We start from the raw sequence: 72,089 nt of genomic DNA, 5'->3' as shown, positions 1-72,089 counted from the left end.
CAATTCCTTCCTTTCAGAGATGGCATTTTTCAGACAGGCTATAGAGGAGCGTTGCTTCTTCAACACCTCTGCAAAAGAGATATTGACTTGCAGCTTCCTGAGAACTACCAAGAATTGAGCAAGTTGCTCATCCTTAGGCACCTCTTGCATAATTGGAGAGGGTTGTTCCTCATGCTTCTCCATCTTTATGGGATCATGCATGGTAGCACTCCCAGTCTCCTCCTGAGCCTTGATCTCCTTCAGTTCCTCAGTAGCAGGCTCCTCCTTGGGTTCAGCCTCAGCTTCTATAGTAAGGGCCTTGCACTCTTTTCTTGGATTTACTTCAGTGTTTCTCGGAAGAGTGTTGGAGGGAGTCTCGGGTATCCTCTTGCTCAGCTGACCTACTTGTATCTCCAGATTCCGAATGGCAGACCACATTTCTGCCATGAAACTGTGAGTGGTCTTGGAGAGGTTAGGAACTATAGTAGCCAGGTCAGAGAGGCTTTGAGTGGGATTCTCCATCTGGTGCTGAGAGGGTTGGAACGGTCTATTATTGAATAGGTTCTGGTCCGTTCCACCCTGATTGCTGTTGAAGCCTTGTTATGGCCTTTGCTGGTCTCTCCACCCGAAGTTGGGGTGATTCCTCCTTCCCTGGTTGAGAGTATTTGAATAGGGATTATTGTTGGAGTTTTTGCAGGAGTTTTCCATGTAGTTCACCTCCTCCATGGTGATCCAGGCATTGTCACCAGCGTCTCCCTCTTCAGCTGCCTCTTGAGAGTTAGCAGCTGCGCTCTGTACTCCACTCAAGTGCTGGGAGACCATGTTGATCTGCTGGGACATGAGCTTATTTTGAGCCAAGATGGCATCCAGAGTATCCACTTCCATGAATCCTCTCTTTTGAGCAGCCCCAGTGTTCACGGAGTTCCTCTCAGAAGTGTACATGTATTGGTTGTTGGCAACCATGTCAATGAGCTCCTGCGCCTCCTCAAGCATCTTCTTCATGTGGAGTGAGCCACTAGCAGAATGGTGATAAACCCCAATTTCGTGATTTATCTTATGCTTATTTTGGGAGATTTTATCACCTTTTCCCACATTTATTCAATGAAATTGCATGGTTTTGTAATTCTCCCTTGAATTGTGCTTAAATGTGAAAACATGCTTTTTAGGACTTAAAATATCCAATTTTAATCCACTTTAATTCCATTCGATGCCTTGATATGTTTGTTGAGTAATTTCAGGTTTAGAAGGCAAGTATTGGATGGAAGAAGTGAGGAGAAAAGCATGCAAAGTGGGAGAACTCGTGAAAAAATGAAGGAACCGTAAAGCTGTCAAGCCTGACCTCTTCGCACTCAAACGACCGTAACTTGTGCTACAGAGGTTTAAATGAGGCGGTTTTAGTTGCGTTGGAAAACTAACATCCGGGGCTTCACAATGATATAAAATTTGCTATATGTTGCTTCGTGCTCAGAGGCGCGCATGCGCTATGTACGCATGTACGCCGATTCTGCCCGTGGGTCCACTTTAATGAAATCACCCCCAGCGATTTCTGAAGCATTTTGGGCCCAATCCAACCTATTTCTGATACTATTGAACCCAAGGATTGAAGGGGGAATGAACCAAGTAGTCATAGTTTAGTTTTCACCATGTTTTAGGGCAGAATTCTAGAGAGAGAGGCTCTCTCCTCTCTCTAGATTTTAGGGTAGTTTAGGTTTAATTTTCTTAAATCCAAGTTTTAATTCTTGTTTTGATTTAGTTCTTCCTTTTAATTTCTTGTTATTACATCTCTACTCTTCTAGTTTTACTTGCCATTTCCTTTATTTTTTCCTCTTTTATGTTTATGAACCATTGTTGAATCTTGATTTCTTTTAATGCAATTTTATGTTTCCATGTCTCTTTCATGTTGATCTTGATTGTTATTATTGATTTCTTGCAATTGGTAGTTGGTAGATTTATTATTCTTGCACTTTTATTATGCTTTCCTTTCATGCCTTCCAAGTGTTTGATAAAATGCTTGGTTGGAATTTAGAGTAGATTTTGAGCATTCTTGGCTTGGAAAGAGTAATTAGGCAATCTTGAGTCATGAAAACCCAACTTATGTTGGTGATCTAGAGTTGTTAGCTAATATTGTTTCCATTGACGCTAATCTTTTGCTAATTTAATTAGTAAGTTGATTAGGACTTTTGGATTGAGATTAGCTAGTCTTGTTAGACTTTCTCTCATGGAAGATAATATGATACCTTCTTCCAATGTTGGAGATGACGTAATGAGATAAATTCTTGTTTATTATTGTGATATGATTGATTAATCTTGTTTGACTTTCTCCCTATGTGTTGGAGTTGACTAAATAAGATGAATTAATCATTGCATGACTAGGATAGAAAGCCTATGATCTCAATCTTTGCCATGAATGTCTCTCTTTATTACTTGCTTTCTTTATTTACTTGTTTGATTTACTTTTCTTGTCGTTTATTTTGTTGCCCCTCTTAAAAATCAAAAACCCCCTTGCCCCCTCATAGCCAATAATTAACCACTTCATTGTAATTCCTTGTGAGACGACCCGGAGTCTAAATACTCCGGTTAATTTTTATTTGGGGTTTGTTACTTGTGACAACCAATATTTTTGTATGAAAGGATTATTGATTGGTTTGGAAACTGTACTTTACAACGAGACTCCATTAGATAAATTCTAAACCGTCAAAAATTCATTCATCAAGTGGTCCAGTGACATCTTGGACATCTTAGAGAGGCCATCATAGAAGATCTCTAATATGGTCCACTTTGAGATCATGTCAGGAGGTCATCTTTTGATTAGCTGCTTGTACCTTTTCCAAGCTTCATAGAGGGACTCTGCTTCTTTCTTTTTGAAGGTCTGAACTTTCACCCTAAGCTTACTAAGCTTTTGAGGTGGAAAAAACTTGGTCAAAATCTATTGACCACCATCTCCCAAGTGTTCAAGCTCTCATTAGACTGAGAATCCAGCCATAGCTTTGCTATGTCCCTTATAGCAAAGGGGAAGAGCATGAGCTTGTAAACCTTTGGATTTGCTCCAATAGTCTTGACAGTATCACAAATCTGCAGGAAATCGGAGATGAATTTGTTGGGTCCTCCTACGGGAGTCTATAAAACTGGCAATTCTTATGTACTAGCGTGACCAGTTAAGGCTTAAGCTCAAAGTTGTTTGCACCAATGGCAGGTATGGAGATGCTGCGTCCATAGAAATTAGATATGGGTGTAGTGTAAGATCCAAGTACCATTTTTGCGTTGCCTCCAGCGTCTGGATTGGCTGCCATATTTGTATCTTCTGCTTCTTGTTCAAGAGCTTCCGTGAGATTTCTTCTGGTTCTACTAGCCTGAGCTTGTTGTAGACGCCTCCTTAGATTTCTCTCAGGTTTAGGGTCAAGGTCAAAGAGGGGTTCCTTATCCCTGTTCCTGTTCATATAAAAGAAGAAAGAAACCATGAAGAGGAAAAGAAAAGAGTCTCTATATCAGAGTATAGATGACTCCCTGTGAGAAATCTAACAAAGAAATCAGATGAGATAAAATGAAGAGAATTCGAAAATAGAGGTGTCCTTACTGCTGAGAATTTTCAAAAACAAAGAGAGATAAATAAGTTAAAGATTTTTGAAATAAAAAAAGAAGACAGAAAAAGAAGAATCAAAGAGACACCAAACATTTAAAATAAAACATACAATTAACTAACAAAATTTGAAATTAAAAATAGAAAATTTGAATTTGAGAAAGAGAGAAGGATGAGTAAGATGAATTTTTGAAATAAGAATAGAAAAGAAAAAAAGGAAAGTTAATAAGAAAAAACAATTAAAAGAAAAACTAGTAAAAAGCACCTGATCTAAGCAACAAGATAACCAGTAGTTTGTCAATCTAGAACAATCCCCGGCAACGGCGCCAAAAACTTGGTGCGCGAAATTGAACTCGGACAACATCACCAGCAAGTGCGCCGGGTCATTAATAAACCACTATTTTATGTTTTATTTTGTAGTAAATTGAGTGATTTTGTCAACTATTCTCACACTTATTCATGTAGATTGCATGTTTTTGAGATTCCTTCCTAATTTGTGCTTAAGAATGAAAACATGCTTCCTAGACCTTAAAATTGCTAATTTTTAATCCTCTCTTATTACCATTTGATGCCATGATGAGTTTGTTAAGTGATTTCAGAGTTTATAGGGCAACAATAGCTTTAAGGATGGAAAGAGAGCATGCAAAAGTGGAAGGAACACAAGAAATTAAGGATTTGAGAAGCTGGTAGCGACGCGTACGCGTGGATGATGCGTGCGCATGACTAAGTACAGTGTCCACCTGACGCGTACGCATGACTGATGCGTACGCGTGGCGAGTGCATTATCCAATCGACGCATACGCGTGGCTGACGCATACGCGTGATAAACGGCACATGCCTCGCTAATGTGACAATATTTGGGGCGATTTCTGAGCTGGTTTTTGGCCCAGTTTTGAGCCCATTCTGCATATTAGAGGCTGGGAGTGAAGGTGGATGAGGCACACGACAATTCATTCATTAATACACACATTAGTTTTAGATAGATGTAGAATTCTAGAGAGAGAGGCTATCTCCTCTCTCTAGATTTTAGGGTTCTTTAGTTTAATTTCTTCTTGGATCTAGTTTTTAATCTTGCCTCAATTTAGTTTTCCTTTACTTTTTATTGTTCTAGTACCTTAGTTCATCTACTTTTCTTGTTAATTCCTTTATTTTACCAATTTAGTTTATGAACTCTTTTGTTATTCTCAATTTCCTTTTAATGCAATTTTACGTTTCCATGTCTTTTGATGTTTACCTTAGTTGCTATTATTGATTTTTTACTTGTGTTAGTCATAGCATTTATTAATTCTTGCATTTTATGATGTTTGCTTTTATTGCATTCTAGGTATTTGATGAAATATTTCTTTTTGCTATAGAGTATATTTTTCCTATTCTTGGCTTGGGATGGTGACTTAGGTGACCTTAAGTTGCTAATGTCCAAGAGATTCATAATTGGTGTCCATTGACACTAGTCTTCACTAATTTAATTAGTGAGTAGCTAGGACTTACGGATTAGGATTGATGAAGCTCATTTGACTTTCCTTCAATTATTAGAGGATGACTAAATGGGATTGATCCTTGCAATTATCATGTTGTGGTTAGTAACAACGATAAAGATCCTTAACCATCAACTCTTGCCAAGACCTTTTTACCATTTGAGTTTCCTTTACTTTCTTGCAATTTATTTTCTTGTTCACTGGTGCACGAACTGACTCCACACGTTTCGCACAAGTAGACCGGCAAGTATACAGGGTCATCCAAGTAATACCTCAAGTGAGTGAGGGTCGATCCCACGGAGATTGTTGGTTTGACCAAGCAGTGGTTACCTTGCATATCTTAGTCAGGCGGATAGAAAATATAGTTTGTCACAAAAAACGTATAAAACGGATAAATAAATGAAACGTTACTGGATATGTGTGAAATCAATCGTATGAGAACGGTTAGGGCTTCAGAGATGCTTCTTCCTTCTGGATCAACTTTTCTCACCATCTACTCCAACTTTTGATTGATTCATTCCATGGCAGGCTGTATATGTTTAACGCTGGGTCAGCGGTCATTAATCTCCTCTGCTTCAGATCCAACGCCGGGTCAGCGGTCATCCAATCTGAACGAGGGTAAAGCTCTAGGAGTCCATTCCCTTGGTGATCCTACTCAAAATGCCACAGACAAGGTCAGATCTTCCAGATCAGAGAATACTGCTTCTTTGGATTCTAGCCTATACCACAAAGGCCCTAATCGCCCCGCACCTCGGCTGAACTGATGTCTCGAGAAGTCCCCAACAAAGCCGTGTATTAGCCATCTAAGAGATGTATAATCAAGCTTGTGGTTTAGCACTATCCCGTCAAGGACTCGCAAGAACCCATGTAGAATGAGGATGATTGTCACAGGTCATCTGATTCATAAGGTTGAAGAACGAAGATACATCTTAGAATAGAATCAAGCATAGGCTGAAGTAGAATTGTGATATTATTAATTCATAAGAATCAGCAGAGCTCCTAACCTTAACCTTAGGAGGTTAGTGACTAATACTGTACAAGGAAAACAATGAAAAACGTGTAGAGTGGGTAAGAGTTGAGGTAGAAGTTCCTAAACAAGGGTGATCTCCTCCTATATATACTAATATGCTAACTAAGAATTATAGAAATAAGATAAACTAGTCTTGTAGTGTGAAAATCTACTTCTTGGGCCCACTTAGTGAGTGTTTGGGCTAAGCTTGAGTGTCTCCACATGCTAGGACTCCTTAGGGGGCGTTGAACGCTAGCTTGGGACTCCCTTTTGGGCGTTGGATGCTAGCTACTCCCTTCTGGGCGTTGGACTCCAGGAATGGGGCTGGTGGCTGGCATTGAATGCCAGTTTTGGGCTTTCATTTTCAAAGCAAAGTATAAACTATTATACAATTATGGAAAGCCCTGGATGTTAGCTTTCCATAGCCGTTAAGATCACCCCATTTGGACTTTTGTAACTCCAGAAAAGCTTCTTTGAGTGCACGGAGGTCAGATCCTGACAGCATCTGGAGTCCTTTCTCTGTCTCAGAATCAGACTTTGCTCAAGCTCCTCAATTTCAGCCAGAAAATACCTGAAATCACTATAAAACACACAAACTCAAAGTAGAATCCAAAAATGTGAATTTTTTACTAAAACCTATGAAAACATAATAAAACTTAAACAAAACATAATAAAAACTATAGGAAAATGATGCCAAAAAGTGTATAAAATATCCGCTCATCAGAATACCAAGCTTAAACTGTTGCTTGTCCATAAGCAACCAAAAACAAAGTAGGATAAAAAGAAGAGAAGAATACAATAAATCTCAGAGTTCAATGAAGCTCAATTTCAATTGGATGAGCGAGATTAGTAGCTTTTTGCTTCTGAATAGTTTTGGCATCTCACTTTCCATTGAAGCTCAGAATAATTGGCATCTTTAGGAACTTAGAGTCTTGGCCGTGACCCTAAGCACTTTATTTTTCAGTATTACCACCAGATACATAAATGCCACAGATACTTAACTGGGTGAACCCTCTAGGATTGTGATTCAGCTTTCCTAGAATCCCCAGCCAGTTGTGTCCAGAGTTCTTAAGCACACTCTTTGCTTTGGATCACGACTTTAACTGCTCAGTCTCAAGCTTTTCACTTGACACCTTCACACTACAAGCATATAGTTAGGGAAGCAGCTCATTTGAACTATTAGGCTAAGATATTTCTTTTAAACCCTCTTAACCATTGATGCTCAAAGCCTTGGATCCTTGCTCTTACCTTTTGGTTTAAATGGTTATTGACTTTTTGCTCTTACCTTTTGGTTTTAAGAGCTATTGGTTTTTTCTACTTGCTTTTTTCTTCTTCTTTTTTTTTCTTTCGCATATATATATATATATATATATATATATATATATATATATATATATATATATATATATATTCTTTTTGCTTTTTGCTGCTTTTTCTTGCTTCAAGAATCAATAGATTTTTCAAATTACCAATAATACTTCACTTTTATCATCATTTTTTCAAGAGCCAACATTCATAACTCCAACATCAAATATGCACTGTTCATTCATGCATTCAGAAAATAAAAGCAATGCCACCACATCAAATAATTGAACTATTCTTAATATATAACTCGAAATTCAAGTATCTCACTTTTCTTTTTCAATTAAAATTTTCTTTTAAGCAAGGTGAGAGATGCATGGAATATTTCATAGCCTTAAGACATAAATAAAGATGATCATGCACTAGAAATAGACAATAAAACAAAATACATGGAAATCAGAAAAATAACATAGGCAACAGGGGTTTAAGGGAATGAATCCACCTTAGTGATGGCGGCTACTACTCCTTTTGGAGGATCTAATGGAGTGCTTGATTTCTTCTATGTCATGCCCCTGCCTTTTTTGTTCTTCCCTCATGGCTCTTTGATCTTCTCTCATGGCCCTTTGGTCTTCCCTTATTTCATAGAGGATGGTGGAGTGCTCTTGATGTCCCATCCTTAGTTGGTCCATGTTGGAGCTTAATTCTCCTAGAGAAGTGTGCAATTGGTCCCAGTAGCCATGGAGAGGAAAATGCATCCCTTGAGGCATCTCAGGGATTTCTTGTTGAGGCTGCTCCACATGCTCTTGTTGAGGTGCATGTGTAGGCTCTCTAGTTTGCTCCATTCTTCTTTTAGTGATGGGCTTGTCCTCCTCAATGGGATGTTTCCTTTTATGACAATTTCAGCTGAATTGTATAGATGACATATAAGGTGGGAAAAAGCCAACCTTGCTAAGGTGGAAGGCTTTTCAGCTTTCTTGTACAACTCTTGAGGTATTACCTCATGTACCTCCACCTCACTTTCAATCATATGCGATGAATCATGATGGCTCTGTCAATGGTCACTTCTGACCGATTGCTAGTAGGGATGATAGAGCATTGGATAAATTCCAACAACCCTCTAGCTACTGGCTTGAGGTCAAGCCTTCTCAATTGCATGGTCTTGCCTTGAGTATCCCATTTCCACTAAGCTACTTCCACACAAATGTCTGAAAGGACTTGATCCAGCCTCTGATCAAAATTGACTCTCCTAGTATAAGGATGTAGATCTCCTTGCATTATTGGCAAATAAAGTGCCAACCTTATACTTTCTGGGCTGAAATCCAAGGGTCGCCCTCGGACCATGGTGCTCCAATTTCTAGGATGTGGGTTCACACTAGTGTCATGGTTTTTAGTAACCCATGTATTAGCATGGAACTATTGCACTATTAAGATCCCAACTTCCAGGATAGGATTGGTTGGGACTTCTGATGAGCGGATATTTTATACGCTTTTTGGCATCATTTTCATATAGTTTTTAGCATCTTTTGTCTAATTTTTTTAAGTTTTCATAGGTTTTAGTGTAAAATTCATATTTTTGGATTCTACTTTGAGTTTGTATCTTTTTGTGCAATTTCAGGTATTTTCTGGCTGAATTTAAGGAGCTAGAGCAAAAGTCTGATTCAGAGACAGAAAAGGCACTGCAGATGTTGTCCGGATCTGACCTCATTACACTCGGAAGAGCTTTTCTGGAGCTACAGAAGTCCAAATGAAGAGTTCTCAACAGATATAGAAAGCTGACTTCTAGAACTTTCCAACAATGTATAATAGTTTATACTTTACTTCAGATTAGAAGGCCCAAAATTGGCGTCCAACGCCAGCCTCCTGCCCCTTCCAAGCCTCCAACGCCAAAGGAGAAGACACCAGCATCCAAATGCCCAAAGAGGGCCCCCTAGCCAGTGTTCAACACTCTAGAGGCCTCCTAGCATGTGGATCTCATCAAAGCTCAGCCCAAACACTCACCAAGTGGGTCTCGGAAGTAGATTTTAGCACTAAAAGACTGTTTTACCCTTTTTAATGTAATCCTTAGTCATTAGTTTAGTATTTAAAGACTTTTACACCTCTCATTAAGGGAGATCTGATATATTTTGTTTACCACGGTATTCTCTATTAGTTTGAGTTTCTAAACCTCCTAGGTTGAGGGGAGGAGCCCTGCTGAGTTCTATGAATTAATAAAAGTATTACTATTTCTCTTCAATATGTGTTTGATTCATTTCTAAGATGTATATTCGTTCTTTAACTTGATGAATGGGATGATCCGTGACAATCAGTTCCGTTCTTCATACTAAGACCGCGTGCCTGATAACCACCCGTGTTCTTCTTGGGTTCGTGTGAATACGTGACTGGAAAGCATCGAACCGCCAGCTTGATTATACATCTCTTAGACGGCTAATCCACGACTTCGTTGGGGACTTCTCGAGATACCAGTTCAGCCGAGGGATGGGAAGATTAGGGTTTCTGTGGTAGAGACTAGAACCCAAAGGCGCAACATTCTCTGATCAGGAAGATTCGACCTTTTCTGTGGTGTTTTGAGTATGATCAACAAGGGAATAGACTGCTAGAGCTTCACCCCCGTTCAGATTGAATGACCGCTGACCCCGCATTTGATATGAAGCAGAGGAGATTAATGACTGCAGCCGTACGGCATTGATCACATACAGCCTACCATTTAAGAAATCATTCACAATTGAAGAAGACAGTAAAACCAAAGTTAATCCAGAAAGACAAAGCAAATCCAAGCATTAACCATCTTCATATCCCTGCTTATAATTCAATTCACAAAGTATTTTATACCCTTTATTCCTTTTATCATTTTAACCAAATTCAAACCAATAACTCTTCTATCTGCTTGACTAAGACCTGCAAGATAACCATAGCTTGCTTCAAGCCACAATCCTCGTGGGATCGACCCTGACTCGCTCAAGTATTACTTGGACGATCCAGTGCACTTGCCGGTACAGCTGTACGAAGTGTGGGGATTCGTGCACCAACTTCCCAACCTCTCCTCCGGGTACTCATTCTTTTTTAGCCTAAAGGGACATCAGAAATCATCCTTTTTTTTGCCACTACTTCATAGAAGTGGTCTTGATGAGCTTTGGTGATGAATCTCTCCATCTCTCAAGGTTCGGAGGTGGAAGCAACACCTTTTTCTTTCCTCTTTCTAGAGGATTCTCCGACTTTGAGTCCCATAAGTGTGAATGAAAAGCAAAAATCAAGGCTTTTCCAACACCAAACTTAAAAGCTTTGCTCGTCCTCGAGCAAAATATGAAGAAAAGAGTAAAAGAAGAAGAGAATAGGGGAGATGGAGAGAGAGAGAGGAGGATTTAGTCAAGTGGGGCTTTAGTGTATGAATGGTGTGTGTGTATGTGAAGAGTAGGAAGAAGGGTATTTATAGGGGTGGAATAGGGTAGGGTTCGAATGAATGGGTGGGAATTGGGTGAAAAATTTTGAATTTGAAGTGGGTGGGGGTTGGTAGGAGTTATGATGGTTTTAGGAAGGAATATGGATGTGATTGGGGTAGGGCTTATAAGGAAGAGTATGTGGGGAAGAGTGAAAGTAAGAGAGAGAAGAAGGTGGGGTAAGGTAGAGATTCTGTGGGACCTACTGATCCTGAGGGGTTAGGGAATTCGAGTTCCCTGCCCCCTTATGGACGTTGAACGGCCAGCTCCTGCTCTTAGCTGGTGTTCAACACCAGCTATGTGCTCCTTATAGGGCGTTGAACGCCCATTGGGATACTCCTTCCTGGCGTTGAACGCCAGGTCTCTGCCTCCCTGGCTAGCGTTCAACGCCAGCAATGTGCTCCCTGGATGGCGTTCAATGCTAGGAATGCTTCTCTTCATGGGCGTTAAACGCCCACTCTGGCCCCCTTATCTGGCTTTCAACGCGAGCAAGGTCTCTGCTTTAGGTTATTCTATTTCTAGTTCTGACTGTTTCTGTTTCTCTTCTAACTACTGCACATGATCATAAACTTAAACAAACATGAAAATTAAACTGATATAACTGAAATAAACTTAATGAAAAGTAGAAATAACTTTAATTATTATTGGGTTGCCTCCCAACAAGCGCTTCTTTAATGTCGTTAGCTTGATAGTTAGCTCCTTACAAAGATGGATAGGGGCTCAAAATTTCGCACCTTACAGTGAACTTCTTGCCTATGCTCTCATGGATGAGCTCTACATGGTCTAGAGACAGGATCTTGTTCACTGTGTGTGGAATAACTAGATTGCCAGTGAAGACAACTCTCATGCCAAGTGAGAGGCCTTAAGTGGGGATTTTCCTATCCATCCAGCCTTTAGGTACTTTCTTCTTAGTACCTTTATTCTCAGTGCTTGATGATGGCTGCCCAACACCAAACTTAGAATTGGTGTTTGGGGGCTCTGTATAACTTTGCACTAAGAGAGAAGGTTGGAACACTAAGTGTTGTACAACTGTCTCTCTTTTGTTAGAAGGAGAGTTAGGGTTAGGCATCTTGAACAAGATGTGCTCCTCCCATAACTGTAGAATCAGCTCTCCCTTTGCTACATCAATGATGGCATTAGCAGTGACCAAGGAAGGTCTTCCAGGGATGATGGATTCATCCTCTTCTTCCCCAGTATCCAAGATTATAAAATCTTCAGGGATGTAAAGGTTTTCAACCTTTACTAAGACATCCTTTACCAGACCATAAGCCTTTTTCATTGACTTGTCTGTCATCTCTAGTGAGATTCTTGCAGCTTGTACCTCAAAGATTCCCAACCTCTCCATTACAGAGAGTGGCATGAGGTTTATACTTGACCCCAGGTCACACAGAGCCTTCTTAATGGTAATGGTGCCTATGGTGCAAGGAATCAGAAAGCGTCCGGGATCCAGTAGCTTTAGAGGTAGTTTCTGCTGAACCAAGGCATTGAGTTCTTTGGTTAGCACTGGAGGTTCTTCCTCCACTATATCTGTGCCAAACAACTTGGCATTCAGCTTCATGAGGACTCCCACGTACCGAGCAACTTGCTCTTCCCTAGTTTCTTCTTCCTCATCGGAGGAGGAGTGATCCTCATAATCCATGAATCGTAATAAAACATTCAAGGAAACTTCTATAGTCTCCTTATGAGCCTTAGTTGCCTTCAGTTCTTCAATAGGGAAGCCTTGAGTGGGCGTTGAACGCCCAGCTGCCTTATTACTGGCTTTCAACGCCAGCTTTTGTACCTCTTTGGGCGTTGAATGCCCAGTAAGGCCTTCCTTACTGGCGTTCAACGCTAGTGATGGTGCTTCTGTGGGAGTTAAATGCCCAGTAAGGTCTTCCTTACTAGCGTTCAACGCCAGTCATGGTGCTTTTGTGGGCGTTGAACGCTCAGTAAGGTCTTCCTTACTAGCGTTCAACGCCAGTGATGGTGCTTTTGTGGGCATTGAATGCCAGTATGGTCTTCCTTACTGGCGTTCAACGCCCAGAATGGTTCCCCTTTAGGTGTTGAACGCTCAGTAAGGAGTTCCTTACTGGCGTTCAACACCAAATCATCTCTTTCAGATTCGGCCTCAACGTCCACTGTGATGGCCTTGCACTCTTCTCTTGGGTTCACTTTAGTGTTACTAGGAAGAGTGTTAGGAGGGGTCTCAGGGATTCACTTACTCAACTGACCAAGTTGTACCTCCAGATTTCTGATGGAGGACCTAGTTTTTATTATTAAACTGAGTGGTCTTAGAGAGTTCAGAGACTATGGTTGCTAAGTCAGAAAGGTTCTGCTTAGAAGTCTCAATCTATTGCTGAGAAGATGGGAATGATGGTCTGTTGTTGAACCTATTCTGGGTTCTTCCACCTTAATTATTGTTGAAGCCTTGCTGAGGCTTCTGTTGATCCTTCCATGAGAGGTTAGGATGATTCCTCCATGAGGAGTTGTAGGTGTTTCTATAGGGTTCTCCCATGTAATTCATCTCTTCTATCATGGGTTGATTTGGATCATAAGCATCTCCACCGTAGGTGGTGTCTTGAGTGGTGCTAGTTGCAGTTTGCACTCCAGTCAAATCTTGAGAGATCATATTGACCTGTTGGGTCAAGATCTTATTTTGAGCCACTATGGCATTCAGAGTGTCAACTTCTAGGAATCCTTTCTTCTGAGCTACCCCATTGTTCATAGGGTTTCACTCAAAAGTGTATATGAATTGGTTGTTTGCAACCATTTCAATGAGTTCCTGCACCTCTGCAGGTGTTTTCTTCAGGTGTAGTGATCCACCAGTAGAATAATCCAAGGACATCTTGGACATCTTAGATAGACCATCATTGAAGATACCTAGGATAGACCATTCTGAGAGCATGTCAGGAGGACATCTCCTGATCAGTTGCTTGTATCTTTTCCAAGCTTCATAGAGGGATTCACCCTTTTTTTGTTTGAAGGTTTGAACTTCCACCCTGAGCTTGCTCATCTTTTGAGGTGAAAAGAACTTGGCCAAGAAAGCATTCACCAACTTTTTCAAGAGTCTAGGCTTTCCTTAGGTTGAGAATCAAACCATATCCTAGCTCTGTCTCTAACAGGAAAAGGGAAAAGCATAAGCCTGTTATTCCAATGGTTACCTGAAACTGGGAGGTCGATCTAGGAGGAGGTCTTTCTGGTTTGGTCGAGGCTGCCGTGTCCAACTAGTGGGCGGCATCCTTTTTGGGACTTCGTTTTGCCCGAGCTCTTTCCGAAGAGCTCGTTTGGTCGACCAATCTTTAAATAGGTCGGTTATAGTGCTTTAGTCCGACCCGGACCTCACAACTCGGTCAGGGTATAAACAGTGCCCCTGCTTGAGCTTCGATCTTCCCATGAGATCGTGCTTCTAGGCTTCGATTTCTTTTGTGGAGGTCATGCTCGAGCATCTGTTAGGTTGCGTCCTGTCTGCTCCATCTGGTGGGTCTTTAAATGCCAGTTTAAAATGCGAAGCATTTTTTTCCTTGGCACCTTTATTGCTGCATTCGTTTCTCGAGAAAGTTGCTTTATTGGGAATATATAGGCGCTTTTAAAGCCTATTTATTCCTTTTTGCCGTTTCTTTTTCCCTCTTTGCATGTTATTTGAAATCAAAAACTCTTTACTTTCTTTGTTTTTCTTTTCACATATTTGGAAAAGGAATTTCTTTGCCTTTATCACTTCAATTTGCCCCAAGTTTTTTCCTTCATTTTCTGAGGCTTTGAAGCGTTGGTGTGGTTCGCTCGTGATTCTGTGTGCTTGCTGTTGCTGTTTTCTTTCTCCTTGCAGGTTGGTGCTTTGTTTCGCACCCTTTCACATTTTATGTGTTTTAATTGTAGTTCTTCTTTGTTCTTTACTGCTGCATGCTTTTCCTTTTGCAAAAAAGATTTCATCTTGCTGAGCTTTTGTTTGAAAAGGTTGAAGCTTTCTGGCCTTGGGCTTTTCGCATTTTTGTTTGCTGGAAGGGTTAGGGTTTTGTTTTCCATTGACATTCCTAGTGTTTCTTTCTTTCTGTATCTGCATTGCCTCATAAAGGGTGTACACGTGCGCGTCCATTGGTGCATTCCCAATCTTTGTTTCTTCATGTATTCTCCACTTTGCATGCTTTTCTCCTCATTCCTTTCATCCAATACTTGCCTTATGGACCTGAATTCACTCAACAAACACATCAAGGCATCGAATGGAATTTAAGTGAATTAAAATCACCAAATTAAGGGCCTAAAAAGCATGTTTTTACACTTAAGCACAATTCAAGGGAGAATTACAAAACCATGCTATTTCATTGAATAAATGTGGGAAAAGGTGGTAAAATCCCCTAAAATAAGCACAAGATAAATCACAAAATTAGGGTTTATCAGGGTGTCCCTAGGGTTTAATGGTGATCTTCGAGCCTTGGGGTGCCCTTTTCGTTGTTGTGTTTTTGTTGGCTGTTGGTTGTTTTTGAATTTTGATTCTGTCCGAGTTACTTGATGGTGACCCTTCTTCGGTTCTCTTGCTGTAGGTGTAGTTTTTCTATGTCTTCACATAGAAATATCGTTGAGATGTCTACAAAGGTCCCCCCTGGTATGGCTGACTGGTTAGATTCTATAGTGTTGATGTGTGTTACTGTGGCCGACCCGGAGTATTTTGAGAAACTTAGGAGATTTCATAGGATCTGTAGTAATAAAGATGATGAAAAGAACTACGAGCTGGTGTTGCCCGACCCTAAGGAGAGGGTTAGTTTTCCTCCCTTAGATCGGGCAGAGCATCCCTTCTTCTATGCCTATGACTATTTCTTTTCCCAACTAGGTATTACCCTTCCTTTTACCACATTTGAGACTGAAGTTTTGTGGAACTGCAATGTGGCCCCTTCGCAGCTTCACCCGAACTCTTGGACTTTTATGAAGATTTTCCAGTTGTTGTGCCAAGAGCTGGGTGTCCAACCTACCCTATCCCTTTTCCTTTACCTATTCGTGTTGACCAAACCGGGGGCGGCCAAGAAGAAGGCTTATTGGATATCCTTCTGAGCTACCCAGGGAAAGAAAGTTTTTTGTATGTTTGATGACTCTTTTCGAGATTTTAAGAACTTTATTTCAAAGTTCGAGCTGTTGAGGGTGTACATCCCTTCTTTTTAGATGAGAACGAAGAGTCGTCCTTCCCTCTTTGGTGGCAGAAGGATCCTGTAGTTCTTAAGTATTCGTGGGAGAGTCTAGATGATGTAGAGAGGGCCTTTGTAGGTGTCTTAGAGGAGCATTGGGGGGAGCCTCCCCATCTGGACACGAAGAGGTTTTTAGGAGATCTCGCTCTCCTTCGTTCTGAGCTAGGTAGTGCCAAACTTCTTTATAAGGATATATTCTCTTGTTACTGTATTTGCTCATTGCATAACTGTTTCTGTGGTTCCTTTTTTCTTTTTCAGAGATGGTGGCTAATTCTGATTCAATGAAGTTCCTTAGTAAGACCAAGAAAATAGTGGCTGCTCAAAATATTCAGAATCAGACGTCGGGGGAGGGTTCTGGTCAGGTTCCTCCGAAGAAGCCGGAGTCTGACCCTCAGGGTCCGAGGAAGGTCATCCCGACCCCTCGAGTTCAGATGGTTCCTACTGAGCCTCCTTTGGAGATTTCTGGTGCTGCCTCCTTGACGTGAAGGCAGAGGTCGGCTAATTAAGAAATCAATATAGAGAATTGGTGCACGAAATTGTGATGTCCAGGCTCGAACAATCCCTGGCAACGTGAGCAACTTGGTACGTGCAATCGTGATTACACTTTGATTATGTAAAATTCATGGCTCTTTCTTTCCTTGGCAATGACGCCAAGAACATGGTGCCAATACCATGGTTCACAACTTCGATACAACTAACCAGCAAGTGCACTGGGTCGTCCAAGTAATACCTTACGTGAGTAAGGGTCGAATCCCACGGAGATTGTTGGTATGAAGCAAGCTATGGTCACCTTGCAAATCTCAGTTAGGCAGATATAAATGGATAATGGTGTTTTCGAATAATAAATAATAGAATAGGGATAGAGGTACTTTGAGAAACAGCAGAGCTCCACACCTTAATCTATGGAGTGTAGAAACTCTACCGTTGAAAATACATAAGTGAAGGTCCAGGCATGGCCGAGATGGCCAGCCCCCTAAAGCGTGATCCATAGTCTCCTAAGATGAATAATGGATTAAAACTGAGACCAAAGATGCCTAATACAATAGTAAAAGGTCCTATTTATAATAAACTAGTCACTAGGGTTTACATGAGTAAGTAATTAATGCATAAATCCACTTCCGGGGCCCACTTGGTGTGTGCTTGGGCTGGGCTTGAGTGTTGCACGTGTAGAGGTCCTTCTTGGAGTTGAACGCCAGCTTTTGTGCCAGTTTGGGCGTTCAACTCTGGTTTTGGCTCCTTTTCTGGCGCTGGACGCCAGATTTGGGTAGAAAGCTGGTGTTGAACGCCAGTTTACATCATCTATTCTTGGCCAAAGTATGGACTATTATATATTTCTGGAAAGCCCTGGATGTCTACTTTCCAACTCAATTGGAAGCGCGCCATTTCGAGTTCTGTATCTCCAGAAAATCCACTTTGATTGCAGGGAGGTCAGAATCCAACAGCATCAGCAGTCCTTCTTCAACCTCTGAATCTGATTTCTGCTCAAGTCCCTCAATTTCAGCCAGAAAATACCTGAAATCATAGAAAAACACACAAACTCATAGTAAAGTCCAGAAATGTGAATTTAACATAAAAACTAATGAAAACATCCCTAAAAGTAACTAGATCCTACTAAAAACATACTAAAAACAATGCCAAAAAGCGTATAAATTATCCGCTCATCACAACACCAAACTTAAATTGTTGCTTGTCCCCAAGCAACTGAAAATCAAATAGGATAAAAAGAAGAGAATATACTATAAATTCCAAACTATCAATGAAACATAGCTCCAATCAAATGAGCGGGACTTATAGCTTTTTGCCTCTTGAATAGTTTTGGCATCTCACTTTATCCATTGAGGTTCAGAATGATTGGCATCTATAGGAACTTCAGATTTCGAATAGTGTTATTGACTCTCCTAGTTCAGTATGATGATTCTTGAACACAGCTTCTTTATGAGTCTTGGCCGTGGCCCTAAGCACTTTGTTTTCCAGTATTACCACCGGATACATAAATGCCACAGACACATAATTAGGTGAACCTTTTCAGATTGTGACTCAGCTTTGCTAAAGTCCCCAATTAGAGGTGTCCAGGGTTCTTAAGCACACTCTTTTTTTGCTTTGGACCTTGACTTTAACCGCTCAGTCTCAAGTTTTCACTTGACACGTACACGCCACAAGCACATGGTTAGGGACAGCTTGGTTTAGCCGCTTAGACCAGGATTTTATTCCTTTAGGCCCTCCTATCCACTGATGCTCAAAGCCTTGGGATCCTTTTTATTTGCCCTTGCCTTTTGGTTTTAAGGGTTATTGGCTTTTTCTGCTTGCTTTTTCTTTTTCTTTCTATTTTTTTTTCGCCTATTTTTTTTTCTCTTTTTTTTTCTGCAAGCTTTGTTCTTTGCTGCTTTTTCTTGCTTCAAGAATCATTTTTATGATTTTTTAGATTATCAAATAACATGTCTCCTAGTCATCATTCTTTCAAGAGCCAACATATTTAACATTCTTAAACAGCAACTTCAAAAGACATATGCACTGTTCAAGCATACATTCAGAAAACAAGAAGCATTGTCACCACATCAATATAATTAAGCTAAGTTCAAGGATGAATTCGAAACTCATGTACTTCTTGTTCTTTTGAATTAAAACATTTTTCATTTAAGAGAGGTGATAGATTCATAGGACATTCATATCTTTAAGACAAAGTTACTAACTACTAATGATCATGTAATGAAGACACAAACATAGATAAGCACATAACATAGAAAATGAAAAACAGAAGAATTAAGAACAAGGAATGAATCCACCTTAGTGATGGTGGCGTTTCCTTCTTGAGGAACCAATGATGTCCTTGAGCTCTTCTATGTCTCTTCCTTGTCTTTGTTGCTCCTCCCTCATTGCTTTTTGATCTTCTCTTATTTCATGAAGCATGATGGAGTGCTCTTGATGTTCCACCCTTAGTTGTCCCATATTGGAACTCAATTCTCCTAGGGAGGTGTTGATTTGCTCCCAATAATTTTGTGGAGGAAAGTGCATTTGAGGCATCTCAGGGATCTCATGGAAATGAGCTTCTTGCGCCTCTTGAGCTCCATGACTGGGCTCTCTTGCTTGCTCCATCTTTTTCTTAGTGATGGGCTTGTCCTCTTTAATGAGGATATCTCCCTCTATGTCAATCCCAGCTGAATTGCATAGGTGGCAAATGAGGTGAGGAAAGGCTAACCTTGCCATAGTGGAAGACTTGTCAGCCACCTTGTAGAGTTCTTGAGGTATAATCTCATGAACTTCCACCTCTTCTCCAATCATGATACTATGGATCATGATGGCCCAATCTATAGTAACTTCAGACCGGTTGCTAGTGGGAATGATTGAGCATTGAATGAGCTCCAACCATCCTCTAGCTATAGGCTTGAGGTCCAATCTTCTTAGTTGAACCGGCTTGCCTTTGGAGTCAACCTTCCATTGAGCTCCTTCTACACATATGTCCATAAGGACTTGGTCCAACCTTTGATCAAAGTTGACTCTTCTAGTGTAGGGGCGTTCATCTCCTTGCATCATGGGCAAGTTAAACGCCAACCTCACATTCTCCGGACTAAAATCTAAGTATTTCCCCCGAACCATTGTAACATAGTTCTTTGGATCCGGGTTCTTACTTTGATCATGGTTCTTGGTGATCCATGCATTGGCATAGAACTCTTGAACCATTAGGATGCCGACTTGTTGGATGGGATTTGTTAGAACTTCCCAACCTCTTCTTTGAATTTCATGTCGGATCTCCAGATACTCATTTCTTTTGAGTTTGAAAGGGACCTCAGGGATCACCTTCTTCTTGGCCACAACATCATAGAAGTGGTCTTGATGGGCTTTGGAGATGAACCTTTCCATCTCCCATGACTCGGATGTGGAAGCTTTTGTCTTCCCTTTCCCTCTTCTAGAGGATTCTCCGGTCTTGGGTGCCATCAATGGTAATGGAAAAACAAAAAAAGCTATGCTTTTACCACACCAAACTTAGAATATTGCTCGCCCTCGAGCAATAAACAAAAGAATAGAAGAAGAAGAAGAAGAAATATGGAGAGGGAGAGGGAGATGTGGTTTCGGCCAAGGAGAGTGTAGAGGGGTGTGTTGTGTGAATTTGATGAAGAATGGAGGTCTTTATATAGGGAAGGGAGGGGGGTTAAGGTTCGGCCATTTGGGTGGGTTTGGGTGGGAAATTGGTTTTGAATTTTGAAGGTAGGTGGAGTTTATGAGGTAGGTTTATGGGGAAGAGTGGATAGATGTGAGTGGTGAAGAGGTGATGGGGAAGAGAGTTTGAGGTGATTGGTGAAGGGTTTTTGGGGAAGAGTGTTTATGGGGTTGTGTGAAAGAGAGTGGTGAGAAGAAGTGAGTGGAGGTAGGTGGGGATCCTGTGGGGTCCACAGATCCTGAGTGGATCCTGTGGGGTCCACAGATCCTGAGTAGATCCTGTGGGGTCCACAGATCCTGAGGTGTTCAAGGATTTACATCCCTGCACCCATTAGGCATGTAGAAATGCCTTTGTACCCAACTCTGGGCGTTCAGCGCCAGGTTGGTGGCCATTTTGGGCGTTCAACGCCCATTTGTGTGCCATTTCTGGCGTTGAACGCCAGAACCATGCTTGTTCTGGCGTTCAGCGCCCAGAAGCTGCCCATTTTGGGCGTTCAGCGCCAGAACCATGCTTTGTTCTGGCGCTGAACGCCAGACAGATGCTCCTCCAGGGTGTGATTTTTCTTCTACTATTTTTTTGATTCCGTTTTCAATTTTTGTATTTATTTTGTGACTCCTCATGATCATGAACCTAAGAAAACATGAAAAACAATAAAAATAAGAATTAGATAGACATTGGGTTGCCTCCCAACAAGCGCTTCTTTAATGTCAATAGCTTGACAGTGGGCTCTCATGGAGCCTCACAGATGTGCAGAGCTTTGTTGAGACTCTCCAACACCAAACTTAGAGTTTGGATATGGGAGTTCAACACCAAACTTAGAGTTTGGTTGTGGCCTCCCAACACCAAACTTAGAGTTTGACTGTGGAGGCTCTGGTTGACTCTGCTTGGAGAGGAGCTTTTTCTGCTTCCTCTCCATGGTTGCAGAGGGAGATCCTTGAGTTTTAAACACAAGGGAGTTCTCATTCCATTGAAGGAATATTTCTCCTCTGTCAACATCAATCACAGCTCTTGCTGTGGCCAGGAAAGGTCTTCTTAGGATGATGGATTCATCCTCTTCCTTTCCAGTATCCAGGACTATGAAATCAGCAGAGATGTAAAGGCCTTCAACCTTTACTAACACGTCCTCTACTTGTCCATAAGCCTGTTTTCTTGAGCTGTCTGCCATCTCTAGTGAGATTTTAGCAGCTTGCACCCCATAGATTCCCAGTTTCTCTATTACAGAGAGGGGCATAAGGTTTATTCCTGAACCAATGTCACACAGAGCTTTAAAGATCATAGTGCCTATGGTACAGGATATTATGAACTTTCCAGGATCCTGTCTCTTCTGAGGTAATGTCAGTTGATCCAGATCACTCAGTTCATTGATGAACAAGGGAGGTTCAACTTCCCAAGTATCAATGCCAAATAATTTGGCATTCAGCTTCATGATTGCACCAAGAAACTTGGCAGTTTGCTCTTCAGTAACATCCTCATTCTCTTCAGAAGAGGAATACTCATCAGAGCTCATGAAGGGCATAAGAAGGTTCAATGGAATCTCTATGGTCTCTAGATGAGCCATAGAGTCCTTTGATTCCTCAGAGGGAAGCTCCTTATTAATCACTAAACGTCCCAGGAGGTCTTCCTCCTTGGGATTCACGTCCTCTCCTTCTCTTACAGGTTCGGCCATGGTGCTTATGTCAATGGCCTTGCACTCTCCTTTTGGGTTCTCTTCTGTATTGCTTGGGAGAGTACTAGGAGGGATTTCAGTGATCCTTTTACTCAGCTGGCCCACTTGTGCTTCCAGATTTCTAATGGAAGACCTTGTTTCATTCATGAAACTTATAGTGGCCTTAGATAGATCAGAGACTAGATTTGCTAAATTAGAAGCATTTTGTTCAGAGTTCTCTGTCTGTTGCTGAGTTGATGATGGAAAAGGCTTGCTATTGCTAAACCTGTTTCTTCCACCATTATTAAAGCCTTGTTGAGGCTTTTGATCCTTCCATGAGAAATTTGGATGATTTCACCATGATGAGTTATAGGTGTTTCCATAAGGTTCACCTAAGTAATTCACCTCTGCTATTGCAGGGTTCTCAGGATCATAAGCTTCTTCTTCATAAGAAGCCTCTTGAGTACTGTTGGATGCAGCTTGCATTCCATTCAAACTCTGAGAGATCATATTGACTTGCTGAGTCAATATTTTATTCTGAGCCAATATGGCATTCAGAGTATCAACTTCAAGAACTCCCTTCTTCATAGGCGTCCCATTATTCACAGGATTCCTTTCAGAAGTGTACATGAACTGGTTATTAGCAACCATGTCAATGAGTTCTTGAGCTTCTGCAGGCGTTTTCTTTAGGTGAATGGATCCACCTGCAGAAGTGTCCAGTGACATCTTTGATAGCTCAGATAAACCATCATAGAATATATCCAGGATGGTCCATTTTGAAAGCATGTCAGAAGGACACTTTTTGGTCAACTATTTGTATCTTTCCCAAGCTTCATAGAGGGATTCACCTTCTTTCTGTCTGAAGGTTTGAACATCAGCTCTAAGCTTGCTCAGCTTTTGAGGAGGAAAGTACTTGGCTAAGAAAGCCGTGACCAGCTTATCCCAAGAGTTCAGGCTGTCTTTGGGTTGAGAATCCAACCATAATCTAGCTCTTTCTCTTACAGCAAAAGGGAAAAGCATGAGCCTGTAGACTTCAGGATCTACTCCACTAGTCTTAACAGTATCACATATCTGCAAGAATTCAGTTAAGAACTGAAAAGGATCTTCAGATGGAAGTCCATGAAACTTGCAGTTCTGCTGCATCAGAGAAACTAATTGAGGTTTCAGCTCAAAGTTGTTTGCTCCAATGGCAGGAATGGAGATGCTTCTTCCATGTAAATTGGAATTTGGTGCAGTAAAGTCACCAAGCATCTTTCTTGCATTGTTGTTGGGTTCGGCTGCCATTTCCTTTACTTGTTCGAAATTTTCAATCAAGTTGTCTCTGGATTGTTGTAATTTAGCTTCTCTCAGTTTCCTTTTCAGAGTCCTTTCAGGTTCTGGATCAGCTTCAACAAGAATGCCTTTTTCTCTGTCCCTGCTCATAAGAAAGAGAAGAGAACAAGAAAAGAAGAGGAATCCTCTATGTCACAGTAAAGAGGTTCCTTATTGTTAGTAGAAGAAAAGAAGAAGAAATTCAAACACAGATAGAAGAGGGGGTTCGAATTTGGTGATGATGTGAGGAAGCTAGATATGTGAGATGAGATGTTAGGATATGAATGAATAAATAGAATGAGATGGGAGAGGGAGAATTTTCGAAAATATTTTTGAAAAAGAGTTAGTGATTTTCGAAAATGGTTTTTGAAAAATGTTAGTAATTTTCGAAAATTTTTCAAATTAAAAATAAAAAATAAAAATAATTAGTTAATTAAAAAGAAATTTTTGAAAAAGAGGGAAGATATTTTCGAAAATTAGAGAGAGAGAGTTAGTTAGGTAGTTTTGAAAAAGTTAAGAAACAAACAACAAATTTTGAAAAGATAAGAAGTTAGGAAGTTAGAAAAGATATTTTGAAAAGATATTTTTTTGAAAAAGATAAGATAAGAAGATATTTTTGAAAAGATATGATAGAAATTTGTTTTTGAAAAAGATTTGATTTTTAAAATCACAATTAATGACTTGATTCATAAGAAATCACAAGATATAATTCTAGAACTTAAAGTTTGAATCTTTCTTAACAAGCAAGTAACAAACTTCAAATTTTTGAATCAAAACATTAATTGTTATTGTTATTTTCGAAAATTTGGTCTAAAAATAAGAAAAAGATTTTTGAAAAATATTTTTGGAATTTTCGAAAATAATTAAGAATTTTGAAAAAGATTTGATTTTTTGAAAAAAGATTTTGAAAAAGATAAGATTTTCAAATTGAAAATTTGATTTGACTCATAAGAAACAACTTGATTTTAAAAATTTTTGAAAAAGTCAACCCAAATTTTCGAATTTGATGAGAGAAAAAGGGAAAGATATTTTTTTTATTTTTGAATTTTTATGATGCAAGAGAGAAAAACACTAAAAAGATGCAATGCATGAAATTTTTAGATCAAAACATGTGATGCATGCAAGAATGCTATGAATGTCAAGATGAACACCAAGAACACTTTGAATGTCAAGATGAACATCATAGACACAATTTTGAAAAATTTTTAATGCAAACAAAACATGCAAGACACCAAACTTAGAATTCTTTAATGCTTAGACACTAAGAATTCAAGAATGCATATGATAAACATGAAAAGACACAAAACAAAAAATCATCAAGATCAAACAAGAAGACTTACCAAGAACAACTTGAAGATCATGAAGAACACTATGAATGCATGAAATTTTCGAAAAATGCAAGATGCATATGCAAATGACACCAAACTTATGATATGACTCATGACTTAAACAAGAAACACAAAAAATATTTTTTTTGATTTTTATGATTTTCTAATTTTTTTTTTTTTTTGGTATTTTTCAAAAATTAATTGAAAAAGGAAAATAAGGATTCCAAAATTTTTAATATGAATTCCAGGAATCTTGCCATGTTAGTCTAAAGCTTCAGTCCAGGAATTAGACATGGCTCACTAGCCAGCCAAGCTTTCAATGAAAGCTCCGGTCCAAAACACTAGACATGGCCAATGGCCAGCCAAGCTTCAGCAGATATGGATACTTTTCATGTATAGAGCAACTAAGTGTGTGAGAATCTCTTCATTTGGGCTGGTAAGTTGAAACCCCAGTCCAAAAGATTAGACATGGCTTACAGCCAGCCAGGATTCAACAAATCATCATGAAACACTAGAATTCATTCTTAAAAATTCTGAAGAAAAATTTATTTTTGAAAACTTTTTTTTTTCGAAAACAAAGGAGAAAATTTTGAAAGATTTTTTGAAAAATTTTTGAAAACAAAATAAAAATAAAATTACCTAATCTGAGCAACAAGATGAACCGTCAGTTGTCCAAACTCGAACAATCCCCGGCAACGGCGCCAAAAACTTGGTGCACGAAATTGTGATGTCCAGGCTCGAACAATCCCTGGCAACGTGAGCAACTTGGTACGTGCAATCGTGATTACACTTTGATTATGTAAAATTCATGGCTCTTTCTTTCCCTGGCAATGGCGTCAAGAACATGGTGCCAATACCATGGTTCAGAACTTCGATACAACTAACCAGCAAGTGCACTGGGTCGTCCAAGTAATACCTTACGTGAGCAAGGGTCGAATCCCACGGAGATTGTTGGTATGAAGCAAGCTATGGTCACCTTGCAAATCTCAGTTAGGCAGATATAAATGGATAATGGTGTTTTCGAATAATAAATAATAGAATAGGGATAGAGGTACTTATGTAAATCATTGGTAGGAATTTCAGATAAGCGAATGGAGATGCTTTTCGTTCCTCTGAACCTCTGCTTTCCTGCTATCTTCATCCAATCAGTCTTACTTCTTTCCATGGCTGGCTTTATGTGATACATCACCACTGTCAATGGCTACTTTCGGTCATCTCTCGGGAAAATGATCCAATGCCCTGTCACGGCACGGCTAATCGTCTGGAGGCATCACCCTTGCCAATGGCTTCATCTTATCCTCTCAGTGAATAATATGCTCACGCACCCTGTCACGGCACGGCTATTCATCTGTCGGTTCTCGATCATGCCGGAATAGGATTTACTATCCTTTTGCGTCTGTCACTAACGCCCTGCAATCGCGAGTTTGGAGCTCGTCACAATCATTCAATCATTGAATCCTACTCAGAATACCACAGACAAGGTTTAGACCTTCCGGATTCTCTTGAATGCCGCCATCATTCTAGCTTACGCCACGAAGATTCTGGTTAGGAGATCTAAGAGATACTCATTCTAGCTTATTTCATGTAGAACAGAAGTGTTTGTCAGGCACGCGTTCATGAGGGAGATGGATGATGAGCGTCACACATAATCATCACCTTCATCATGTTCTTGGGTGCGAATGGATATCTTAGAAGTGAAATAAGAAGAATTGAATAGAAAATAGTAGTACTTTGCATTAATCTTTGAGAAACAGCAAAGCTCCACACCTTAATCTATGGAGTGTAGAAACTCTACCGTTGAAAATACATAAGTGAAAGTCCAGGCATGGCCGAGATGGCCAGCCCCCTAAAGTGTGATCAATAGTCTCCTAAGATGAATAATGGATTAAAACTGAGACCAAAGATGCCTAATACAATAGTAAAAGGTCCTATTTATAATAAACTAGTCACTAGGGTTTACATGAGTAAGTAATTGATGCATAAATCCACTTCCGGGGCCCACTTGGTGTGTGCTTGGGCTGGGCTTGAGTGTTTCACGTGTAGAGGTCCTTCTTGGAGTTGAACGCCAGCTTTTGTGCCAGTTTGGGCGTTCAACTCTGGTTTTAGCTCCTTTTCTGGCGCTGGACGCCAGATTTGGGTAGAAAGCTGGCGTTGAACGCCAGTTTACATCGTCTATTCTTGGCCAAAGTATGGACTATTATATATTGCTGGAAAGCCCTGGATGTCTACGTTCCAACGCAATTAGAAGCGCGCCATTTCGAGTTCTGTAGCTCCAGAAAATCTACTTTGAGTGCAGGGAGGTCAGATTCCAACAGCATCAGCAGTCCTTCTTCAACCTCTGAATCTGATTTCTGCTCAAGTCCCTCAATTTCAGCCAGAAAATACCTGAAATCACAGAAAAACACACAAACTCATAGTAAAGTCCAGAAATGTGAATTTAACATAAAAACTAATGAAAACATCCCTAAAAGTAACTAGATCCTACTAAAAACATACTAAAAACAATGCCAAAAAGCGTATAAATTATCCGCTCATCAAGAATGCGTTGAAAGTATAGTTCTTAACCAGCTAAGATCTGCCTTGTCAATTTAGAAAAGTTGTCACAAAATTTAGAAATAAAAATACTGGGAGTATGAGTCCTAGGTCGTCTCCCAACGAGTTGCAGGAAAGGGTGCTAACTTATTAATCAGGAATTTTCCAAAAGAGTTTGAGTTTGGATAATGAGCAATAATTATAAATGAAAGCAATAAAACTAAGAATTATTATTAATATAAAAAGGCCTTGACTGGGGAAATTATTAATTGGAAGTTCTATCCTTATTGGGATCTCTTAAGTGTAGTAACAAAAAGGTTGTTGTTTTCACTTAGTTAACCCTTACGAAATAAAGAAAAGTCAAGTGATTGAGCTAATCTTTATTCGCAAATCCTAGTCCTCTCCCTTGGGAAGGTCTAGCGTTAGTAAATACAAAACTAGCCAACAATTTCCAATTTAACCAACACTTAAGCCTTCCAACTCAAGTGTCTCCTTTTAATCAACCCCCATGTCAAGTTTGGGAAATCTACTCCATTGACATTAATATAATACTCAGAAAAATATAAGAAGACATAATAAATTAATTAAAATAAAATAGAGATTGAAAATTTATTAAAAGTAAAAGTAATCCTCTTCACTAACAATTCATGAAAATAATCCAATTAGAATTCTAAATAAAATAAATAATGATATGGAAGAGTAAGGGACAAAGTAAACAAACTAGAATAATGTCTTCAACGGAGGTAATGACTCTTCAATATCCAAAAGCATGAACAATGAATGTAAAGTGAACCTAGAGGGAAAGTAATCCATTCTAAATTCAGATCTAGCAACCTAAAAACTATCCTAATGTGAATATGTGTGTTGTCTAAGATGTGTCTTGAGTCTCTGCATGTTCCCTGGCCTTATTCTATGTTTCTGGACCGAAAACTGGGTTAAAACGCAGCCCGAAATTGCCCCCAGTATTTTCTGTTATTTCTGCAGATCGCGCAGGTCACGCGTACGCGTCGTCCACGCGTTCGCGTCATTCAGCGATTTTCCTTGTCACGCGCCATTGTCGTCCACGCATTTGCGTCATTTGTGCAGACTCCAATTCACGCGTTCGCATCAGGCACGCGCTCACGTCGCTGTGATTTTCTCCATTCCGCGCGTTCACGTGAGGCACGCGCTCACGTCAGTGTTCGCTGGTCATCTCCTTAGTTTCTTGTGTTCCTTCCATTTTTGCAAGCTTCCTCTCCATTTTCTAAGCCATTCTTGCCCTATGAAACCTGAAACACTTAACATATGGATCACGGCATCGAATGGTATAAAGGAGAATTAAAATATACTAATTAAAGGTCTTTAGGAAGCAAGTTTTCAATCATAAAACAATATTAGGAAGGAGTTATAAAATCATGCAATAAGTATGAATAAGTGGGTGAAGACTTGATGAAACCATTCAATTAAACACAAAATAAACCATAAAATAATGGTTTATCAACCTCCCCACACTTAAACATTAGCATGTCCTCATGCTTAGCTTAAGGAGATAAAATAAATGAGTAGAAAAAAGTAAGACTCATGCAATGCAATGCAACCTATGTAGATGAATGTAACTATATGATTCTGTCTACTTGGTTAAAATAAATAAGTTCCTCAAGACGAAAATAACTCAAACTTCACTAATTCAAACTATACAGTAAAGACAAGTAAACTTGTAAGAAGACAGCTCATGAAAGCAGGGAACATAGAATTAAGCATTGAACCCTTACTGGTGGTGTATATGCACTCTAGTCTCTCTAGTGTATAGGGTAATCACTCTACTCTTCTCTAATCATGCTTTCTAAACCTTGTTCTTCACCTAACCAATCAACAAGTATTTAATGTACTAATGCAAACATCATGAGGTCTTTTTAGGGTTGTAATGGGGCCAAGGTAATGGTGAGGGTATATATATGGCTAAGTGAGCTATAAATTGAATCTTTAATTAACCTAAGCTCTTCACCTATACACATTCTCTATATACTTTAAATTCATGCCTAGCTACCCAAAATTTTCACTTTTGCATTACATACTCATGTATTAACTTTTCTTTTAATTTTTATCACATATGCATTGATCCTTTTATTAACTTAACTTAGCATTGGGGTAATTTTGTCCCCTTATTTAATTACTTAATTACTTGAATAATAATTTTTTTTAAAATAAAATAAACTTAACATTATCAATGCACATGGATTTTCTATTTTTCTAGTTTCACATGAGTAGGTACCCAAATTCCCATTATTTTATCATGACATATTCCCTTATTAACCCATGTTCCCACAATCTTCCCATACTCAATTGACACACAATTTCTATCTTAAGCTAACCAAAGATTCAATTGGGATATTTAATTATTTTTCTACTTAACGCTAGTAATGTGGTAAAATATAGAACAAATGGAATTTAAAATGCTCAAAGTGGCTAACAAAGGTAAATGGAAGGGTAGGCTATTTTGGGATAAGTGAGCTAAAATAATTAATGGCCTCAATCATATACATGCATATAACACATTAAACATTGGACATATAGGATGGAACAAAATAAAGATTACAATCATAGAGAAGCAAACACACAAGAATAATATTTATGGTTAAATAATGTAACCATGTCATTAGGCTCAAGTCTCACGGGTTGTGTGTTCTTAGCTTTTAACTATGTTCTAAATACAACTTCTAACAATTTTAACACAAAAATTTTGATTTAAATTAGTGAAATTTTTCAAAAAATAGAGTCTTAAAAAGAAACTTATTATTTTCTAACCAAATAGAACATGCATGCAATTACCTATTTCTATGCTATTTATCCTATTCTAAACAAAAGAAAAATTAATAAATATCCTATTTTATTGGTGTTTAAGGAAGAAAATTACCTCCAGAAGTCAGGTACTGACCGACCTCCCCACACTTAAAGCTTTGCACCGTCCTCGGTGCCATCTGTCAGGAACAAAGGGGGGCTGGTAGCAGCATCTCCATAATCGAGACCGTCATGACTCCCTGTGCTGGTAAATGAAGTGGAGACCGGGGTGTCTGGGTCTTCTTTAGGTGGGTCGTTACCAACAAGTAGCTCCTTGAGGTATGTAAATCTGCGCTTGTTACGGCGTTCTCTTTGCTTTCCTTTCCGGTCAAGCCGGTCTAGCCTCTCAAGTATCTGATGTAGCAGTTGGTTTGTTGATAGTGCTTGTGGTGTGGAAGAAGAAGGGATATCTTCTGCTGGTTCTATGCTCCAGTTGATAGTGGCTGCTGGAGGTCTGATATACTTCCCGTTAGGGACGTATTGATCATCTCGTGGAATCATGGCCTTGGTGTCCCCAGCTCTGTAGGAGACTCCGGCTGCTGAGACTAGATCTGAAACCAAGGAGGAAAAAGGTAAGTTATCCGCAATCTGTACGTGTCCCATAGCATGCCGAATGTGTCTTGGTAAATTGAGGTGCTGGTCTGTAAGGATACACCAGAGTAAAACAGCCATGTCTGCAGTGAAGGAGGACTCCTGAGTGCTCGAAAAGACGTAATGGAACATAATAAGTGCCCAAACTCGAGCCTCTAAGGTGAGTGCTGAAGCCAATATGCTCTTAGGTCGGGACCGATGGTATCCATAGATCCATCTGCTGTCAGGTTGTGCTATAACTCTGAGAACAGCATCCCAGTCAAATTGGTATGTCTGGCGTTTGAATGAGGCTTCTTGGAATGCGTCCAATCCTTCTAGAGCAGGAGGAGATCTAAAGCTCGTTGAATAGCCTCTTCTGTTATGGGAACTTGCTTCTGACGGACATAGACGGACTGCATGGTTGGCATGTGAAAATTGGAGTAGAATTCAACTACCCATGAAAGGTTAACCTGCCGTGGCTGTCTCTGTAGGAATCCTTATTGTCTACGCTCAATGCGGGCTCAACAAATTCAGCAATGTTGGTCGGGAGGATAAGAAGGTACTCATTGTTATAATTCCTCTCAGTCAGGATGGGAAACATCTGCTCACAGTAGCGGTTAGGGAACCGCGCAGTTCCTTTGTTGGAAAAGCTTTCTCTTTTTCATCGACCTTGATGATCCTCTTGATTGGTTTTATTGAGGGCTTTACTACTGTTAAAGATGGCTCTGTCATTAGTGCTCTTTTTGTTCCTTTCCTTGCTGGTGGTTTGGGATTAGCTTTCTCTTTACCTTTCCTGGTGGCCATCCTGAAAATGGAAAAAAGAAATAACTTTAAAGGCTTAAGGGTTAGAGCAAGGAAGAGAAGGGTACAGGTAATAATCAATGCACGGTAAAGAAGGATGTCGTTAACACATGGTCTAGACTACATGTGAAAAGTTCATCAATGGAAATATAGCAAGTGCATGTGACGGCTATTGAATGCAAGATGTTTATTGGCATGCCGGCAAAGGCATAAGTAGCATAGATCAAGCATTCAATGTCCAAGTTAGATTACCAACCCTTTCAAACTAACAACCTGTTTGTATTAACAATTATATTTAATAAATAAAATATAAAAGGAGTTTTGTGAAAAACAGGCATTTAGAGTAGTAGAATAGAGTAATATAAAAATAATGCATAATGCCATACGGGCTTTTTCACAAATACATAGCATGCATGGTGAATATGTTATTGAAAGTATTAAATTGAACATGCAAGCAACCCTTTAAGAAGTAATATTAATTGTCAAACAATACCACAATAATTCACAAGCAAAATGTAAAAAAAATAATCACCTAATTAGATTTCTAACACCAATTAAAGGAATAAAAAGAAGAGAAAAGAAAGAAAAGGAAAATATAGATAATGAGAAAGAAAACATAAAGAAAAATAATAAAGAAAAAGTAAAAAGTAAAGAAAGAAAGAAAAGAACCTTGATAATGGATGTGAAAAATAAGAAAGGGAAAAGTAAAAAGTGAGAAAGAATAAAGAAGGAAGAAGGGAGAAGAAAGAAATACGAAGAAAAATAAAAATTAGGATTTGGGAAAGAAAAGATATGATATTTGGCTGATTTGGATAAGTTGTGCGCCGCATGTGACGCGGACGCATGGGTCACGCGGTCGCGTGGTGTGTGATATTTTTCAGGTGACGCGGACGCGTGGGTCACGCGATCGCGTGGCCTGATTTGTGCGATTGACGCGAGTGCAGCCGTGCGTTTGCGCAACTTTCTGTTTTGAATGCATTTTGCCAAAATTTAGGATGACGCATTCGCGTGGGTGACACGATCGCGTGAATGGCCCATATTTTGAAAACGACGCGGACGCGTGGGGCACGCGTTCGCGTGATAGGGTTTGTGCTTCTAGCACGAGTTCAGCCCAGCTCCATCATAACTCTCTGCCATACACCTCTTTACGTCGATTTTACAAGGCCACGCAGTCGTGTGGGAGGCTCTTTTTCAGAATGACACGGTCGCGTGGGCATATTTGTGCCTAAGGCACTCCTCCAGCCACGCTTTCGCGTGACTTTCTGTTCAATTTTCTTTTCTTCAGAACGCACTTATGACGCGGACGCGTCAGCGATGCTTACGTGTCGCGTGCGTTTTTTTTTTTTTTTTTTGTGCAGTATGCAAATGCAATTGCAAACTATATGCAGCTATATGAAGAGATTATGAGAAGAGTCATCATCATAAATAAAAATAGAATAAAGTAAAATAAAACTAAGACTGAAACTGAACAATCATACCATGGTGGGTTGTCTCCCACCTAGCACTTTGCTTTTACGTCCTTAAGTTGGACGCTCTTCAGGCTCATTCTACTTCTGTTGGTGGGTCTTCCAAGAGAAAAACCTCTAATTCTTTGTGATCCTTAATCTTTTCTCCATGGTAAAGCTTCAGGCGATGTCCATTAACTTTGAGGAATTTAGAGCTAGACGGATGATGCAGGTGAAGAACTCCGTATGGCTCTACCTTTTCTACTCTGTAGGGACCTTTCCATCTTGATCTCAGTTTACCTGGCATGAGCCTCAGCCTGGAGTTATATAGAAGAACTAACTCTCCTGGTCTGAATTCTCTCCTTTTTATGTGCTTGTCATGGACAGCCTTCATCTTTTCCTTGTATCGCCTGGAGTTGTCATATGCTTATAGGTGAAGATTCTCCAATTCTGCTAGTTGCAATTTTCTTTCAGCACCAGCTTCTTCAAAATTCATGTTGCATTCCCTTACAGCCCAGAAGGCCTTGTGTTCCACCTCCACTGGAAGGTGGCAAGCCTTTCCATATACCAAGCGGAAGGGGCTCATCTCAATGGGTGTCTTGTACGCTGTTCTATATGCCCAGAGTGCATCTTGTAGCCTAGCACTCCAGTCTTTCCTATGAGGTTTTACTATCTTCTCCAGAATGCATTTAATCTCCCTGTTAGATACTTCTGCTTTTCCATTGGTTTGGGGATGATAAGTTGTTGCTACTTTATGAACAATCCCATGCTTTTTCAGTAATCCTGTCAGTCTCCTGTTACAAAAGTGAGTGCCTTGATCACTCACGATTGCTCGTGGTGACCCAAAGCGACAAATAATATGGTTTCTAACAAAGGAAACAACAATGTTAGCATCATCAGTACGGGTAGGAATTGCTTCCACCCATTTAGAAACATAATATATAGCTAATAATATATAAAGGTAACCATTAGAGTTTGGAAATGGACCCATGAAGTCAATGCCCCAAACATAAAAAATTTCACAGAAAAGCATAATCTGTTGAGGCATCTCATCCCTCTTGGATATATTACCAAACCTTTGGCATGGGGAACAAGATTTACAAAATTCAGTAGCATCTTTAAAAAGAGTAGGCCACCATAATCCACAGTCTAAAATTTTTCTAGCTGTTCTTTGAGGGCCAAAATGTCCTCCACTCTCAGAAGAGTGGCATGCCTCTAAAATGGACTGAAATTCTGATTGTGGTACACATCTTCTAATTACCTGGTCAACACCACACCTCCATTTTCTCCGTTTTTGCCAGTTTTATGTATTTGCACTCTTGCTACTTTAATTTAATGCAATTTTATGTTTCATGCCTCTTTTATTGCTTTATTGAGTTGCTATATTTATTTTTCTTACTTGGTAGTTGTAGCATTTATTATTTCTTGTCATTTTACCATGCTTTATTTTCACACCCACCAAGTGTTTGATAAAATGCTTGGTTGGGCTTTTACCTAGTTTTTCACACTTTTGGTTGAGAAATTGTGTGGTTTGGGTGAACTTGAGTGGTGGATGTCCATTCCACATTGTGTGAGGGTTGTTAATTAATTTGGTTTCCACTAACACTAATCTTTCACTAAGTTAATTAGTGAGTTGATTAGGACTTGTGGATTGAAATTAATTATGCCTAATTGACTTATCCTCGATGTATGGTTAACTAATTGGATTAATCTATACACAATTATCATGTTTGTGGTCCACAACTAGGATAGGGATCCTTAATTATCCACTTCTTGCCAAGAGTCATTTTTAGCTTTCAATTGCCATTTTCATTGCCTTTACTTGCCTCCTTTCAATTTCTTGCATGTTTAGTCACATTCTCGCATTTTAATTTCTTGCCAATTGCCATCATCCAACCCCCATTTCTCTCATAGCCAACAACATGACATTTCATTGTAATTCCTAAGGAGAACGACCCGAGATTTAATTACTCTCGGTTATTTTAATTTGAATTTAACATTTGATTAAGAGAATTCATTGTTGGTTTGGACTATGCCACTAACAAATTGATTCTTGATTTTAAACCGGCAAAAATTCTCTTATCAAATTTGGCGCCATTGCCGGAGAGCTTGCAATGGTGTTACATTGTTGGCTATTGTTAATATGTGAATATGTGAAGAGTTTGTTTTAGTTGATTGCTTATTTTTCTTTGTAAATATGTTTCTTGGTTGTTAGCTTGCCTTAATAGATTTTTGTTTTAAAGTGCATATGTGAATAGTTAGTAATTTTGCTTTAAATTGCCTTTTTGACTTGAATTGTGTGTTTAAAATTTTGAATTGGTTTTTAGATGGTTGAATTTGGATAGATTTTTTTTTATGCATATTAAAAGTGTTTTGAATAGTCCATAATTTTGATTTGAAAAATAAAATTTTAGATTAATTTTAAAATTATTATAAATAGTTGCATTTTTTTATTAATTCCTTGTTTATATACATTTTAGAATATTAGGTAAATTTCTATTTTGAAAAAAAAAATTGCCCTCTGTGCTCTCGCACAGCTTGTACATATGCACAATTGCCCATTTTCATCTCCGTGCGTACGCACGAATCTTGGTGCGTACACACCTCCAATTCTCCCTCCTCTGTTGGGAGCACCGGCACGGTTGGTGCGTCTGCACAGCCCCTGAGGTGCGAACCCTGTGACTCCTCAGTACCCCTCTTCTCCTTCCCCAACGTTCATCCCTATCCCCTTCTTCCCTGCCTCAGACCATCATCACGCTACCACCCTGCGCCGCCAGCAACCCTAATCGCCGGCGCCACCAACCAACACCACCACCCCACCTCTCGGCCAACCAGCCCCACGCCGCCGTCCAGCCTCCTTTCTCTACCCTCAGCCATACCAACCTCTTCTCTTTTCTCCGTCGAAACCCAGTTTTCTTCGCGCCAGCCCCTGCTTCACCCCGAACCAGCCTCCAGTCACCGCGTCTAGCCTCCTCCCTTCACCCACAACTGCCGGCGAGTTCTTTCCCCCGTGGTCTGAACCCTAGCCTATCTTCTTCTTCTCATTACATCTTCTCGGAGCCAACCAACGTCCACCATCAGCTTTATCATCGAGTCTCATCATCACCACTGAACCGCCGTTTCCTCTTCCCCTGACCACTGATCCATAGCCCCGCCATCTTCCCCCTGACCCTCTCGTTCTTTATGGGTTGAAGAACAGAGCAAGTACAAGCTCTTGTTCTCTTCGTCTCAAGCGAATTCCAGCTGCTGCGACGTATCCCCTGTTTCTCGGCCCTGTGCCGCTTTCCCTCTCTGACGAAGACCTTGGCCAGCCATGCTGCCACTGCGCCACTGCGCCACTAGACCGGCTGTGTTTGTTCTGGCCATTAGCTCACCATCATCAACCTTCTTCTTCCCCTTTCCCTTCCTGCTCCAATTTTCTGCTTCCCAGGTCTCAATTCTTTCTCTTCTGTCTAGTCTGTTTAGTCTGTTACAGTTGTTAATTCAGTTGGTTTAGTTAGTTTAGCTAGATTAGCTTAGTTTAGTTAAACTAGGTGGTTAGAGAATCTGAGCTGGATAGTGGATTTAGGCTTGTTTGAATTGATGATGCTGTAAAAGTGTTGCTGTTTCATTAATTTTTCTTGGCTTGTTGTTGCTGAGTGTTCCTCTGCTGGCTGCTTGGTCCATATTATATGAACTGCAATGATTTCAGTTTGTGAAACTGGTTAAGTCATATGAATTCTTTTTGCTGCTTGCTTGAACCTGGGAAATATGTTATTTACTGATGCTGTTTGGAATGTTGCTCTTTCATTGGTTTGCCCTGTGCTAAATTAGTTTGCTTGATGTTGCTGCCTGGCTGTTCATTATTGCTTTGTTCTTGCTGAATGCTGTTGGCTGAGTTCTTGTTCCCATTTGCAGTTCATTGTTGGATTCAATTATGAGTAATTGCTTGAATTAATACTGCTTGCTTCTGGAACGATTATCGAATTCAATGCAACGAATGCTGATTGAGTCCATTATATGTTGTGCATTGCTGCTGTTTTGGTTACTGCTGGATTAATTCACTGCTGTTCGGGTTGCTCATTTATGATGGAATCACTGATTCTGAATTTCTGTTTATGATGTGAAATCACTGATTCTGATTTGATTTTTCTGATTGAATTGATGGTTAAATTACTGTTGAGTTCATTTGGTTAGTTGTTTGACTGATTTTCTGTTGAACTTCTGAGATATTGCTGCTGGGAGTGTTGAATTATTGTTGCTGGAATTGTTTGGAAATAGTTAACTATATTCGTGAATTATTGTTTGGGGCTGATTTGCTGGAAATTTGCTGTTAGGTTTGGTTGAAATTTTTCTTGATTATGTGGAGATTTGCTGATTTACTGCCAGTTTTGATGACTTTTGAGGCTAAAATTGACGGGATAATGTGTGATTGTTGCATGTTTAATTGTCTGGAATTGGTTTGATCATTTGGATACTTGTTACTTCATTGCGTTAAAGTTGTTTTTGCTAAAACTTCGCTGCTGTTAGGTTGCTTTGCAGTAGGATTAGTACAAGCTCATAGATAATTAATCATGCTTTTATGCTTCTTAAGTTTGAATTTCATTTGGTTTGAACTGGCTTGCCTGAATTGCTGGTGAAGTCTTCTTTCAATTTTGCACTTGACTGTTTGAATTCAGATTGCCTACTTGTTAAATGGTTCATTGTTTTGGTGCTGTATTTTTTGTTTTTGCTGTATTTTGGCTCATTTTCTGATTTCCTATGAGGTCATATACGATTTTTTGTGAATTTAAGTGTTAATGCATTCATAGGAAATTTGAATTGATTGTTTGAATTTGGGAAATAGGCCGATTTACTGCTGAAATGCTGCCGGATTTTTTGTAAACCTATTTTATTAAATGATATTGTTTTACTTGGTGCAACAAGATTCTAATTGATGGAATTCTCTGTCAAAAAGAATCTTGTTTGCTTAAGGGTTTTGGAAATTTCCTCAAGAGTCTCCTTACAAGTCTTGGTCAATTCTTTAATCTCTTTGCTTGTTTTATCTTGTATGTTATTTTTAATTATTGAACAATCCTTGATTGATTTTTAAATTGACTATAAACTTGAGATTCTTTGGAAAATTTGAGCCTCTTTTGCATAAACTCACAAGTTTGAAAGTTTTTAATCTATGTGGCTGAATTGATTCATTTTAATTTTTGCGTAACTTACATTACGTCACATAGATCGTGAGATTTTCAATTCTTGTTTCAACTTGTAACTTTTATGCCTCATTGAATTTGGTGTTTGAATGTTTCTTGATTAACTTGTTTCTCAATGTTTTGACTTGTCAACACCAAATTCTTTTACTTCATGCCAATTACTTGTGATTGAGATTTACTTGATTATGTGCTCTACACATATATGTGCATTACTTGTTTTGGCATCTTGAATTTTTGAGAAGTGGATAGAAACTTGCTTGTTTTGAAATTTTTGAATTTTTTTGGAATTAAGGAACTTGTGACTATGCACCTAATTTTTTATTTTTCTTCCATTTCTTTTACTAACTTTTCCCTTCTTTTTACATACCGTTTAACCTTTGTTTTCTTTTTCAACTAACATTTTCTTTTTCTTCACCTAACCTTTAATTTTTCTTTTCCTTTTCAACTAACATTAATTTCTAACTTTTCATAACTTTTGACCTTTTCTTTTCTTTTTCAACTAACTTCTTCTCCATAACTTTTGACTATCTTTTCTTTCTTTTCTTTTTCAACTGACTATTTTCTTTTTACTCACATAACTTTTAACTTTCTTTTTCTTTTCAACTAACACTAACTTTTTAACTGTTTTCTTTTCTTCACCGACCTTTTGACTTTTTCTTTCCTTTTCAACTAACTTTCCTTTTAACCTTTTACCTATTTTCTTTTTCTTCGTGCATAGCAATAACGCTCCTTTCTTCTTTTTCTCTTTGATAAACAAGCAAGTTAGCTTTCTTAGATTCCTTTATTTGATTGGAAGTTACTTCTTCTAACTTGAATCTCATGTGTGCTTCCATTCAAATTTATATTATCTGTTCACTTCATACATATGCTGTTTTGTGACTTAGCTCTTTCTTTTTCAGTGCCACCATCACTCTCGCAGCCACTTTTGTATGGTGACACAGTGACGACTCCTTCCACTCCGCATGATCGTGAGCACCGAGGACGGTGCTACATTTTAAGTTTGGGGAGGTTGTGCATCTTCAGCAAGCGCATTTTGGGTGACAAGCTTCATTTCCGAACACTTTTAGTGTACTTTCTTTTTATGTTTTTTTTGGTACTTTGTATATATTTTATCCTTTTGAGAAACTTTTTACTTAGTTTATTGCACTTTCTTAGTTTATTGTACTTTTAAATTTTGCTTGTACATAACTTAGTATTATATAGTAGTTATGCATATTTTGACATTTTGCTTTTAATTTTAGCTTTTACATATGCTTTTTGGTTTTTAGGCTTGATTGTGATTTTGGATGATGTAATGATTGCATCTCAGTTTGAATTCCTATATACTTGCTATTTTGGTTTGATTGAAATTAGGAATTAAACTTAGGATTTTTGACCTTTTTCATCCAATCACATTATATACATATATGGAATAAATGTTAGTCAATTTAATGAAATTTCCAAGAAACCTACTTTTTATAGGGTATTGAAATTCAAATTGAATTGAGTTGAAATTTTTTTGAAACTTGTATGATTCATACATTGTGGAATATGGTTTTTGAGTTAAAGAACACATAACTTGTGAGATTTTAAGCCTTATTGTGTGGTTGCATTATTCAACCACTTTATTCTTGTGTGTTGCTCTTCTCTATGATTACAATCTTTGGTTTGTTTAATTCTATATATCCATTGTTTAATGTATATTTATGCAAGTATGTGATTGAGACCATTATTCCTTTATAACTCACTTAACCCAAAAAGCCTACCATTTCATTTACGTTTGCTTACCACTTTGAGCCTTTTAATTCCCTTTTGTTCTTGATTGAGCACACCACTAGCTATAAGCGGAAAAATAATGAATGTTCCTATTTTGAATCTTTGAATAGCTTAAGTTAGTGAGAGTGTGTAGTGTTTAAGTGTGGGGAAAATGTGGACACTTGGGTTGATGAAAATGTGTTTTCTGCCTGTTGAGAAATACTAGGAAATTTTGGGGTGCATACTCATGTAATACTATAGAAACCACATGCATTGATGTGTTGTTATCAAGGTTGCGAGAACCGGACCGGTCAATAAACCGGTGAGGTCACTGGTTCAATGGTTCAATGGTTCGACCGGGGTTTAATCGGGGTTCAACCGGTTTAATTAAATATTAAATAAAATTATTAAAAAACCTAAAAATAATTTTAAATATATAAATTCAATAATTTCTAACTTAATAAAATTTAAAATCTCACATAATAAATTATCCATAACTTAATATTAGAGGTCCACAAACAACTTCAAACATCAAAGTTTATAACTAAACAACTTCATAGATCATTAAAAAAGAGAAATATAGTGATACTAAGAAACCCAAAAGAATTTAAATTGGCATGACTTGTGTACATATCATCTAGCAACACTTAAATTGTGGCTGTAAAGTATAAATAGATTGAATGATACTATTCAAAACAAAGGTATATTAGTACAGACAAGCATAGTTTGTTGATACATAACAACCAGTTTACCATATGCAGGACTTTGAAATACACTGATTCAGATATATAGAAGCACATTGACACTGTTTTTGAAAACATATCAGACTATGAATCCAAACTAATCTGAAAACATATCAGCAGCAAAAACTAAATTGAATCGAATTCCACAGTCAGAATCCAAATTAAATTGAATTCATAATTACATCACCATTCAACAAATTGAATAAATAATGTCTTCTGGCTGTTGTTCCTGTAACTCAAACAAATTAACCCAGCAAAGAAAATATTTAATCAAATCATTCAATCAATCATTATTTCAGAAAATCAGTAACTCGGATTAAGCAAAATTATCAAACTCAGAATCAGAAATCAAAGAACCCAAAACCCAGAATCGGTATTATTAACAAATGTACAAACCAAGCAATATTAATTAAAGCAGCAGCGCTTACCGGCGGCGAAGGAGGAAGGAAAGTGAGGCGAGGGAGGAATAGGAAGCGACGGGCTGATGACAACGGAACAAGGGAAGTGAACTCGAACAGAGAGCGACAGAGAGCTCGAAGCTCAGACACAGAGAGAGTGAGTGAGAGAGAGAGCGCGCGCTTGAAGAGATGACGATCAACCGGGAAACCTTCGCGACGGTTATGCCACGGGGTCAACGCTTCCTTTGTGCGACGGTGACGAGAAGAGGAAAGATGAGAAGGGATTGGCGATGAGAAGAGTGCGACGGCACCCACGATTCCCGCCGGCGGCGAAAGCACCATCTAACAGAGAAGAAAAGTTCGGCCATGGAGGATTGTGATGGCGGGCTGGTGGCTGGGGTTAGGTTAGGGTAAGGTTTCTGATTCTCAGAGATGAGATGAAAAGGTGGGGGTGGTGTGGGAATGACGCGTTGGAAAGGGAAAACTGGAACTGATTGTGATTATTAGGGTTACGCGTTTTGCTTTTGCCATTTTCTCTTTTTTTTTTTTTTTTAAATAGGGCAAAACGACGTCGTTTTGCATCTCTGATTTCAAACCAAAAAACCACCAAAAAATCGGACGGTTCTCCCGGTTCACCGGTTAACCACCGGTTCGACCGGTTCTTCCACCGATTTTTTGCTAGACGATTTTTAACGTTACCCGGACCGGCTAGGTGATCGGTTCCCGGTTTTTCTGGTTGAACCGGCCGGTCCGGTTTGGTTTTCAGAACCATGGTTGTTATATATATATATACTTTGTTTCAAAAAAAAAAAAGAGAAAAAAAAAGAGAGAAATAATGAAAAGGGGACAAAATTACCCCAATATGAAATTCAATAAAAATCAATGCATATGTAATGAATTGCATCTAATGCATGAGTGTGTGTATATGTAAAAGTGAGATTATGGGTAGCTAGGCTTGATATTAGAAGTTTATAGGTTGTGTATGTGTTAGGCGATAATTTAGGCTAATCAAAGATTCAAAGGCAAGCTCACCTAGCCATATATACATCCTTACCTTTAACCTTAGCCCCATTACAATTTTGAAAAGACCTCATGATATTTGCATATGTACATTAAGTATTTGTTGATTGGTTAGATGAATAACAAACTTTAGAAAGCATGATTAGAGGAGAATTGAGTGGATTGACCCTAAACACTTGAGTGACTAGAGTGCATACACATATCCGGTGAGGGTTCAATCACTCAATTCCATAATTCCACCTATGATCATTGCTCATCTTGCAAGTTTGGTTAAATTCTTTTATATGACTCAATCCAATTTTGAATAGGATTTTGTTATAATTGTTTTAGCCCTTGGTTGTATATAGAAGCTTTCTTGGAAAATGATTTAATTAGACTAATTAAATACATATAGATAGTTAGATAGTATAGTTACATACATATAGATAGATTGCATATAGATAGTTACATTGAATAATTGTTGATTCCCCTTCTTCTCTTCCTATGGTATAGCATGAGGACATGCTATTATTTAAGTGTAGTGATGTGATGAATCCACATTTTATGGTATTTAATTGCTTTATTTGGTTAGATTTCATTGACTTTTCTTGCACTTATCCATTTAAATAGCATGCTTTTATGAATTCTTTCCTAATTGTGTTTAATTGTGAAAAATATGCTTTTCATGCTTAAATTGCCAATTTTAATTCATTTTTCTCCCATTCGATGCCTTGATATGTTTGCTTGAGTGATTTAAGGTTTTGAAGGCAAGAATGGCTTGAGAAAGTTTAAGGAAAGCATACTAAGTGGAAGAATTCAAGAAATGAAGGATTTGGAAAGCTGTCCATCCTGATCTCTCGGTACTAAATTGGTCATAACTTGAGCTACAGAGGTCCAAATGAGGTAGTTTCAGCGGCATTGGAAAGCTAACGTCCGGGGCTTCAAAATGATATACAATATGCTATAGTGGACATAAGTCTATGTGTGCGGACGCACACAACTTGTGCGTACGCACAGGTTAGAAAACAGCAAGTGTGCGGACGCACACATCTGTGCGTTCGCACAGGTCCTGGCACGTGAGCTCATTAACTGCAAACCGCTGGGGGCGATTTCTGGGCCCCCAAAACCCAATCCAACTCATTTCTGAAGCTATTTCAAGCCAAATTGAAGAGGGATGAAGGGGGGAGCACTTAGATTTAGGTTTTTATATGTCTTAGCTTAGTTTTCTAGAGAGAGTAGTTCCCTCTTCTCACTAGAACATAGGATTTTTAGTTTAATTGTTTTGTAATTTCTTGTTTTAATTCTTGTTTTAATCTAATTTCTTCTATCTTTTCTTGTTCTATTGTCTTAATTTCATTACTTTATCTTGTCATTTTCTCCATTTTTGCCACTTTTATGTATTTGCACTCTTGCTACTTTAATTTACATTTAATGCAATTTTATGTTTCATGCCTCTTTTATTGCTTTCTTGAGTTGCTATCTTTATTTTTCTTGCTTGGTAGTTGTAGCATTTATTATTTCTTGTCATTTTATCATGCTTTATTTTCACACCCATCAAGTGCTTGACAAAATGTTTGGTTGGACTTTTACCTAATTTTTCACACTCTTGGTTGAGAAATTGTGTGGTTTGGGTGAACTTGAGTGGTGGATGTCTATTCCACATTGTGTGAGGGTTGTTAATTAATTTGGTTTCCACTAACGCTAATCTTTCACTAAGCTAATTAGTGAGTTGATTAGGACTTGTGGATTGAAATTAATTATGCCTAGTTGACTTATCCTCGATGTAGGGTTAACTAATTGGGATTAATCCATACACAATTATCATGTTTATGGTCCACAACTAGGATAGGGATCCTTAATTACCCACTTCTTGCCAAGAGTCCTTTTTAGCTTTCAATTGCCATTTTCATTACCTTTACTTGCCTCCTTTCAATTTCTGCATGTTAAATCACCTTGCATTTTAATTTCATGCCAATTGCCATCATCCAACCTCCATTTCTCTCATAGCCAACAACATGACATTTCAATTACTCTCGCTTATTTTAATTTGAATTTGACATTTGATTAAGAGAATTCATTATTGGTTTGGACTATGCTACTAACAAATTGATTCTTGATTCTAAACCCGCAAAAATGCTCTTATCAGTTTCTTAAGTGCTTTCAGGTTTAGGAGGCAAAGATTGGATTGAGGGAATGAAAAAAAAGCATGAAGAAATGGAGAACTCCTGAAGAAATGAAGGAATCGCAAAGTTGTCAATACTGACCTCTTTGCACTCAATCGATCATAAGTTGAGCTACAGAGGTCCAAATGAGGCGGTTCTAGTTGCGTTGGAAAGCTAACATCCGGGGCTTCAAAATGATATAAAATTTGCTATAGTTGCCGGGCGTATAGGGATGCGTACGCGTGAAATGCTGCACGTGACTCACTAATGGCAACTCGTGCTCAGCGATTTCTGATGCTATTTAACCCAAGGATTGAAGAGGGATGAACCAATGAGTGACCAATTAGTTTAGTTTAGCTTAGTTTTGGAGGAAAAGTTAGTTTCTAGAGAGAAAAGCTCTCACTTCTCTCTAGAATTAGGATTAGGTTAGATCTAGATTATAATTTCTTAGATCTAGGTTAATTTCATACTTTGATTTACTTTTCTTTTATCAATTCTTGTTCTTTTACCTCTCCCCTCTCTAGTTTAGGATTTAATTCTTGTAATTCTCTACTTTTATGTTGATGCACTTTTGTTCTTCCATTTTTCTTTAACGCACTTTATGATTCATGTTCCTTTATTGTTGAATTACTTTGTTGTTGTTTAATTCCTGGCAATTAGTAGTTGTAGATTTATAATTCTTGCAATTTGATTTTACTTTCTTTTTATGCATCCCAAGTGTTTGACAAAATGATTGGTTGGATTATAGAGTAGGTTTTTCTCCTCTTGGCCTTGGTAGAGTAATTAGTGACTCTTGAGTTATCTAATTCCTTTGTTGATTGATAATTAGAAGTTGCTAATTAGCTTGAATGCTACTAAAGCTAGTCTTTCATCATGATTAGGCTAGGACTTGTGGAATCAAGTTAATCCATCCACTTGACTTTCCTCCATGTTTAGATGTTAACTAAGTGGGAGCAATGGACAATTGTGGTCACAATTGAGGAGGATAACTAGGATAGGACTTTCGATTCTCATACCTTACCAAGAGCTTTGTTAGTTGTTAGTTTATTTCCTTAGTCATTTATATTTCTTGTCTATTATCTCAAAAGCCCCAAACATACCTCATAACCAATAACAAGAACACTTTATCGCAATTCCTAGAGAGAACGACCCGAGGTTTAAATACTTCGGTTTATAATTTTAGGGGTTTGTACTTGTGACAAACAATCTTTTGTATGAAAGGATTATTTGTTGGTTTAGAAACTATACTTGCAACGAGAATTCATTTGTGAAATTCTATACCATCAATTTTCCACTCATCAGAATGGCACCGTTACCGGGGAGTTGTAATGGTGTTATATAATTGGTTATTGTATATATGTGAATATTGTGAATAGCTTGATTTTTGGATTGCTTGTTAGTTTTTGCTAGCTTTAGGACTTTATTTCATTATTTCTTATTAGATTTTGTTTCTTATTTTCTCTTTTCATTATGAATTCTCACTTTGGCTATGAGTTTGGTTCTAACCATGTTGTAGGAAATGGAAGCTTCAATGAGGATATACATCAAGGATGGAACAATCAAAGGTGGGAGGAGCCATATGCATATGATCAATCCTATTGGCAATAACCCCCACCAATGCACTATGAACAAGAGCCATTCTATGATGCATATCAATCTAATGGTTATGGTGAATCTCCTTGTGACTTTCAAGAACCACCACCATATGCCTATGAGCCATATCCTCAACATAGCCCTCAACCATACTCACAAGTCCCTTTCCACCAAACATCTCCATATGACCCTAACCCATATACACCATACCAACTACCTTTCGAGCCTTATGAGCCACATATAGAACCACAACCATTCCAACCTCAATACTTCCAAGAACCACCTCCCCCATACTATGACCAAGATGAACCACCTCCAATGTGTGCAAATTTTCAACCTCAAGATGAATTCTATTTGCCACCACAATGATAAATCCCAATTTCGTGGTTTATTTTGTGCTTATTTTGGGGGATTTATTCACCTTTTCCCACATTTATTTAATGGAATAGCATGGTTTTGTAATTCTCCCTTGAATTATGCTTAAATGTAAAAACATGCTTTTTACGCCCTAATTTGGTGATTTTAGATCCACCTTAATTCCATTCGATGCCTTGATGTGTTTGTTAAGTAATTTCAGGTTCATAAGGCAAGTATTGGATGGAAGAAATGAGAAGAAAAGCATACAAAGAGGAGAATGCATGAAGAAACAAAGATTTGGAATGTACCAACGGACGCGCACGCGTGCAAGGCGCGCACGCGCAGAAGTGGTTTTTCACAAGGACGCGCCCGCGTACATACCGCTTCCGCGCAGATTGGGAATTCGCCAGCGACGCGCACACGCACATGGCGCGCGCGCGCCGATACTCTTACTTGGCCCACTTAATGGCAAAACGCTGGGGTGATTTCTGAGCTGCCCAGGCCCAAATCCAACTTGTTTCTGAGTGTATTTCATGCAGAATTGAAGTTCAAGCAAATGGGGAGCAATTAGTTTAGTCAATATGAGCCTTTAGTTAGATTTCTAGAGAGAGAAGCTCTCTCTTCTCTCTAGAATTAGGTTAGGTTAATTTTCATCTTAGATCTAGGTTTAATTCATGCTTTGATTTACTTTTCCTTTACAATTTCTTGTTCCTCTACTCTTTCTCTCTTTAATTTTGTGTCTCATTATTGTAATTGCTTACTTTGTTGTTGATGCACTTTTTTGTTCTTCCATTTTCAATTCAATGCAATTTATGATTCATGTTTCTTTATTGTTGATTTGGATTTGTTGTTGTTTAATTCCTTGCAATTAAGTAGTGTAGATTTACTTTCCTTGCACATTTACTATGCTTTCCTTTTTTGCCTACCAAGTGTTTGACAAAATGCTTGGTAGGATGTTAGAGTAAATTTTGAGCATTCTTGGCTTGGAAAGAGTGATTAGGCAATCTTGAGTCATGAAAATCCAACTTATGTTGGCGATCTAGAGTTGTTAGCTAGTATTGTTTTCAATGACGCTAATCTTTTGCTAATTTAATTAGTAAGTTGATTAGGACTTTTGGATTGAGATTAGCTAGTCTCGTTAGACTTTCTCCCTATTTGTTGGAGATGACGTAATGAGATAAATTCTTGTTTATATTTGTGACATGATTAATTAGTCTTGTTTGACATTCTCCTGATGTGTGAGTTAACTAAATAAGGCGAATTAATCATTGCATGACTAGGATAGAAAGCTTATGATCTCAACCCTTGCCATGAATGTCTCTCTTTATTAATTGCTTCCTTTAATTGCTTTCTTTACTTTTCTTGTCATTTACTTTCTTGCCCAATTATCAACCAAACCCCCTTTGATCTTCATAGCCAATAATTATTCACTTCATTGCAACTCCTTGTGAGATGACCCGGAGCCTAAATACTCCGGTTAATTCTTATTTGGGATTTGTACTTTGTGACAACCAAAAATTTAATTTGATGCGAGAGTTGTTTGTTGGTTTGGAGCTATACTTGCAACGTAAATATTTTGTGAAATTCCTTACCCACAACAATTTTTTTGTGTCACACAACCCTACGTGGAAGATTATCAATGTCCATATCTCAAGAAAACCATGGATCGGCTTCAAGCAACCATCCATCAAAAGTTAGATGCATGGGACTTATACCACATGTCCACAGATGATTGTGGAAGAGCAACCGAAGAGGGTAGTTTGAAGGGAGGTTGTAGAATCTCAACTTGAGAATAATGGATTGGAGTGTGTTGGGCAACAAGTAGAACAAATGGAGAACATAGAACCACAGCATCCTTACTATGATGAATCACCTTCCTACTATGAACCCTTCCCCCAAGACAATGAGCCCTCTCATCCACTCCAACCTCCAATGGATGACATCCTTGATGCTCTTGTTCAAGGACAAGAGGAGATGCAAAGGGATGTGCAACAATTCACGGCCATTTTGGCCATGGTGGTAAACCGATTAGCCTCCCAATACTTGGACACTCAAGGAACTCCCATGGCTACATGTGAAGAATCCAAGGAAGAGCATAGCATAAAGGAAAGATTGAATGATGGGAAACATTGCTTTGATAACAATGGGAGGAAGCTAGGATTGTTGAAGAAAAGTAAGAAGTGGTTGAAGACTTAGGAGATGCAGAGCCTCCATAGGAACATAGAGTTGAAGAAAACCCCTCCAAGAAGATTGAATTTGATGCTAAGGAGGGATGTGCATAACCTCCAAAGCATATTCCATATGATGACTTGGATAGGATAGAGCGAGAATCGAGTTCCCTTGGTGATGAAGATCAAGCATCAAGTCTTAGTGGTGAAGAATCCTTTGAGCATGAAGAACCTTTCTCCAGTAGATTTGAAAGCATTGTGGAGGTAAATTTTTCTCACCCTCTCAATTATGATTTGAGTAAGGAAAAAGCCTTAGATAAAATTGTTGAACAAAGGATTACATTTGAGAAAACTTGTGAAGAGGTGGGAGTCCTTAGGAAGAGAAGGACGGGAGTTGGATACGCTTTGTCACGACCCTTAGAAGCGTCTTTGCCTAGGTTACCATCTACTCCTTCATTTGAGTGGGTGAAATTCATTTCTTTTAGCTTTATTATCCCACTTGAATATGGCTTGCTTGAAACGGATGGCCAACTTAGGGAACTTTGTGGGGGTGAAGCGTAAGCGAAAACTGTTTTGTGGTTGGTGTTGCAAATCAAGGCTCATTAGGGTTGACACATCAAACATGAAATATATAGGTTGGAGTAGTGCTCAACTAGATGGGTCTAGTAGGATTGTTGGTCACTTTATTGATAATTCACCTTACTTGCCACCTGGATGGACTAATAATGATCAACTTCAAGACGAGTGTGAAAATAAAGTATGGGATCCCGGATTACAAGAAGCGGATCGACTTTGGGAGCCACAAGCTTGTGAAGAACTCCATTAAGACTTGGTGCAACTCATGAAAAATCTTGGGCCACAATGGAGAACCAAGCATTAGTGGGAGTTCCAAGAAGAATTCAAGCACAAGCCACCTTGAGAGGAGCTCCCCATAAGTCCAACTTAAGGACAATAAACAAAAGTGGTAAGTGGGAGACACCCCACCATAGTAAAATATTTTCATTTTCTCTTTTGTAAATATTGGCAAAAGTAGTTTAATTTCATATTTTGATTGATTTATTGAGTTTATTTGGTAGTTTGGTATCTTAAATAAGGTTTTATGGTGTTTGGGTAGCTGTTTGGAGGTTTGGAAGGCTTGGTTTGGTGCAAAAATATAGAAAAATTTTTGAAAAACAGAGCACCATCCACGCGTACGCGTACGCGTGGCCCAAGCATTTTCGACCATCCACGCGCACGCATCACCCACGCGTACGCGTGGATTGCAAATTCTCACCTCCAAGCCAAATTCCAGAGAGTTGCGCCTACACTGCGCTAACATTGTGCCTTTCGTGCAAACCAACACACGCGTATGTGTCGCTTTCTAAATAACCCATCGACGCGCACGCGTGAGACACGCGTACGCGTCATTTCCATTTCACCACTCCCACGTGCACGCGTCGATGCACGCGTACGCGTGGATTGCCTTCTTTCATCCATCTTCTTTTCTCATCTTCTTTCCATTTCTTCTCTTCTCCCTCCTTCTTTCCTTCTCCTATACTTCATCCAACACTACCATACACCATCAACCATTAGTTAGTTTCGTTATTGAGCTACTTTTTTGTTTAAAAAAAGAGTTTTTTTCTCATCTTCCATTTTCTTTTGTTTATTGCATTTGCATACCCTTATTCATTGCATTTTAATTTTGCTTTTATAGCTTATTCTTATTTTCTTTTTTCAATTTCCTATTTTAATAATGGTGTTAAATTATCTTACTCAATTGTTGAGAATTTCTTGCATTATTTTGGTGCTTCTTGACTTGTTTGATATTGTTGGGTGATGAAACTTTTAAATCAATGCTTCATCTTATATGACTCTTGTGTCTTTGTGCATTGATATGACCTCATATTGTCTTTCATGACCCACCCATTCTTGTTCAAACTTGATGCTTTTGGGTGCTCTTTATGCTTTGATTTTACTCTTGCATCAAGTTTAATGATATGCCTTAGCTTATATTATTTTCTCACTCACATGTGTAGCTACCGTGTAGTTGAGAACCCTACTTTTATTTGGCATTAGCCCCCACCTATGTTATATTTGCTTTCATATCTTTGTTGTAGACTCAATTCTCTTTCTTTTTCTTTCCTTTTAGGCTGGACACCAAAAAGGGAGGAAGGAAAAAGCTTCGAAATGGGGGCAACAAACAAGTCATCCGCACAACCTTTTTTAGAAGCTCATCAGTTGTAGCAACCCGTCCACCTTGCTCTTCTTTGCATACACCGAGGACGGTGCAATCTTCAAGTGTGAGGAGGTTCGGTCGATGACCGATCTCCATGGGTAACAATTTCCTTTTTCAACACCAATGTTAGTTAGTGGGTGCATTGCATGATAGGTTGCATGTTAGTTAGAATTTGTACATATTTTTACCACTTCTTTCTTATTAGGACTACTTGGTTAGGGTGATGATTTCTTTTCTAAGAAACTGTTTTAGAGCACCCTACCAATTTGAAAATTTTTTTTTGTTGAACTTGCTTGAAAGAATTTATTTTGGGACATGATTTTTGAGCTAAGAACACAAGCATGTGAGTCTTGAGCCAATTGCATGGTTACATCTTATAACCACTTATTTTCCTTCTTGTGTGCATTATTCTCTTTCTATGATTGTAATCTTTGATTTGTTTGATTCTTTATGTCTATTATTTTGTGTAGACATGCATTTATATGATTGAGGCCATCATTTCATTTAGCTCACTTACCCAAAAAGCCTTACCTTTTATCTTCCTTTGTTAGCTAACTTTGAGCCTACGATTAACCCACTTTGTTCTTAATTTTAGCACATTACAAGCCTTAAAGCGAAAAACAATAAATATCCTTTATTTGGATCTTTGATTAGCTTAGGCTAGTGAGTGTGTAACATTCAAGTGTAGAAAATCTTGGGACATTGGTTGAGTAAAAGGGTAGTTTTGTATTTTTGTTGAAAATATTAGGAATTGGGTACATGCTCATGTGTTAATTAAATGTAAAATCATATGCATTGATACTTTTGTATATACTTTATTGCAAATAGAAAAAAATGAGAAAATAAAAAGAAAGAAAAAAATATATGTAGATATCAAAAGAAAAAGAAAAAAAATAGAAAGAAAAGAAAAAGAAAAGAAAAGTAATAAAAAGTGGAACAAAATGCCCCAAGTGAAGATCAATAATAATCAATGCATATTTGTTGTGATCAAGAAAAAAAATGCTTGAGTATGTGAAAAAGTGAAGAATGGGTAGTTAGGTTTGTTTAGAATTGTATAAGTTGCTATATAGGTTAGATGGGAAGTTTAAGGTAATCAAAGATTTAAAATTCAAGTCCACTTGACCAAATATGCATCCTTACCTTGACCCTAGCCCCATTACAACTTATGAAAAGTCCTCATGATAGTTGTATGCATGCATGAAATAATTATTGATTGTTAGATGAAAAACAAATCTTGGAAATCATGATTAGGAGAGAATTGAGTGAATCGACCCTAAACACTTGAGCGAATAGAGTGAAAACACTTCCAGTGAGGGTTCGATGCTCAATTCCTTGTTCCTGGCTTTCATGAGCTTTCTTCTTGCAAGTCTACTTGAACTTCATTTTGATATTTGAATTGGTAGGATTCATGAATCGCTATATGATCTTGGCCCTACTTGTGCATGTATGTATTGGAGATTGATTTAATTTTAACCAAGTAGGTAGAATCATTTTGCATTTAGTTACATTCATTTAGATAGGATGCATATAGTTTCTTTGCATTGAATAAATGTTCATACCCCTTTTCTTGTCCTTCTTGGTTTAGCATGAGGACATGCTATTGTGTAAGTGTGGGGAGGTTGATAAACCCCATTTTTAGGGTTTATCTTGTGTTGAATTTAGAGGGTTTTGTCAACTTTTCTCCCATTTATTCACTAAAATAGCATGGGTTTGTAAATTCTCCTTTAATTGTACTTAAGAGTGAAAACATGCATGATGTACGCATACACGTGGAATGCTGCACGTGACTCACTAAAGGCAACTCGTGGCCAGCGATTTCTGAAGTATTTTGGACCTAATCCAACTCATTTCTGATGCTATTTAACCCAAGGATTGAAGAGGGATGAACTAATAAGTGACCAATTAGTTTAGTTTAGTTTAGTTTTGGAGGGAAAGTTAGTTTCTAGAGAGAGAAGCTCTCACTTCTCTCTAGAATTAAGATTAGGTTAGATCTAGATTAGAATTTCTTAGATCTAGGTTAATTTCATGCTTTGATTTACTTTTCCTTTATCAATTCTTGTTCTTCTACCTCTCTCCTCTCTAGTTTAGCATTTAATTCTTGTAATTCTCTACTTTTATGTTGATGCACTTTTGTTCTTCCATTTTCCTTTAATGCACTTTATGATTCATGTTCCTTTATTGTTGAATTACTTTGTTGTTGTTTAATTCTTGGTAATTAGTAGTTGTAGATTTATAATTCTTGCAATTTGATTTTACTTTCCTTTTATGCATCCCAAGTGTTTGAAAAATGCTTGGTTGAATTATAGAGTAGGTTTTTCTCCTCTTGGCCTTGGTAGAGTAATTAGTGACTCTTGAGTTATCTAATTCATTTGTTGATTGATAATTAGAAGTTGCTAATTAGCTTGAATGCCACTAAAGCTAGTCTTTCATCATGATTAGGCTAGGACTTGTGAAATCAAGTTAATCCATCCACTTAACTTTCCTCCATGGTTAGAGGTTAACTAAGTGGGAGCAATGGACAATTGTGGTCACAATTGAGGAGGATAACTAGGATAGGACTTCCAATTCTCATACTTTGCCAAGAGCTTTGTTAGTTGTTAGTTTATTTCCTTAGCCATTTATATTTCTTGTCTATTATCTCAAAAACCCCAAACATACCTCATAACCAATAACAAGAACACTTTTTCGCAATTCCTAGGGAGAACGACCCGATGTTTAAATACTTCGTTTATAATTTTAGGGATTTGTACTTGTGACAAAAAATATTTTGTATGAAAGGATTATTTGTTGGTTTAGAAACTATACTTGCAACGAGAATTCATTTGTGAAATTCTATACCATCAAATTTCCACTCATCAAAGCTTGGGGCAAAAATCAAAAGGACCAGACGAACAGAAATCTTTGCGAAAGATGCAAAAAGCAAGGAAGCAGAGGAAAGAAAGAGGCTAAGAAAGTAAAAAACCTTTTTTCTTTGATTTCAAAACAAAGTTAAAGAGGGAAACGAAATGGTAAATAGTAATAAAAAACCTAATCAATGGGATTTTAAAGCACTAGCACGTTCCCAAGGAAGTTAAACGTACTCCAAAAGCACGCCTTTAAAAACACTTCACATTAAAACAGAAGCAATGCCAGACTCGCACGAGGAGGAGTTACTAAAAATCCAACTAGATCAATGCTCGAGCACAACTTCCCCAAAGATCGAAGCCTGGAAGCATGACCTCATGGGAAGATTGAAGCTCGAGCAGGGGTACTGTTCATACATCGGACCGAGCTATATAGCCGAGTTGGAGAAAGACAAAGGGACTAACCTCATGAAAGGTTGGCCAATTACCGACCTCTTCGCAAAGAGCTCGAACAAATGTCTCAGAGGCCCAAGAAGGCCCAGAGTGAAAGAACCACCGCCTACCAAAGGGCAGTTGGGCAAAAGATAAAGATCTCCTCCCCAAAAGATAAGAAAGATACTTATCTCAAAGGAGGATCATAAAAACACTACTATAAATACACTAGAGCACCCAGGTATAACTCGTACTCCAATTATACTAAAAACCTGCCTAAAGCCTGTACTGACTTAAGCATCGGAGTCTCTTATAGGTACCACCCCCCTCTGGTGATGAGGACTAGCAGCGCCTCCTATTCCAACAAGTCAGAAGAGGCAACCTCGATCAGTCCAGAAGATCTCATCCGAGATCGACCTCCCTGTTTCAGGTAACCCTCGGAACACCAACATTTATCTTTGCATCAAGTTTTTGGTGCTGTTGCCAGGGAATTGCAAATGTGTGCCTTGTTATTGGTTATTGTATATATGTCAATATTGTAAATAGTTGCTTTAGTTTCTTTGGTAGTTCTTGCTAGTTATAGGACTTTGCTTTTTCTTAGTTCTTCATAGTGTTTATTTTTATTTTCTGTTGCTACTATGAATTCTCATCATTTTGGCTATGAGTGTGGTTCAAACTATGTTGTATGGAATGGAAGCTACAATGAGAGCATGCATCAAGGATGGGAGAATCAAAAATGGGAGGAGTCATATGCATATGATCAATCCTCTTGGCAACAACCTCTACCAATGTACTATGAGCAAGAGCCATTCCAAGATGCATGCTAATCCAATGGTTATGGTGGAGCTCCTTGTGATTATCAACAACCACCACCATACACCTATGAACCTCCTCCTCAACGAAGATTTGAACCACCATACTCACAAGCCCCTTACCACCAAACACCAGTATATGACCCTAGTCCATATCCACCATACCAACCACCATATGAACCATATGAGCCATACTTAGAGCCACACCAATTCCAACATCAATCCCCCACTTTTTATTTGGCATTAGCCCCACTTATATTCTATTTGCTTTGATACCTTTGTTTCCGCGCTTAATCTTCCGTCTTTTTCTACCCTTTCGGGCTGGCCACCTAGAAGGGAAAGGAAAAGCTTCTAAATGGGGCGAACAATAAGTCCCTCTGCACAATCTTTTGAAGGAGCTCATCAGTTGTAGCAACCCACCATAATCCACTTTGCTCATCTTTGGATGCACCGAAGACGGTGTAATCTTTAAGTGTGGGGAGGTCGAGGACCGACTTTCGTGGGTAACTACTTCCTTTTCCAACACCAATTCTTCATCATCTTTGTTAGTTAGTTGTTGCATTGCATGATAGATTGCATGATAGTTAAAGTTTGTACATATTATACCCTTTTTTATATTAAGACTACTTGGTTGAAGTGATTATTTCTTTTCCAAGAAACTGTTTTAGGGCATTTCACTAATTTGATCAAAATTTTTTGTTGAACTTGCTTGAAGAAATTAATTTTGGAACATATTTTTAGAGCTAGAACACACAAGTCTAGTGAGATTTTGAGCCTAATTGATTGGTTGCATCTTACCAACCAATATTTTATTTCGGTGTGTGTTTTTCTCTCTAAGATTGTGATCTTTGCCTTGCTTGATTCTATATTTCCATTATTTGATGTATGAATACATTTATATAATTGAGGTCTTTGTTTCATTAAAGCCCACATACCCAAATGGCCTTACCATTTTCTCATCCTTTGCAAACCAATGTTGAGCCTAATTAATCCTATTTGTTCTTTATTTTAGCATATCACTAACTCTAAGCGGAAAATAATACATGTCCTTAATTTGAATCCTTGGTTAGCTTAGACTAGTGAGAGTGTGCATGATTTAAGTGTGGGAAAATTGGGTTTGGGAATATTTGGTTTGGAAATTGGATATTTTGTATATTTTGTAAAAATGAAAAAAAATAGTTAGGTACATATTCATGCATTCAATAATTTAACCATATGCATGAATCTCGTGTATATAGATATTCTCCACCATATATACATATAAAGGAAAAAAAAGAAAAATAAGAAAAACAAAAAGAAAAGGAAAATAAAAAGAAGAAAAAAAAGAAAAGAAAAAAAAGAAAGCAATAAAAGGGGACAAAATGCCCCAAAGTAAATGGTGGTAGCAATGCATATGTATTGTACTCAAATTTGGGATGCATGAATATGTGAAAAATATAGTCAATGGGTAGTTAGGTTTTGTATTTTGTTTACATGGATTGTCTTAGGTTAGGGTGGAAGTTTAGGTTAATCAAGGATTCAAATTTTAGTTCACTTGACCTAATACAATCCTACCTTGAACCTAACCCCATTACAACCCATGATGTATTCATGCATTGAATATATGTTGATTGATAGAAGAAGAGCAAGCCTTAGAAAGCAAGATTTGTAGAGAATTGAGAGAATCGACCCTTAAACACTTGAGCAACTTGAGCGGATACACATCCGGTGAGGGTTCGATGCTCAATTCCTTGTTCCTGGCTTTCATGAGCTTTCTTCTTGCAAGTCTATTTGTACCTCATTTTGAGATTTGAATTAGTGGAATTCATGAATACATGACTATCTTAGCCCTACTTGTTCATATATTCTTGGAGGTTGATTTACTTTTAACCAAGTAGGTAGAAATATTTTGCATTTAGTTGCATTCATATAGATAGGTTGCATTTAATAAATCCTACCATTCCTCTTCACCCCTTTATGGCTTCTCTTGAGCTTAGCATGAGGACATGATAATGTTTAAGTGTGGGGAGATTGATAAACCACTATTTTATAGTTTATTTTGTAGTGAATTGAGTGGATTTTGTTAACTATTCTCACACTTATTCATGTAGATTGCATGTTTTTGAGATTCCTTCCTAATTCGTTCTTAAGAAAGAAAACATGCTTTCTAGGCCTTAAAATTGCTAATTTTTAATCCTCTCTTATTTCCATTCGATGGCGTGATGAGTTTGTTAAGTGATTTCAGAGTTTATAGGGCAGGAATGGCCTAGAAGATGAAAAGGGAGCTTGCAAAAGTGGAAGAAACACGTGGATGAGGCGTGCGCATGACTAAGTACAACGTCCATCTGACATGTACGCGTGGCTAGTGCAGTATCCAATCGACGCGTACGCGTGGCTGATGCGTACGCGTGACAAGCGGCACGTGCCTCGCTAAAGTGAAATCGCTGAGGGCGATTTCTGAGCTGGTTTTTGACCCAATTTCGTTCCCATTCTGCAGATTAGAGGCTGGGAGTGAAGGAGGATGAGGATCACGACAATTCATTCATTAATACACACATTAGTTTTAGATAGATGTAGAATTCTAGAGAGAGAGGCTCTCTCCTCTCTCTAGGTTTTAGGGTTCTTTAGTTTAATTTCTTCTTAGATCTAGTTTTCAATCTTGCCTCAATTTAGTTTTCCTTTACTTTATATTGTTCTAATACCTTAGTTTATCTACTTTACTTGTTATTTCCTTTATTCTACCAATTTAGTTTATGAACTCTTTTGTTATTCTCAATTTTCTTTTAATGCAATTTTATGTTTCCATGTCTTTTGATGTTTACCTTAGTTGCTATTATTGATTTTTTGCTTGTGTTAGTCATAGCTTTTATGAATTTTTGCATTTTATGATGTTTGCTTTTATTGCATTCTAGGTGTTTGATTAAATGTTTCTTTTAGCTATAGAGTAGATTTTTCCTATTCTGGGTCTGTGATGGTGACTTGGGTGACCTTGAGTTCCTAATGTCCAAGTGATTGATAATTGGTGTCCATTGACACTAGTCTTCACTAATTTAATTAGTGAGTGGTTAGGACTTATGGATTAGGATTGATGAAGCTCATTGACTTTCCTTCAATTGTTAGAGGATGACTAAATGGGATTGATCCTTACAATTATCATGTTGTGGTTAGTAACAACGATAGAGATCCTTAACCATCAACCCTTCCCAAGACCATTTTACCATTTGAGTTTCGTTTACTTTCTTGCAATTTATTTTCTTGTTCACAAACCCAAAACCCCAAAAGATACATCATAACCAATAATATGCACACTTCCCTGCAATTCCTTTGAGAGACGACCCGAGGTTTAAATACTCTCGATTTTATTGGGTTTGTACTTGTGACAAACAAATTAAACTTTGATTGAGGGTAATTTGTTGATTTAGAACTATACTTGCAATGTGATTTTATTGAGAAATTCTAGACCGACATTTATCTCTGCATTAGTCGTCCAAGTAATACCTCAGGTGAGTGAGGGTCGATTCCACGAGGATTGTTGGATTGAGCAATCAATGGTTATCCTACAGATCTTAGTCAGGCGAATAGAAAGATAGTGGTTGTTGTTGTAAGCGCATAAAACAAAATAGTAAAGAAAGCACTAAAGAATTGATGTAGAAACAATAATGAGAAATCAGTCAAAGCTTTGGCGATGCTTTATCTTTCCGGATTAATACCTCTTACTAACTACTTTAACAATATATGATTCATTCTATGGCAAAGCTATAAGTGATAACGCCATTGGTCGTGGCCAATTAATCTCCTCTAATCCACATCAAGCGCCGTTGTCAATGGTCTTTGGGCGTTCAACGTTGGGCTTGCTCCCTTTTAGGTGTTGAACTCTGATGAGCGGGACTTGTAGCTTTTTGCCTCTTGAATAGTTTTGGCATCTCACTTTATCCATTGAGGTTCAGAATGATTGGCATCTATAGGAACTCAGAGTTCAGATAGTGTTATTGATTCTCCTAGTTCAGTATGATGATTCTTGAACACAGCTATTTTATGAGTCTTGGCCGTGGCCCTAAGCACTTTGTTTTCCAGTATTACCACCGGATACATAAATGCCACAGACACATAACTGGGTGAACCTTTTCAGATTGTGACTCAGCTTTGCTAAAGTCCCCAATTAGAGGTGTCCAGGGTTCTTAAGCACACTCTTTTTTTGCTTTGGACCTTGACTTTAACCGCTCAGTCTCAAGTTTTCACTTGACACCTTCACGCCACAAGCACATGGTAAGGGACAGCTTGGTTTAGCCGCTTAGGCCAGGATTTTATTCCTTTAGGGCCTCCTATCCACTGATGCTCAAAGCCTTGGGATCCTTTTTGTTACCCTTGCCTTTTGGTTTTAAGGGTTATTGGCTTTTTGCTCTTGCCTCTTGGTTTTAAGAGCTTTTGGCTTTTTCTGCTTGCTTTTCTTTTTCTTTCTATTTTTTTTTTCGCTATTTTTTTTCTGCAAGCTTTGTTCTTTGCTGCTTTTTCTTGCTTCAAGAATCATTTTTATGATTTTTCAGATTATCAAATAACATGTCTCCTTGTCATCATTCTTTCAAGAGCCAACATATTTAACATTCTTAAACAACAACTTCAAAAGACATATATGCACTGTTCAAGCATTCATTCAGAAAACAAGAAGCATTGTCACCACATCAATATAATTAAACTAAGTTCAAGGATAAATTCGAAACTCATGTACTTCTTGTTCTTTTGAATTAAAACAGTTTTCATTTAAGAGAGGTGATGGATTCATAGGACATTCATAACTTTAAGATAAAGTTACTAAATACTAATGATCATGTAATGAAGACACAAACATAGACAAGCACTTAACATAGAGAAAACGAAAAACAGAGAATGTAAGAACAAGGAATGAGTCCACCTTAGTGATGGTGGCGTTTCCTTCTTGAGGAACCAATGATGTCCTTGAGCTCTTCTATGTCTCTTCCTTGTCTTTGTTGCTCCTCCCTCATTGCTTTTTCATCTTCTCTGATTTCATGAAGGATGATGGAGTGCTCTTGATGTTCCACCCTTAGTTGTCCCATGTTGGAACTTGATTCTCCTAGGGAGGTATCGATTTGCTCCCAATAGTTTTGTGGAGGAAAATGCATTTGAGGCATCTCCGGGATCTCATGGTAATGAGATTCATGCGCCTCTTGAGCTCCATGAATGGGCTCTCTTGCTTGCTCCATCTTTTTCTTAGTGATGGGCTTCTCTTCCTCAATGTGAATGTCTCCTTCTATGAAAGCCCCAACTGAGTAACATAGATGGAAAATAAGATGAGGAAAAGCTAGCCTTGCCCCAGGGGAGGGCTTTTCGGCTATTTTGTAGAGTTCAAGGGAGATGATTTCATGAACTTCTACTTCCTCTCCAATCATGATGCTATGGATCATGATGGCCCGATCCACAGTAACTTCAGATCGGTTGCTAGTGGGGATGATAGAGCGTTGGATGAACTCCAACCATCCTCTAGCCACAGGCTTGAGGTACAGTCTTCTCAGTTGTACCGGCTTGCCTTTGGAATCAATCTTCCATTGAGCTCCTTCCACACATATGTCCATGAGGACTTGGTCCAACCTTTGATTAAAGTTGACCCTTCTAGTGTAGGGGCGTTCATCTCCTTGCATCATAGGCAAGTTAAACGCCAACCTCACATTCTCCGGACTAAAATCTAAGTATTTCCCCCGAACCATTGTAACATAATTCTTTGGATTCGGGTTCTTACTTTGATCATGGTTCCTAGTGATCCATGCATTGGCATAGAACTCTTGAACCATTAGGATGCCGACTTGTTGGATGGGGTTTGTTAGAACTTCCCAACCTCTTCTTTGGATTTCATGTCGGATCTCCGGATACTCATTTCTCTTGAGTTTGAAAGGGACCTCGGGGATCACCTTCTTCTTGGCCACAACATCATAGAAGTGGTCTTGATGAGCTTTGGAGATGAATCTTTCCATCTCCCATGACTCGGAGGTGGAAGCTTTTGTCTTCCCTTTTCCTTTTCTAGAGGATTCTCCGGTCTTAGGTGCCACCAATGATAATGGAAAAACAAAAAGCTTATGCTTTTACCACACCAAACTTAGAATTTTGCTCGCCCTCGAGCAAGAGAAGAAAGAATAGATGAAGAAGAAGAAGAAGAAAATATGGAGAGGAGGGGGGAGGTGTGTTTCGGCCAAGAAGAGAAAGGAGGGTTGTGTTGTGAGAAAATGAGGAAGAATGGAGGGGTATATATAGGGAAGGGATGGGGGTAAGTTCGGCCATTTAGGGTGGTTTGGGTGGGAAATTGATTTTGAATTTTGAAGGTAGGTGGAGTTTATGAGGTAGGTTTATGGGAAAGAGTGGATGGATGTGAGTAGTGAAGAGGTGATGGGGAAGAGAGATTGAGGTGATTGGTGAAGGGTTTTGGGGAAGAGTGTTTATGGGATTGTGTGAAAGAGGGTTGAGAAGAAGTGAGTGGAGGTAGGTGGGGATCCTGTGGGGTCCACAGATCCTGAGGTGATCCTGTGGGGTCCACAGATCCTGAGGTGTTCAAGGATTTACAACCTTGCACCCAATTAGGCATGTAAAATGCCCTTGCACACAACTCTGGGGGTTCAGCACCAGATTGGTGCTTGTTCTGGGCGTTGAACGCCCATTTGTTGCCCATTTCTGGCGTTGAACGCCAGAACCATGCTTGTTCTGGGTGTTCAGCGCCAGCTCTTCTCCAGGGTGCATTTCTAGCGTTCAAACGCCCAGATGCTGCCCATTTCTGGCTTGCTCCCTTTTAGGTGTTGAACTTGGCGCACGAAATTGTGATCTCTGGTAATGGCTCCAAAGGCTTGGTGCTCTAATCTCAATTCATAATTTGTCACAACTTCAATACAACTAACCAGCAAGTGCACTGGGTCGTCCAAGTAATAAACCTTACGTGAGTAAGGGTCGATCCCACGGAGATTGTTGGTATGAAGCAAGCTATGGTCACCTTGTAAATCTCAGTCAGGCGGATATAAAATAATTATGGAGTTTTCGAAAAAGGATAATATAATAAGGATAGAAATACTTATGTAAATCATTGGTGAGAATTTCAGATAAGCGCATAGAGATGCTTTCGTTCCTCTGAACCTCTGCTTTCCTGCTGTCTTCATCCAATCAGTCTTACTCCTTTCTATGGCTGGCTTTTTGTAAGGATGTCACTGGTGCCAATGGCTACTTTCAATCCTCTCGGGAAAATGGTCCAAATGCTCTCTCACAGCACGGCTAATCGTCTGGAGGCATCACCCTTGTCGATGGTTGCATCCTATTCCTCTCTGTGAAAATGGTCCGATGCGCTGTCACTGCATGGCTAATCATCTTTGAGGTTCTCGATCATACTGGAATAGAATTTACTATCCTTTTGCGTCTGTCACTATGCCCAGCACTTGCGAGTTTGAAGTTCGTCACAATCATTCAATCCCAGAGTCCTACTCGGAATACCACGGACAAGGTTTAGACTTTTCGGACTCTCATGAATGCCGCCATCAATCTAGCTTATACCACGAAGATTCTGGTTAAGAGATCTAAGAGATAATCATTCAATCGAAGGTAGAACGGAAGTGGTTGTTAGGCACGCGTTCATAGGGAATGATGATGATTGTCACGTTCATCACATTCATGTTGAAGTGCGAATGAATATCTTAGAAGCGGAATAAGTTGAATTGAATAGAAAAACAGTAGTACTTTGCATTAATTCATGAGGAACAGCAGAGCTCCACACCTTAATCTATGGAGTGTAGAAACTCTACCGTTGAAAATACATAAGTGATAATGGATTTTTGCTCAAGTCCCTCAATTTCAGCCAGAAAATACCTGAAATCATAGAAAAACACACAAACTCATAGTAAAGTCCAGAAATGTGAATTTAACATAAAAACTAATGAAAACATCCCTAAAAGTAACTAGATTCTACTAAAAACATACTAAAAACAATGCCAAAAAGCGTATAAATTATCCGCTCATCAAACTCCAGATGTGGACGTTCAACGCCAGTTTTGGGCAGTGATCTGGAAGAGAAGTATAGATTATTATATATTGCTGGAAAGCTCTGAAAGTTAGATTTCCAATGTCATTGAGAACTCATCAATTGGACCTCTGTAGCTCAAGAAACGCTCGTTGGAATGCATAGAGGTCAGGATTTGACAACACCTGCTATCCTTTCTTCATCTGTGAACAAGACTTTGCCAATTTTAGTAAATTTGCCCAAAAATTACCTAAAATCATAGAAAAATTACAAAAACTCAAATTAGCATCCAAAAGATAAATTTTGCACTAAAACATACTAAAACTTAATAAAATATAACTAAAAGCACTATGAAAATGCTATAAAAAGGGTATAAGATATTCACTTATCATCCTTTTAGTGTTTTTCTCTTTTTATTTTTGAAAATTTTAGCATTTTTTATCTTTTTAGTTTTCAAAAATTTTTATGTTATTTTCTCATTTTAATTTTGAATTTTTTAGTTAATTGCTAACTTTATTTTATTTTATTTCTCTCTTTTTACATAGGGTATCTCACTGGGTGTTCTCTATATTTTGACATAGAGACTCCCACTTTTTCCTTGTTTCTTGTTAGTATACGTAGGAACAGAGAGAGTTCACTATGGATCCAAATGGGAATGTACAACTTAGGAGGACCCTGGGCTCTTACACAGCCCGCACTCCTGATTTCTATGGATGGAGCATTAGTGTGCCCCTATTCGGGCAAATGGTTTTGAGTTCAACCCATAGCTGATCAAACTAGTGAAACAAAATTGTCAGTTTCAAGGACTCCCGCATGAAGATCCTAATATGTTCATCTCTAACTTCTTGCGAATATGTGATACAATAAAAACCAATGGAGTGGACCCTGAGGTCTATAGGCTAATACTCTTCCCATTTGCTATGAGGGACCGAGTAAAGGAATGGCTTGAGGATCAACCCAAGGAGAGCTTGAACACCTGGGACAAGGTTGTCAACAAGTTCTTAGACAAGTTCTTTCCCCCACGGAGATTGACAAAGCTGAGGACAGATGATCAGACCTTCAGGCATGAAGAGAACGAGTCCCTCTATGATGCTTGGGAGAGGTAGAAGCTGATGATCAGGAAATGCCCCCTGATATGTTCTCAAAATGGGCCAAGATATCTTCTATGAAAGTCTCTCTGAAATGGCCCAGAGGTCATTGGATCACTCTGCAGGTGGTTCCCTGCACATGAAAAAGACACCCGAAGAGGAAAATAAGCTCATTGAGATGGTTGCTAATAACCAATAGTTATACTCATTTGAGAGGACTCCAGTTAGAAAAGGAGTTTAGGAAGTAGAGACTATGGATGACCTTCGTGCTCAGAACAAGCTTTTAGCTCAACAGATGAGTCTTCTGACTCAACAACTGAGTAGTATGCAGAACTCAAGCACTAAAATTCAAGGCACCATTCCTTGTAATAGGAATGGCAGTTACCCACAACGTGAAACCAACAATAATGCTTGACATGTACCTGAACAGGTCAATTACATGGAAAGTTCCTCTAGAAGTTCCAAGGATGTTCCTTATTGATAGAGCGTTAACCATGAACTAAAAGAACAACCCCAGGGCATCCCTGACCTAGCATCTATTGTTGCAGAGCTTGCAAATAGCCACCAAAGCTTTATGCAGGAGGTCCGCACCTCAATTAGGAACCAGGAGATACAAATGAACTAATAAAGGTCTGAGCAACTCGCACTAATTAATATGGTCTCTAATAGAATTGGAGCACAGAGCATATTGGGCAACAAGTTTATTGAACTTTGATGCCAAAGCTATAGGAGAAAAAAGGTTGCTCCAACTGAATGAGCTTGATGAGTTCAGAGACTCTACTTTTGAGAATGCCAAGCTTTCCAAGGAAAAGGCCAAAAAGTGGCATGATAGGAAAATAACTTAAGAGTATTTGACCCCGACCAGAAGGTTTTACTATTCAATTCTCGGCTCAAACTCTTTCTTGGGAAGCTCAAGTCAAGATGGTCAGGACCTTTCTTGGTAACTGGTATGTCACCCTATGGTCATGTGGAACTTAAAGATAGGAACTCAGACAAAAAATTCATAGTCAATGGACAAAGGGTGAAACATTATCTTGGAAATGAGATTGATCGCCAGAGATCTACCCATCTGCTAATATAGCAGATGTGAATGTCAAGCTAATGACAGCAAAGAAACGCTTGTTGGGAGGCAACCCAACCATAAGTATCCTTTAGTCCATTTCAGATTACTTCAGTCTTATTTTATTTTGATTTTAATTCATTTCATTTTGCATTGATTTCCATAGTTTTCCCAGGTTTGCTAATATTTATGATCATGTGAAACACTCAAAACAAAGACAGGAAGACAAAAACAGAAAAATAGAACACCCTGGAAGACGCACACTATGGGCGCTAAATGCAGGGAGGGTGTTTAGCACCATGGAGGGGAGTAACGAGTTGGACGTTCCACACCCAATTTGGATGTCCCAGCTCCAAATATTGGTCCCCTTGTGGTTTTTAATGCCATAATGGGATGATAAAAAAAGGGGGATCTAGGGGCGTTCAACGCCAGCAGGGGCGTTTCACGCCAGCAGGGGGTCAGAGACACCCCCCTTGGGCACTAAACGCCCTCCCTGGCGTTTAGCGCCACCAAGGGGTGATTTCTATAACAGATCTTCTAATTTTTGTACTATATCCCACAATATCCATATCATATCTTTTTCATTCCACATCTTTTTGAGTTTATCCTATGAGAGCCTCACCAAATCCTCATTACTTTTATACCATATCTCCATAATTTCCACTCATGTCTTTCCATATCATATCTTCATCCATCAAAATTCACTGCAAATTTCTCCCCCTCCCCTATAACCGAAGTTGGCTCCTCCCCATCCTTATAATAAGCACCTCAATTTTCACCTCTCTTTGCACTTTCACTCTACTCTTCTCTCTCACTTTTGTCCCTCATTTCTCTCTTCTCTTTACTCAAGGACGAGCAAAAAAATTTTAAGTTTGATGTTGGGGTGTTCCACTTTTCAAACTCTTCATGGCACCAAAGATTGGGAAACCCTCTTCAAGAAAGAGGAAGGAAAAAGCACCATCAATAATACCACATGAGCTCTACCGGTTCTACACCGAGCTTCGTGAGGAATATTACTACAACATTGTTAGCAAGAAGAAGGTGATACCAAAAGTGAAATTCGAATTGAAGGCTAATGAGTACCCAAAAATTCAAGAACAAATTTGAATTAGGGTTTGGAAGTTCTGGGCAACCCGGTAACTGAAGTCAGAGTTCTAAAGGACTAAGAATTTTATGCAAATCTGTGGATAACGGACAACTACAAGAAAGAGCACCCCGAGTTCAAGACTTGGCACACCATGGTCCGAGGGAAGACTCTGTAGTTTGACTTGGAAAGAGTAAGGGAGATACTTCAGTTTCCCTCATCTAGAGAAGACCTTCACTCTTACAATAGTAGAGTTCAAGCTGATCCCCGGAGTACAATGGAAGAAGGATGCCAAGGGCCGGCCATTCCAGCTGAAAAGGAATGATCTCAAGCCAGTTGCGAGAGGATGGCTGGAGTTTATTCAACACTCCATCCTCCCCACTAGCAACCGATCCGAGGTCACTGTAAGGCGAGCTGCCGATTATCAACTGCATTATGTTGTGCAATGAGGTGACAGTTCACCAAGTGATCCCTCTAGAGATATATAGTATCACAGGAAAGACCTCAACCCTCTCGAGACTAGTTTTCCCTCATCTTATCTCCCGCTTATGTGAGGCGGCCAAGGTTAAGATTGATAGAGCTATGCTCATTGCAGTGGACAGCCCAATCACTAAGAAGAGTATGGAGTACACTCGGGAACCTGGGCAAGCACCACCTCAGAAGCCAATTCCCCCTCCTTAGAGGAAGCAGCTTGAATGGCCTCAAGGGCAAGATCTCCCTCCACGTGAGTACTGGACTCAGCTGGTGGTATCTATTGGGCAATTGATATCCACTATGGACTAGCTAAAGCAGGAGCGCAAGAGCCAGTCCACCATCCTCCATAAGCTGACAGAGGAATAGAAGAAGCAAAGGCGCGAGTTGGAAGAGCTAAAGCGCCAAAAAGAACCCTCCGGAGAGAACAGCAGCTACCATGATTGAGGTGGTTGAGTTTCACCCTCATTTCTCTTATCGTATTCCTATTTTTCTATATTTCATTTATTTTATGGTTTCCACTCTGAGTTGCATTGCCACTAGTAGGATTTCCTTGCTTTCCAATTTAGTTCTTTACCTTAGTAGTTTATGAAGATGTCTCATGTATTGCTCACTGAGCTTAAATAAAAATTTAAAAGAAAAAAATATTCAAATGCATGAGATTTTGAGTTATATATATAAATTAAGTTATTCTAGTTACTTTGATGTGGTGGCACTATACCTGTTTCTGAATGTATAAATTAACTATGCATATTTGATTTTGGAGTTAAGTATATTGGTTTTTGAAGAATAAGGACTTAGAGGAATATTATTGATTCTCTGAAATAATAAAAAGATTGATTCTTGAAGCAAATAAACAACAAAAAGAATTGAAAAGAAAAGAAAAATAAAAAAAAAGATCCAAGGCTTTAAGAATCAATGGCTAAGAGGGTCAAAACTGATCTAAAAGCTCAAAAGAGTGGATCTCCCTAGCCATATTCTGGTGTGAAAGTCTCAAGTAACCCTTAAGACTGAGCAGTTAAAGTCATGACCAATTGCTGTTACAGAGTATGCCAAAGGCTCTGAGCACCACTGTCTGGGAGAAATAAGAAGAAAAATTAGAACTCAAAGGAGTTCCCCAGTTAAGTGCTTGTAGTGTTATTGTATCAAGTTATGCTTGAAAACAAAACACTAAGAGTCACGGCTAGGCTCAAGGTGTAAGGCACCAAGAAAAAGAAAAAGAGAGTTGTGTTCAAGAATCAATTAGAGCCTAAAGAAGAGAATCTATAATATCATCCGAGTTCTAGTTCCAAAGGATACTGATGTTTCTGAGCTTCAAAGAATAGTGAGGTGTCGAAACTATTCAGAATTAGAGTGCCATAAGTCCCATTTAGTAACAAGACTTGAGATTAAAATGACAACTCGAGTCTCAGACATTTTCTCTTTTTGCAGCTATATTGTTTTGGTTGCTTGAGGACAAGCAACAGTTTAACTTTGGTGTTGTGAAGCGTGAGCATTTTATACCCTTTTCCCTAGCATTTTCTAGTTGTTTTTAGTTAGATTTTATTTAGTTTTACTTGATTTTAGTGCAAAAATCCCTTTTGGTTGCTACTTTGAGTTGTTTTGGTGTTTTTGTGATTTTAGGTGAGATTCGGAGCAAATTGGCAGAGTTTGGAGCCAAAAAGGAAAATGTTGCAGCACCCTCCCTGGGCGCTAAACCAAACTGGCATTTAGCGCCAGCAAGGGACCTCAGCTTGCACGAGTTGTACTCCCCTTGGGGTGTTTGATGCCCAAACTGGTGTTTCACGCCAGTAGCAGTCCGAATTCTCACTCATGTGGGCCTCTCGAGTGGATTTAGCACTCATTAGTTTTATTTTAATTTCTTTTTGTAATTTTTATCCACGAACAATATCTTTTAGGTTTAGAATTTATTATTTTATTTTATTTCGATTTTAAATTAGGTTAGTATTTAAAGAAAAAGAATACTTACGTCTAGGATCTTCTTCCTTCCGCACTTTTCAGAACCCTATTTTCTTTGTAAGTTATGAGCAACTAAACCTCTTGGTTAAGGTTATGAGCTCTATTTATTTTTATGGATTAGAACTATTATTCTTCTATTTTAATTTATGTTTGGTTCAATTCTAAGGATTATTTTCATTCTTAATCTTATAAATTGGGTGGAACGAGAGTATGACCCTTTTCTACTTGAGTTCTTATGATTCTCGAGAGAGTTATCTCGCTTGAACTATAGCTTGATAACAAATTCCTCTTAAATCGCTAATTACATGAACAAATTAGGGTAATTAGGATTTTCGTGGCACTAAATTAGTTTTCTAAACTTAACCCTCTAATCGGATTTAAGTGACCACGAGAATGGCGGTTAATGAAGGTTAGAGGAGGCTAAATCACTAAGAGATTAGGGTTTAGACATTTATGGTTTTCCGTAGAATGAATCATTAATTGTTAGAATAAGTGTTAAGAAACTTTAATCCGGAAAGATAAAAATCTCCGAAACCTTAACTATTTTCTCACACTGCTTTCACACCAAACTGTTTATTGCTTTCTTTACTTGTTTATTTATTGTTTTATGCGAATTGCCACTCACCAAACCCCTTTTGATTCATGATGATTTGGACTTTTGTGTGGTTTATAATTTCACAAATGAAAGCTCGTTGCAAGTATAGTTTCTAAACCAATAATAGTCTTTTCATACAAAAGATTGTTTGTCACAAGTACAAACCCCTAAAATTTATAGACCGAAGTATTGAACCTCGGGTCTTCTCCCTAGGAATTACAATAAAGTGTTTTGTTATTGGTTATGGAGTATGTTTTGGGGTTTTTGGGATAAGAGGCATGAAAAGTTAATGGCAATGAAAATAAACTAACAACTAGAAAGCTCTTGGCAAAGTTGTGAGAATTAGAAGTCCTATCCTAGTTATCCTCCTCAATTGTGACCACAATTATCCATTGCTACCACTTAGTTAACCTCTAACTATGGAGGAAAGTCAAGTGGATGAATCAACTTGATTCCACAAATCCTAGCCAACTCCCAAGGGAAAGACTAGCTTTAGTGGTATCCAAACCAATTAGCAACTTCTAATTATCAATCAACAAAGGCATTAGATAACTCAAATGTCACTAATTACTCTACCAAAGCCAAGAGGAACAAAATCTACACTAAAATCCAACCAAGCATTTCATCAAACACTTGGAAGGCATAAAAGGAAAACATAGTAAAATTGCATGAAAGTAAATCTACACTACTCAATTGCAAGGAATTAAACAACAACAAATCAAATCAACAATAAAGGAACATGAATCGTAAATTGCATTGAAATGAAAATAGAAGAAACAAAAGTGCATGAACATAAAAGTAGAGAATTACAAGAATTAAAGCTAAACTAGAGAGAAGAGATGTAGAAGAAGAAGAATTGCAAAAGAAAAAGTAAATCAAAGCATGAAATTAACCTAGATCTAAGAATTCCTAATCTAGATCTAACCTACTCCTAATTCTAGAGAGAAGAGAGAGCTTCTCTCTCTAGAAACTAACTAAAAGAATGTTAAAACTAAAATAAAACTAAACTAATGGCTAGATGTCTCATTCCTCTTCAATCCTTGGGTTAAATAGCATTAGAAATGAGTTGGATTGGGCCCACAAGACTTTAGAATTCGCTGGCCACTAATTTGCTTTTAATGAATCACGTGCAAATCGGCACGTGCGCGCCCCTCTAAACGTGATGCAACTATAGAAAATCTTATATCATATTGAAGCCTCGGATGTTAGCTTTCCAACGCAACTAGAACCGCATCATTTGGACCTCTGTAGCTCAAGTTATGGTCGATTAAGTGCGAAGAGGTCGGCTTGACAGCTTTTGCGATTCCTTCATTTCTTCATGAGTTCTCCATTTTTACATGCCTTTCCTTCATTCCCTTGATCCAGTCTTTGCCTCCTAAATCTGAAATCACTTAACAAACACATCAAAGCATCTAATGGAATCAAGGTGAATTAAATTTAGCTATTTTAAGTCCTAAAAGCATGTTTTCACTCTTAAGCACAATTAAAGGAGAAGTTATAAAACCATGCTATTTCATTGAATACATGTGGGAAAAGATGATAAAACCCTCTAAATTCAACACAAGATAAACCCTACAAATGGGGTTTATCAACCTCCCCACACTTAAACCAAGCATGTCCTCATGCTTAAACCAAGAGAGAAAAAAGGGGTATCAACATTTATTCAATGAAGTCTAACTAAATGCAATCTACCTATATGCAACTATCTACATGAATGCAATTACTTGGTAAAAATAAATCAATTTCCAAGAAGCATATATGCACAAGGGCTAAGGACAAGCATGTCTAATCCACAATTGAATTGAGTTATTAAATATTTTTACAAACTTGCATGAAAAGTGATGATCATAGGTGGAAATCATATAATTGAGCATCAAACCCTCACCGGATGTGTTTGCACTCTATCCGCTCAAGTGTTTAGGGTTGATTCACTCAATTCTCCCCTAATCATGGTTTCCAAAATTTGTTTTTCTTCTAACAATCAACATATATTTCATTCATGCATACAAGTATCATGAGGTCTTTTCATTGGTTGTAATGGGGCTAGGGTCAAGGTAGGATGCATATATGGTTAAGTGAGCTTGAAATTTGAATCTTTGATAAGCTTAGACTTCCCACCTAGCCTATGACATCCTATACAATTCAAAAGCTAACCTAACTACCCGTTCTTCACTTTTTCACATGCTCATGCATTTCCTTTTCATTTCGCAACATATATGCATTGATCTTTATTGAACTTTATTTTGGGGCATTTTGTCCCTTTTTTATTTCTTTCTTTTTCTTTGTTTCTTTCTTTTTCTATTTTTTTTTCTTTATTTGTTTTCTTTCTTTTCTTTTCTTTATTTTTTTCTTTCTTTCTTTCATACACAAGAACATCAATGCATAAGGCCTATACATTTAATTAACACATGAGCATGTACCCAATTCCCAAATATAGAAATACAAAACAAAAACACCCTTTTCTCTCAACCAATGTCCCAAATTTCCCACACTTGAATGACATACACACACTAGCCTAAGCTAATCAAAGATCCAAATTCCCAGTATTCTGCCCGCACATTCCAATTGCAGCCTTCTTGTCCTTTCTCAATATGGGCACGGGAAACAGGGGCCTTCGTCTGGTAGGACTCTAGACCTACCAAGGGTTACTGGTTTCCAACCTTCATAACGGGTACCGACTTTTCCAAGCTCAAATCCCTAGAGGAACCCAATACTCATTTTGCTTATTGTTTTTTGCCTTAGGCTTGTAATGTGCTAAAATTAAGAACAAGTGGGTTAATCGTAGGCTCAAAGTTGGCTAACAATGGAAGATAAAAGGTAAGGTTATTTGGGTAAGTGAGTGGTACGCGGAATCGTGATTGCACTTTAATTATGTAAAGTTCATTGCTCTTTCTTTCCTTGGTAATGGCGCCAAAAACATGACGCCAAGACCACGGTTCACAACTCCGTGTAACTGACCAGCAAGTGCACTGGGTCGTCCAAGTAATACCTTACGTGAGTAAGGGTCGAATCCCACGGAGATTGTTGGTATGAAGCAAGCTATGGTCACCTTGTAAATCTCAGTCAGGCGGATATAAAACAGTTATGTGGTTTTCGAATATTAAATAATAGAATAGGGATAGAAATACTTATGTAATTCATTGGTGAGAATTTCAGATAAGCGAATGGAGATGCTTTCGTTCCTCTGAACCTCTGCTTTCCTGCTATCTTCATCCAATCAGTCTTACTCCTTTCCATGGCTGGCTTTATGTGATACATCACCACTGTCAATGGCTACTTTCGGTCATCTCTCGGGAAAATGATCCAATGCCCTGTCACGACACGGCTAATCGTCTGGAGGCATCACCCTTGTCAATGGCTTCATCTTATCCTCTCAGTGAAAATGGTCAACGCACCCTGTCACGGCACGGCTATTCATCTGTCGGTTCTCGATCATGCTGGAATATGATTTACTATCCTTTTGCGTCTGTCACTAACGCCCTGCAATCGCGAGTTTGGAGCTCGTCACAGTCATTCATTCATTGAATTCTACTCAGAATACCACAGACAAGGTTTAGACTTTCCGGATTCTCTTGAATGCCGCCATCATTCTAGCTTACACGACGAAGATTCTGGTTAGGAGATCTAAGAGATACTCATTTAGTCGAAGGTAGAACGGAAGTGGTTGTCAGGCACGCGTTCATA

The 72,089-nt window shown here is 38.6% G+C and overlaps 1 long non-coding RNA gene and 1 other non-coding gene across 2 annotated transcripts; both read left to right on the top strand.

The window, feature by feature from the left end:
* Nucleotides 1-22,507: 22,507 nt before the first annotated feature.
* On the top strand, nt 22,508-22,615 carry LOC148552902 (small nucleolar RNA R71). Its single transcript, XR_015893016.1, has one exon. It is a non-coding gene; the product is annotated as a small nucleolar RNA R71 (small nucleolar RNA).
* A 12,488-nt stretch (nt 22,616-35,103) lies between these two features.
* Nucleotides 35,104-38,946, top strand: LOC107610120 (uncharacterized). The gene is made up of 2 exons (XR_001613401.3): nt 35,104-35,961; nt 38,611-38,946. It is a non-coding gene; the product is annotated as an uncharacterized LOC107610120 (long non-coding RNA).
* Nucleotides 38,947-72,089: the final 33,143 nt, after the last annotated feature.

Source organism: Arachis ipaensis, chromosome B7 (assembly GCF_059453495.1).
Source record: "Arachis ipaensis isolate K30076 ecotype BB chromosome B7, ASM5945349v1, whole genome shotgun sequence".
NCBI lineage: Eukaryota > Viridiplantae > Streptophyta > Magnoliopsida > Fabales > Fabaceae > Arachis > Arachis ipaensis.
This window is presented reverse-complemented; position numbering and strand designations above follow the sequence as displayed.